Source organism: Boleophthalmus pectinirostris, unplaced genomic scaffold, assembly GCF_026225935.1.
Source record: "Boleophthalmus pectinirostris isolate CB_2022bp ecotype Guang Dong unplaced genomic scaffold, ASM2622593v1 HiC_scaffold_7, whole genome shotgun sequence".
NCBI lineage: Eukaryota > Metazoa > Chordata > Actinopteri > Gobiiformes > Gobiidae > Boleophthalmus > Boleophthalmus pectinirostris.
Genome location: NW_026571473.1, coordinates 33,852,079 through 33,924,167, shown reverse-complemented (window position 1 = coordinate 33,924,167; position 72,089 = coordinate 33,852,079). Strand labels below are relative to the sequence as shown.

Below are 72,089 nucleotides of genomic sequence, written 5' to 3'. Positions count from 1 at the left end.
ACTTTGGATTTGAAATACTTGAACTGGACGATGTTGTTTAATGTCTGAGTCCAGGCTGCTGATCGCTTGGAGCATGTCATACTGTAAAAAGAAGACACAATTCATCTGAATATATATAGAATCTCTTCTCTTTTTATGGCAGAAGTGAAACAGAGAAGGCTGTTACCCAACTTGATGTTCTGCCCATCAAAAACATCACACTCAAACATCTCAAAGTCCATGAAGTGATGTCCTGCTGTGGATATGAAATATTAGTTGTTTACTTCTGAGTCCATGCGCGGAGCCTCAAAAACTCTCCATATTACATTATTTGCATTGTTTTGACATAAATAATTGCCACAAATTCTCATTTTTTTCTTATTGAGACACTTGGTAACCTTTCCACAAACAAACTCCCCATAACCTTTCACTGTTTGTAGATCTCAAGTGGGTCATTTGTACTGCGCATGTTTTGGATCTTGGACTAATATTGGCTATGACTGATATTTTTCTACAGTATTTCTGCAAACATGTCTACAAAAATGGTCTAAGTAGAAAAATATTAGCCCTGTCCTAATTCAAAGTTGCAAAGTGTTGATCATTCATCCCTCGTCGCTTTATGAACAGAACATCTGCTTCGTGCTCCCTAAAGACAAAATAAATAAAAGAAGAAAGAGAAAATAATAGTATGAAGTAAATAATATAGGAAAGGATAACTGTGGTCTGTCAATTATTCAAAATTACAACATCTAAGCAATCGTTAGTTAATATAAAAGTGAAAAGGCACAGCAGGTGACTCCATTTTCTTCTGTTCAACAAGAGGAGCGCAGTGCATCATGGGATACTGAAGGATACTCAGATGTGTCCTTCGTTCATGGCGGATGTCTATAGCAATAAAGAGAACGCATTTGGCCGCATTTGTGGGGAAATGGGGCAGCCTCGCCGGGCACATCCTGACGCAACTGGCCTTCGAATGTAGCCCTCGAAACTTGATGCAGCTGCTGAACTGGGGACACGGCTCTGGTAATATTTCACATTCTAACAGACAATTTTTTTGGTTGGTAGTCCATCACCTGCTTGTTTTTATGGTTTTCTATTACATTGTTCTGCCTGGAATGTTCCACAGTGTGACATTACACAGCTCTACTTTACATTTATTCAATTACAGGTGGTTTTATAGCACAATACCTAAAAACATACAATCTGACTGTGAGTGGGGTCGCCTCTCCGCATATTTGACCTGTAACTTGGTCCATTGAGATAGAAAGGATTAGTACTGTACTGTGAAACATTCCAAAGCAATGGCATTTCCATGGAGAAAAGAATGTGACAGACCCTCCACCAGAAAAGTTACACAATGCACCTTTAAAACGAAATATACCCTATTTTTCGGACTGTAAGTCGCTCTGTAGTATAAGTCTCACCAGGCAAAAAATGCATAATGAAGAAAAAAAATATATATATAAGTCGCACTTTTTGGGGGAAATTTATTTTATAAAATCAGAGACCAGGAACTCAGGAACTGAGGAAATCAGAGACCATCATCTTGAAAGGCAAGTTCCAATAATAACAATAGAACAGAGAACAACAGACTGTTAATGTCTCATATGAACAGTTCTTCAGATAAACTATAGCATAAACAGCAGAACAGAACAAGTTTACTAAACTCTCCATCTCACTCCAAATCACTGAATCCATCATCTTCGATGTCACTTCTGAGCAACTCTCTGAGCATCAGTTCCAGTTACAATTAATCCGGCCTTTCTGAATCTCGACAGGATGGTTTCAGTTGTCACTGAAGTCCAGGCTTTGTCGATCCATCTAATGACTTCCAGGAACATGGCATGGTTGCAAAAAGCCAGTGCTCACTTATAGTTCTGAAAATACGGTAGATCTAGGAGTACTGACAGTACAGTATGCTTTTTCTAAATTAAGAGACAAGAACTAAACCAGTATTAAACCAGCATGGCAAAAATCTCTTATCTAAAAAAATCTTATTCCCCATATTACCACATAAAGCTTCATATTATTATGATTTTTTTTCTTTTCACGGCTTGCCCTTTGTTGTTGTGATGCTCATTAAGTCGGCAGGTAGCACCGCAGGTCGGGCTTTCTGAGTCAGAGTCAGACTAAAACTTCACTTTTGGCTTTTGTTGTCCTGTTTTTGGAGACGCACCGGTGCCTGCAGCAAATGAGGCTGGACTTAAAAGAATCGCGTGGTAGTATAGTGTATATGGTACAGAAAATAACAAGGAGCCGGGTGTATGTTGGACTAACTTTGCAATAGAGAGGGACGGGGTGTTTCTAAATGATTGAGTTCATGTTCACGTCGCTCTATTGAAAGAAAGATCTGAAACTTTTGAAAAGTCGAGTTGTTTTGTTGAAATAGAGGGCTATACAAACTGAAAATCTAAATGAACTAATTTAATCTTTTGTTATTGGGGAAACTGCAATATATTCACAATTTTCCATGCATTATTCATTCACTCCACACTTGGTGGTTTTAGGTCCATGTACATCACATCTATTTGATTTTCGTTTTAGGATTAAACTTAAAAATTGAAAATGAGCGTTTTTTTGTTTCCTTTATACCAGATAAAAGTTTAAACTCCTGTTATAGCCGTGGTAATAAAAGTACGGAGCCGGGAATGCAGTTTAGGTTACTTATTTAACATGAATGGGCAACAAATTCAGTGAAAGGGAAGTGACCAGAAACAAAACAACAAAAAAAACTAAAGGACAGCAGGGACAACTCTAAAACACAAAAATCTAAAATTACAGAAAACACAGGCTTGATAAATGTTAATAAAGTTTAAAATGATTTTTTTTTTAAATTGCTACCTGTGTCGTAAGCCCCACACACAGCTCCTCCGTAGCAAAGCTCAGTTTTTAGAAAACAGCGTGACCGCCCTAAAACACAACAATAAATTTCAAAAATGCACAGTCTCATTCGTCCTCACATGCAAAGTATTTAAAAAGCCCTCCAGTATCCTCGGCCAAACACGCACGCACTTCCCCTTAAATTCTGTCTGTTTATGGCCCAGCAGCGACACCCCGTGGAACCACCAGCTATACTCAGAAATAGATTTGTTACTTAATTTTCATTTTTCAAATCCAAATCAGAAAACAGAGTATGAGGCGTGATCCGTTTTTGGCCTCCACGTTGATCACATAAAACACCAGAACCCATGTTACGGCGTGATAAATCTTATTCTCGGAAGTTATTGCGAGAAAGTCATCAGTGTGTGGCAGAAGTGAGCACTTTCCAAGGCATGTCAGACCACACATTGACAGTCTGCCGTTTTCTGGCAGATGATGGCACGACGTGAATTTGCAGGATTTTATTATTAAAAGGAGAATGAATGGCATGACTTGTGGAGATATTGCAAACACTCTGTGAGTTCTGAATGCGGTTTACAATAGGCCTGGCCCAACTATTGTCTTGAAGTTGCAAAAGTGACAAGGCTCTAAGGCAGGTATATCAAACTCAGGCCCGGGGGCCAAAATTGACCTGCGATATAATTATATTTGGCCCGTGAGATCATATCATGTATTGGAGATGGCCCGCGGCTACAGATAGACTATAGAGACATTATGTATTTAAAAATGTGTTATTATTTTATATGATGCTTGTTCTGAATTCAGTGTTTAAGCAAAACTATTATTAAACATTTATTTTAATAAGAAAAGGTTTAACATTACATATCTTGAAAGAAGAGAAAACATGCAGATGTTGTTGAAATTTTTCAATATTTAGTTTGGACCATGATTTAGTCCCAGTTTTTCATTTTGGTCCTCTGTGAATTTGAGTCTGACACCTCTGCTCTAAGGCAAATGGGATTTTCAATTGTGTATATTTTGTTTGATATGAAAGTTTTTGCCAAAAATCATGAATTCCAACTGTTGAATTGTCGTCTTTGGGCAAGGCGCTGTATCAACATTGCCCATTTATGAATGTGGTGTGTGAATGAGTCATTGTCAGTGGTCAGATCATCATGTCAACATGCCCCAAGGCAACTGTGGCTACAGAAAAAGCTTAGCACCACCGAGTGTGGAGCGAATGAATAATGCGTGAAATTGTAACTGGAAAAGTGCTTAAGATGAGTAATGCATTGTGAAATGAATAAAACTACAGACAATCACTGGACCAGAGATGAACTCAAACAGCATGTTACTGAAACAGAACAAAAATGAACACTCTCCCAGTCCTCCATCCATCATTTTAATAACTGCCCTCACCTTGCCCTTCCTTCGTACTTAACACGAATCTTGTTTGTATGTTCCTTCTTTGATTACCTCTCGTGTGTACAGGTCATGAGGCCCGCCCCTGTCTGCACCTGCCCTCCCGCCCCTCCCTCACCTGCCATTAACCTGCTCTCAGACATCTCCAGCTCGAGCCGTAATGGAGGCCGGCTGCGCCACTGGACACCGCCGTATATTCATCTGAGCGCGGCCAGGAGCCTCGGTGGGCGATCCGATCAAATGTAATTAAGTCCACATTTCATTTGAAAGCGCCGGGACCCGAGCTGAACCCGCGGCCTGTGATGAGAAAGAAAAATGGAGTACACGTTATAGAGACGCCTTACACCCCACAGAGATCTGCAGAAAGACTTTATCTATGAGGATAGACTCAAAATGGAGAAGAACACATAATATATTTAAACCGCCATGTTAACTTTTATTGTTTTGAAAATGCTTCATTCGCAGAAAACATATAAGCAAACGAGCTCGCCAAGGGATTTCTGAATTATACATATTGTACTGCATAACAAAAACTGTATTAATTAAATGTCTATTACCATTCTTGATGCCCATGTCTGTGCACAAATAAATGGATAATGTTTTAGGTTTTATAAGCATCTAACTGTACCCCATCTAAGGCTGTAGATCATATAAATACTCCGCTCCTTGTAGCTGTTAAAATGAGCAGCTCTCTGGCATTTTCTTTTTTATAAAGGTGGCTCACTAGAGGAAAATGGTCGGAGATCAAATCGTTAGATGGACCTGTCATCATTTTCTTCTTGTGTCGAGCCAATATGGTAACACCAAGCCAACGATGTAATAAAGTATTGCATTATTGGCATGGCGTTATTGAAGAGTCAAGTCATTTTATTTATATAGCATTTATTAAAACAGCCGTAACAAGTTGAAAGTGCTTTAAAGAATGAAACATGACATAGTGAAACGATAAAACAAATGTAAAATACATAAAATATTACATGAAAGAGTGGCTTAATACACGAAAAAATAAAGGTCTAAAGTTGACAGTTTCAGAGTAGAGCGCAAGGGCTGTTGAACTAGCAGGACAGCGCCACCTAGTGCCTCCGCACAATTTCATTTCTCTCCAGCGACTAGGTCAGGAATCAGAATACAACAGACGGTTCGCAAAAACCCCGGAAATGCGAGTTCGGGCACCAGCCAATCAGCGAAGAGTCTTATATTCAGTGTTGACAACGATTCCCGACATCGAGGATTTAAAGCCAGAATAAAGAGAATGTTTGGTGAATTTCATCAAGGGGAAACACGTTATCGTCCTTCTTCCCTACGGGATTTGGGAAAAGCTTAATATACCAGTTATCCCCGACCAAATAGCAGTGATTGGTTAAATGATAAATAGTACCCGCCAACCATCAAGCGAACGAATTCTAACACTGCGAGGTCAGACAGTTTCTACGAAGTTAAACAAAGTGAAACCGTCAGAATCAGGCTACTGTTAAACACCATCTTGAAAAAAAAAAAAAAAAAAAAAATGTGTTTTTAAAAATGAAAACAATATTCTTAACTATAAGTCCTGATTGTCTATAGTGAGCTATGGTCAAGATATATTTGTCCATAGGTTTCAGCTTTCTGTTACATTCAACATTTTTAGGACTTTTTCCCATTATTGGCTCACCCCATTTATTACATTATTGGTTATTTATTAGATTATGAGCTTATTACATTTCAAATCTTTTTTTTTTTTTTTTGTATTCTTTTGACTATAAGGTGCACTTAAAATCCATTAGTTTTCTCAAAAATTGATGGAGCGCCTTATAATCCGGTGCGCCTTATGTATTAATTCTGGTTGTGCTTACTGACCTCAAACCGATTTTATGTGGTACAATGCCGCTCAAATATCTGTTAAAATGTTTTAGTATGACTTTGGTAAACTACGAAGCCGCACCACTTGATGGATTGTCGGAGCATTACAGCTACAGTAGTCAGGAGCCCCACACAGTAATACACATTCCCCAAGAAAGGGAGGCGACGTTGGGCGAGTTACGCCACGATCTGCCAATGGATCGCGGACGCCTGGGCTCAGTCTCAAGTGTCGTCCGAGCTTTTACAAAGGCCGGAATCATCACTGAACAGCTAAGTAACAGCGACAAAACTAGACTGACTCGGATAATGACGAGACGGATCCAGGCATGCTTGATGTCGAAATCGCCCGACTGTTAAACTCAGACACTGAAGATCCAATCCAATCCATTTTATTTCTATAGCACATTTCACAAACAGTTTCCAAAGTGCTGCACAAATACACAATAATAACAACATAACAACAATAACATCAATAATAAAATGATAAAATAAACTACTAAAATAATCATAGAAGTGTCAAAATAATAAAACCTGTAAAGTAGAATAAGAGCAAAAACAAATAATAGCAATAAATAAATAAAAATAATAATAAATAAGATAAATTAAAACACAGAGGACTACACAACTCACGCAGTGTTAAAAACCAGAGAATAAAAGTGGATTTTAAGACGAGACTTAAAACTCCCTTGTGGAAGAGAAATTAACTGAAAAAGGAAAAAGTGAGTGTATTCTTTTTGTATTTTATGTGTTACAACAGAGCAATGTTGAGTTATTGTGAATGAGTTGAACAAAGTTTGACTTATCTGACTGTTTTGTTTTGCTTAATGTAATCCGGTGCACCTTATGAGGACAGAATTCAACATTATAAAACCTGTAATATTGTGCATTATAATCTGATGCGCCTTATAGTCCGAAAAATTTGGTATATGGGCCCGGTCAAGTAGAAGTAAACAGCAAGGCCAAAAATTCAAGTTAATGCATCTGATATAAAAATGTATTGAACAGATACATATGTACTCTAGTTTATGAAACTGTTTACCTTTTTTCTGTACCATTTTTGGTTCTAAAGTTACATACGTTTTAAACAGACCATGTATGAAACATGGAACAAAAATTATTTCCCAAATTTCAAAGACCTGCAAATCATGTAAATAAATTTTTGTATTTCATCAAATCTTGTGTTATTTGATCTTTGAACTGTTGATGAAGGTACATGATTTTATTTTATTTTTTAAGTATTTAAAATGATAAAAATTAGCCTGGAAGGACTGACATATTTTATAGAAATAGTTTCCTTTCATTTTGAAGTAATATTAAAGTATTCAGAAGAAAAAAGCGAACAAATTATGCAAAATCATGCACCTTCTACTTGTTTGCACAATTTTCCCTCTGTTACTTTTCCCTCCGTTACCATGACCTTTCTTCATAAAAAATCTCATTACTCAAAAAGTAAGAGGTTTTTCAACCTAATCTTGTACCATATGGTAGAAAACTATATGAAGCAAATATTCAAACCAGTTTGTTAAGGATATGTAAGTGAGAACCACTAGTTATTGCTGGTTGTATTTATTGCCCAAAAAGTGCTGCATATTTCATTCCCTCCGTTACCGACATGAGTTTTTTAAATTTTTTGTCAACAACTTGAAAGAATATCACAGGTTTAACTTTACCCTGTTGGAGTGTAACTCTTTCCTACATTCTGATACTTTACTTATTTCAATAGTCCCTCTAGTTTCTGAATAAGAGCTATTTGAATGTAAAAATCTGCCCCTGTTTCCCTCCGTTACCACTTGACCGGACCCATATATATATATATATATATATATATATATATATATATATATATATAAACAAATGTTTAAAAAGGCTTTTCTAATTTTTTTTTTTTTTTTTTCATTGTGATTCATTATTTAGCCTTGAGGATACAGTATAGACAGTGAGTCACAAAGCTGATGCAAAGAGCAATATTCCCTCTCACATGCACTTACGGCTGCTGTACCTGCCAGAGCAAATGGAGCACTCGCAGAAACACATGGAATTCACGATAAACAACATTCCCTATGCGTAACTCTGACTGAAGACAACATGTTTACAGTTTACATATCAGGCCTCTTCAACACAGAGAGATTACGCTTTTACCTGTCATTACCTCCGCCAAGGAGGTTATGTTTTTGCCGGCGTTTGTTTGTTTGTTTGTTTGTTTGTTTGTCTCTTAGCAACATAACTAAAAAAGTTATGGACCGATTTTGATGAAATTTTCAGGATTTGTTGGAAATGTGAAAAGGAAGAACTGATTTCATTTTGGGGGTGATCCGGAAGAAATCCTGGATGCTGGATCACTTTGAAATTTTAGTTAACATTGTGGTAAATGGGGCCAAAAATTTTGTTTCTCAATATCTCGATTAATTATTGACCAAACCCCATGAAATTTGACTCAGGGATGGACAATCGGATCCTCTTTCATATTCCAAATTGAAAGATACGAGACAAATATTTATGGAAAACACAATTAATATGAGGGGGACTGTAGTCCTTGGCGGAGGTCTGCGCTCTCTGAGTGCTTTTCTAGTTATATCTGCGGTATTCATCCATGTTTGTGTTTGGAAAGTGCGTGAACATTATAGAAGCAGTATATTGAAGAGAGCGTGTAATAAGTTGAGCTCAGTGCATAAAGAGTATGTTTAACATGAACTACTGGTAATATGGATCCACCGGCCCGGCACACACCTTTACACGAACTGCATGCAAGATTTTGTTTGTAAATTTCATACACTTGGCCGATCTGTGCCTCCAGCTGCAAGGTAAACATGTTCAAATCAAATATAGATTTTTTTTCATAACAATTCTAATACTGATTTATTCTTAATTACAAAACAACTGGACATGAAGTTGCATTTATTTTTATATTTTAGTTTATAATTTGATGTTTTCGTCCTCAAGTCAGTTATCGATTACTATCCATATATACTAGTATATGCTGTGTATTCGGAAAGTAGAATGAGCCTCACGTGAGTCTCTCATTCCAATGCTGGAGTTTGGTAAATAGTCACATTTTCATATAAACATTTTCCTCAAAGTTTGTCCACCTTTAAGGCATTCTTTACAGTAAGGAACCACTCTCCCAGTAACACACACAAACACTAGTATATACAGACACTGGGGGCAAGGAGGGTTAAGTGTCTTGCCCAAGGATGCAATAAACAGCATTCATCGGTGGGAGCTGGAATCGCACTGCCAACTTTTGGACAAGTGCTCTACCAACTGAGCTACTGTCATAAACCTAAAATGCTTCTCTCTGATCTGAATAGTCTCTACCTAAACCCCAGCACCTGTAGCCGGTCATGAGTCAGTGCTAGTGCAGCCTTTGCAACTCAGAGAGGGAATTCTGGAGGTTCTGAGCTTTCACATGAGGCCTGCCCACAAACTGAGAATGAGACTAACTAATTTGTATCTTATCTGCAGGTTGAAGGCACTGACAACACACATTCAAACACTTGGAACCCTTTGGACATGTAGTAAGCCTTTAATAAAGCTCTTTTAATAATCTGAATAAATCAACATAATTATAATTTTCAGTACATGTTCACATAGGGATTTGGTTAATAGTCCAATGAGGTTCATTTGGTCTTTCTATAATTTATGTTATTAGGTTTTATTTTCAGATCAAGAGTTTGTTTTCATACCTTCATACAGTTTTCACTGCTCACTCGCTGTCTTCCTCAGAGAGGTCATGTGATGTTGCTGTGAAGTGTCTGGTCTTCTTCGTTACAGAAACGTGCCCATGGGACGATAAACCGTGACGAGAGGGCTTTTTTTACTCACACACCTGGGATACTGTCCTGAGGAAGTCAGACTGCAGATGGCGCTGTCATCCTGCCTCCAAAGGTACTAAGGTAGCACTAAAACCTGTTTAAATCAGCTGAGCAGACACGTCACAGCAACATCACGTGACCACTCTGAGGAACACCTAGCCAGGCTACTGCCACCTAGTGTGGAGGCTCTATTTCTTTTCTCTCCAACGACTAGATCAGGAATCAAAATACACTATAGACGGGTCACAAAAATCCCGGAAGTGCAAGATTGGTCACCAGCCAATCAGCGAAGAGCCATACATTCTGTGTTGTCAACGATTCCTGAGATCGAGGATTTAAAGCCGGAACAAAGAGAATGTTTGGTGAATTTCATCAAGGGGAAAAACGTTATTGCCCTTCTTCCTACGGGGTATGAGAAAAGCTTAGTTAGCCCCATTATTTGGTGCATTACATACATCACGACCTAAATAGCAGCGATTGGTTAAATGACAAAAAGTACCCGCCTACTGTCAAGTGAATGAATTCCAACTCTGCGAGGTCAGACAGTTTCCACAAAGTGAAACAATCTGATGAATCAGGCTAAGGAAGGCCGCTAGAGAGCAGTCGAAACTGTCAGGTATGAAAACAAACTCTTGGTCTGAAGAAAGAACCTAATAATATGGATTTGGATAATGTTTATGTACTATAGGAATCCCAAGTATTGTTATAAATACTGCACGGACTAATAGTAAACGGTTAAACGTGTGAATGAAACAAAACACAGCTCCAGGTCTGTCTTTGAGGAGGAACATTAAAACATGGCTTAAAGCTCACGAGACACTTTTGCATAATATAGAAGCGTTAACAAGAAAAACTCAAAGAACACACACTCCCCACACAGAAAAGCCCTATTCTATGAGACTCGAACTCGTGACCTTCTTACAAAGAGGCAACAGCCCACTCTAATCACTCCGCCGTCTTCTTCCTCCAAAGTCAGTTCTGTAAACTTTCAACTCCTCTCCACAATACATCATAATTCTTAAGGTATTTTTGTCAGCGAGTATCATGTGTATTGTTATGCTAACCACATTAACAACCCTTTGTGCTCCTGCCTAATAAATCTCCCAGGAAAATGTCACTTCTTTGTGTATTTGCGACGGCGCTTCGAGCACTAGCGCCGCAGCTAACGACATTAATCATAAACAGCTACAAGCTACGCACCACATGTGAATGAGAGTCAAAGAGCTAGCTGGCTGCACCCCGCGATAAGTCTTATTTCAGCTAGTGACAAAAAATAAATAATAAGGAAATGCGTGCTTGGTCGCTGAAAGTCGATCTATCTTAGTGGAACAACATGTATTTCCCATTAAAGTGCATGACAGGTTTTTGTGTTTTTCCAATTACGACTTGGTTTGGTGAGATAGTAGGTCAGTATTTATCATAGTTTTACATCAAAGAAAGAGACAGTCTGTGGGGAAGAAAGTTAAGAATAAAAGTTTAAAAAATGGAAGTATAAAGTGTAGTATAAAGTTCTATAAGAGAATATGTCTACGTACTTCAACACGGAAAGTTCCATCCAAAATGAAGGGACAATTTACAAGCAAGTAATACATTTTCTGACAGATTACACATTTATTTTTACATAATAAGTCATTGTCTTCTATTTTTATCTGTCTAATCATAACTATTGTGCAATTAACACAAGTTTTGGCCTTCATTAACATTATGGTTGCTAGATTACAAAACTGAAATTGCCTGAGTCTGACTGATACATCAGCTGATATGGGCACTTGGAGACATATCGGCTATCGGTCCAAATCTTGGTGATGTGGGCCGAAAGTAGCCTGATTCATCAGCCGGTTTCACTTCGTAGAAAACGTCTGACCTCACAGCATTAGAATTCGTTTGCTCGACAGTAGGCGGGTACTTTTATCATTTAACCAATCGCTGCTATTTGGTCGTGACAAATGCAATGCTGGTATATTAAGCTTTTCTCAAATCCCATAGGAAGAAGGGCAATAACGTCTTTCCCCTTGATAAAACCAAACATTCTTTTTGTTCTGGCTTTAAATATTCAATCTCGGGAATCGTTGCCAACACAGAATGTATAGCTCTTCGCTGATTGGCTGGTGCCCGAATTCGCATTTCCGGGGTTCTTGAAACCTTTTAGTGTGTTCCGATTCCTGACCTAGTCGCTGGAGAGAAATGAAATCGAGTGGAGGCACTAGATGGCGCCAGCCTGGTTAGGCTGTAAGTTCATGTGGGCATGTTATACCTCGTTATAAAGCTTGAACTCTCCATATTATGTCCATTTAATCAAATTTACAGAAAGATACATGTCCTAGTATGTGTCGCCACATCAATAATTATCTGCAGAGTAATTTGCACCCTCAGAGTCATGTGACGCATGTACACTTGATTACGAGATCCATGTGTGCAACACTGAGGCGCTGCTTTAAACGCTCTTGTGTCTGATCCACGACACTCACGAACTATAAATAAAAGTGAACTTCAGCACAGTTTAGGTCAGCAACAAAACTACTGCTTGTTTTTACTTGTGATCTGAGAGGAGCCTGTGTGAGCGGTGAGTGTTGCAAATGTGTCAGTTTTGAAGTTTTTGTTCTTTCTCATTGTTTAGCTCTTAGCTGCTGTAGCTCTCACACATAAACAGCCTGTTTTCCTTTATTGGCCTAGTGTAAAGTGACTTTAATGGCTGCACACGTGTTACAGGATCTGCACTGATATGTAAGTGAGCTGTGAATAGAGGTGTGAATGATCTGCATGTACGCATATAATTGATTACCGCGATTAAGAGTAACAGCAGTAGTTTACTTACTATGTTTATTGGTTAGAATGTCATGCAAAAAGGCCACCCTAACTGTCTTTAAATACGACTGTAAAGAGACTAGAGATGCGCGGATGGGCTATTTTTTCATCCGCAACCACGACACAAAACTCATCATCCGCCCGCTGTCCATTTTGCACCGAAGGTTTTCAAAACCGCACCCGCCCGCCATCCGCCCATTGATTTTAGATTTTAGAACAATCATACAGCAAACAAACTAAGGAGCCTCCGCGCATCTCTAAAAGAGACAGAACAACAATAAATGTAGCCAATTAAACCCAATTTAAAATTCAGTAGTGCCAGACTTAAGTTTTATAATCAAATGAAGATTTCCAGAGATTTTTTACATCACGATTTTTTTTATCAGTATCATATTGGCCACAAAAAGTAAGTCATAAGTAAATCATAAATCTGACCACAATGCTGTTGTATCCTTGGGCAAGACACTTCACAGGTGAGGTGTTGGTAATAGTTGGAAAGGAAGATGGCAGTGTTGCTTCTAAAGTAGTTTACCTACAAGTGCAAAACAAATGAGAAACACAAAAGTGACTGTTTTTAGCTTGAAACCAAGTTAGAATATTGTTTCCTCATTAAAAAACATACTTGGAGTTGTATTTTCCATCATTCACACTGGTTTCATTAATCCTCTGTAAAAAGGTATTTGCCTGTGAGCGGTCTCCAAACACACAGACTGAAATGTCCCAGCTCCGTGATGTCACAGATGGAGCCTGTGCAGTTTTTAAGTCCATAAATCATCGCCAGATCCGTTTTATGTATTTCTGCCAGACATGTTCCCCATTACCTAGTTTAATTGTTTTGGTAATTCCCTCCACTGCCGGTCGATGAGGAGCTGCACTAGATCAGATCATGTACAAAAACAAGAAATGTCAAAACAAATTTATTAAAGCATCAATAAAAAAAAAACATTTGCATGATTTCAGCCCTGGAATTTCCAAACTTTGTTGAACTAAAGGCAAAAGGAGCTGTTCACTTGAAAACTACCACAACATGACATCATAAGGTGCGACAGAACATTTTGAACTTTGGAGATATAGACAGACTAATAATAAGGGATTACAGTATTTTTTTGGTCTATATGTTGCTCCGGAGTATAAATCACACCAGCCAAAAATGTGTTATGAAGAAGAAAAAACATATAAGTCGCACGTTTTGGTGGAAATGTATTTTATGAAATCAGAAACCAGAAATCTATAGTAATAACAATAGAACAGAGAACAACAGACTGTTAACGTCACATATGAACAGTTCTTCAGATAAACTATAAACAACAGAACAGAACAAGTTTACCAAACTCTCCATCTCACTCCAAACCACTAAATCCATTCTCCATCCTCGTTGTCACTTCTGAGCAACTCCTCGACCTCCGGAGGTAAACGGAGCGCCGCTTCCTCTTCTGTTAAGCTGTCGTCAGCTGTCATCAGTTCCAGTTAAAATTATTCTGTCCTTTTTGAATCCCGACAGGATGTTTTCGGTGGCACTGAAGTCCAGGCTTTGTCGGTCCATCCAGTGACTTCCAGGAAAGTTGCACAAGTTTTTCGCTCACTCCAAACTTTCTTTCTGCTGTTCGATTACCACTTTCGGCTGCATGTTTCACTACTTGCAGCTTGTAATCTGCAAAATGTTTCTTTTTTGTGTTCAGTCTTCTCAGTTGTCTTCATAAGTTTGTTTAAATTTTACATGGGACAGAAGTAATGGTGCAGTCGACTGACATGATACAGACAGGACAGAGGCTCTTTCTGCAGGAGACATGTGCAGTAGAACCAAGTGACAGTGGTACAGGAGTAATAGTTGTCGCAGATACTGACACACAAGACTAGAGCCTTTCGCAGCTGTCAGTGTGAAAATTTTAATATATAAGTTGTACTGGAGTATAAGTCACAGAACCACCCAAACCATGAAAAAAAATGTGAGTTATAGTCTGAAAAATACAGTTCTCAAATGTGTAAATGAAACAAAACACAACTCCAGGTATGTTTCTAAGGAGGTAACAACATTTCAACATGTAATAAATGATTAATTGTTTGGCTTAAAGATCACAAAAGTAAATTTTGCATAATACTAGACCTTTAAAAGCTCTATACCCAATGTATTCCTATGTATTTGCCCAAACTGTATCTTGCCCCATTCAAGATACATTTCATTTGCATAAACAGATTTCCTTTGTGAAAATCTTTCTTTTTGATATCATCTTCCTGCACATAATAACAATACAGTTGAGGGGTTTGCTCTAAAAGGAAGGGAATAATATCTTTAATGCTCTAAAATTCTATAATTTTGAAAACAATGCTTGGTGAAAAACTACATTAGAAGCCTTTCAAATTCCAAAGGTAGTTAGATGTTTTTTTCAAATTAAGTCCATTCACTCATCTTTTCTTGTCTTGCAAAAGTGCTAGACATATACTAAAAAACACATTTAAAGGTCCAACGGCCGTGGGTCATTTGGTACAGGGCCCCAAAGCATGAACTCCCTCCATATGCCACGCGGTCCATGCCTCCTCCCATACATCGCGAGGGCCACAACTCTAAACCAAAACTAAACCCATGACTAAATCAGGTCTAAAACAGGTCTAAAAGCAGGACTACACCAGGACTAACCTTGGACTGATTCCAGGACTGAATCAGGAGGCCTAAACCAGGAATGAACTAGGACTAAACAGGATTAAACAAGGTTTAAACCAGGTCTAAAACGGGTCTGAAACAGGTCTAAAACAGGTCTATAACCAGGACTAACCTAGGACTGATTCCAGGACTAAACTAGAACTGAACCAGGACTCACGGTTGGGACAGGCTCGGAGGTGCACCCGCGTAGACTGGTGATCACAGGTGAAAGGACCGGTGCAGAGCTCCATGCCCCACGGAGGTAAGCGCAGCCATCACCTGCTCCACGGGCTCGGGGTTCACTCCCCAAAGTCCAAGATTAGTCCTGGTTTAGACCTGGTTTAGGTGCCCAGAGTCACGACTAAACACGGGGAGTCAGCGTTTCAGATTCATGCAGCTACAACCTGGAACAGTCTGTGAGACAGGCCTCTACTTTGACTCTGTTTAAATCCAGGCTCAAAACGGTTCTGTTTAGCTGCGCATATGACTTTCATTTTTCATTTTGCACTCGTCTCTCTTATTTATGTAATTAATGTCTATCTCTCTTTTTAATTTTATTATGATTATTTATGTTTTGATTTGTTTTTGGATTTTTTTTGTGATTTTAATGTATTTCTAATTCTGTAAAGCACTTCGAATTACTTTGTGTACGAATTGTGCTATATAAATAAACTTGCCTTGCCTGGTTTAAGCCTGGTTTAGTCCTGATGTAGTTCTGATCCGTCCGTGTGTAATCACTACCAGCCCATATATCCATCCATAAAATTCAAACATTAAAACCCGCCCATTTCAGCAACTATTTACCCGTACCCAACCCGGTGCAGGACTCTGTGCCGTACACTCGACAACAGACCAAGTTCGTCCCATGGCGGAAAGCCCGACAGCGCATTATCTACCACTTTCACTGACCCAGTCTACACCGAACGTGGAAAAATTGTAGCATGTAGTGGGCGGTTCTTTCTTACGCGCGAAGTCGTGTGACGTCACATTCCCTAAAGCGCGACACGTTCCCTTTAAGCAAGCGTCAACAATCGAGCCACTTCTCAATACGCCATATTTCAGCCTGTGACAAAATCCCGGAGTCACCCCCTCGCGCTGGAACATGACGTATTTCCCATTTACGGCGCGCACCGGCGGTTACCAAGGCATTTGATAAAACAGCCGTGCGCATTCATCTCAGAGTGGGATGCTGCCCTCCCCCCCCACTGCTCCGGAGCACTGAGCCACGTCTCCAGGCTGCTCCCCTGCGAGACGCCTCCTGACTTATGCACAAGCAGTAATTTATGACTTTTGAGATATGCACTCGGCGTTATGCAGGGAGGAGATAGCGGGGTTTATCGGTCAGTGTGTTCGAATGCACTACAGGTGTGTTTTTACAGTTTTCTACCATTTTAGGGGGAAGTTCTCAGTAAACACAGAATTTATTAAGTCAATAACATGTAAATGAGTGACATGGGGTTTGCATAAGATTACACTGTGAATCTGGGACTCATATTTTATTGGAAAACATTCATTTATGAGGCTCATTGTTTATTTAGGTTCGTTAGTGAGGTACAGTTACTTTGTCATTTGGTGGTATTCAGAGTACACTAACTTTTCTAAAATCAAAGGAATACATTACAGCAGGGGTTGTTCTAAATTGTTCTAAATAACTCAGATTTGATTGATTAAATGCCCGTTTCCTTTGTAAATGTATAGTTTTGACGCCTAATTTTGTGTATTGATAACTGAATAATGGGTTATGTTTTATAGACATCTAACTGTACCTCATCTTCGGCTTACCATGCCTGTTATATTTACAACATTTCCTGTTACAGCTAAAATTAGTCGCTGTCTAGCATTTTCATTTTATAAAAAGTAGCTCACAGGAGGAAAAAGGTTGGAGACACCTGCATTAGGGTATTTGATCATGTAATTTAGGCTTCAAACTGCACAGAATCAGTAAGAAAAATAGGAAACTGCTCTAGTGGTGAGTGCACGTGAGATTCCAATACTACTACTCCGACTAGTCATAGGAAATGCTCAGGGCCGTTGCTCGCCGTTTGGGTGCCCTGAGCACAGATGCTTTGGGGTGCCACACCACATGACCCCGCCCCGCCTGGAATGAACAATAAATCAGAATTTATCAGTGAGATTTGCTCAATTTCCACAACAAATACACCAAATATGCCACTATATGCCACCTTTTGAACTATTTGCTTTTATTATTCATTCATATGCATGGGAGTAAGAAACACAATTTTGATTCTTTATATGTTTTTCGAATGAAGAATTGACAATAAACTTTTTTTCAAATTTGAACTAAATAAATACCACCATCATTATTATAAACAAAGATTTGATTGATTGATTGCATTTATATAGCGCCTTTCAAGATACCCAAAGCGCTTTACAGTTCATTATTCAGTCACTCCACACTTGTACAATGACTGCAGACTGAACATCGAACTGAACATTGTAAACACAGAACAAGTATTTACACTTGTATGTAATAATGTGCACATAACTTTGGTAAATAATATATGTAAGTACAAATAATTGCACGACAGAATTTACTCAACCAAGAAACTTTAAATAAGAGTATGAAAGGAAACATTTCTCCACAAAGACTTTATCTGTTGGCATGCGCAGAGGTCCGGACACCAAGGGGGAGAGAGAAAGAGGGAGCGAGAAAGTAAGGGAGAAAGAAAGAGAAACAGACAGAGAAAGAGAGATTTTGGGGGATTCTGTTTGTGCTGTATAGTAACTATAGTTTTGCAAGGATCCATGAGCAGGATTTTTTGGTGGTGCCCCTGCAAGCACATGGTACCATACGCGCCGTGCGTAATGTGCATGTGCAGAGCGACGGCACTGGAAATGCTTTGAAAAACAGTAAAAACACACAAATATGAATCTTTTATTAATACTATGTTGCTTCTTCACACTATCATTTAAATGTAACGAAATGTAAAAGTATTCTAAGTATTCAAATACAGTACTCTAACTCTACTATGTATCCAAATATGTTGAAGGTCCTATAGTAGGCAAAATATGTCCTCAAAAACTTACCTGGAGCTGTGTTTTGTTTCATTCACACGTTCAGAAATGCTCGGATCCACCTTGTGATGTCATGAAGTCATAGTTTTCAAATTAACAGCTCCTTTTACCTTTAGTTTAGTAGTTCCAGGGTTGAAATCGTCCAAATCCAGTGGAGCACTTCCTGTATTACCACACGACATCACAAGGTGGGATAGAGTGTTTTCTTCTTCAGTGAGACAAGAACTCAGCTTAAATATGCAGAGATTGTGTGTGAATGAAACAAAACACAAACACAACTCCAGATATGTTTGTGATGAGGAAACATTAGAAAACCCTTTAAAAAAATAAACGTTAATCCAGGTCTTCAGTTTTCTGTAACGAAATCCATCGCAGTGCAAATATTCTTCCCATCACTGACGGCGCTTTGTTATTTGCAGTCACATTTAGTCCTTCCAGTTCTTCCCTGAAACACCCAGGAGCCTCATCCATCTCCCCCCCTCTCCATGTTTGCCGCACACGTAGCATTTTATCACTGTAGTTAGAGTCTATTTCTACCCTCTCCGGCAGCCCCCGCGACACTGGGGACATTACGGAGTGACCTGTGCACGGGTCAGTGCTTTTCAGAGGCGCAGAGACGTCGGTAAGTCACCAGCCTGCCATTCACCGCAACACAAGGACGCTATGAATCATGGGAGACCTGCGCCGAATGACATCACAGCCTCCAAACCGCCCAGACCTTGGTAATACTCGGTTAAGTTTACTTGAGTAGCTTTTTGAAGGTCCGGTATTACACCAAATCGATTCTTGTGAGCTTTTAAAAGGCCCGTTTTACACTATTTTCTGATTTTTGTTGTTTTCTCATCAAAAACGTACCTGGAGTTTTTTGGAGTAACCCTTTTTTATTAGTCTGTCTACATCTCCAAAGCTCCAAAATAAGTCCACTGTTTGCTGTCTGTACCTAATTATTAACTGTTTTATTGGTTAATCAGGAAGTGTACGTTAGCATGCTAGTGGTTGTAAGCGTTAACGTTAAGTCAAAACTCCGCACTGGTTTCAGAGGGTTGCGAAAAGCGCTTATAAACTCATCGCACTGAGAATTAGGATTCTCGTAATGCATAAGGTAAGTGAAGTAAGTTTATTATGAGTTATGTTCTAAAAATAACCCGCGATAGGTGAAATCTGCAAAGGAGTCAACTTTATATTTTACATTTATTATATCTGTTTTAACGTTGTAAAACTCCTCAACACACACTTTATACACTTTTCTCAGACAGGACAGTTACAACCCTTTTTGGATCCTTCTTAAAACTTATAGCTGCTGTCGTCCTTATGTTATTTTCCTCTTTATGTAACGAACCGAAGATTAATTTATTCCGTAATGGAGCCAGAGAGCGCAGAGTCCTGCACGGGTCGCTGTACAGCACCTCACCCGCCCGTTAAGGTGTTAAAGTGAGGAGAAAGGACCGACGGAGAGCTGGTGTAGTCCTGGTTTAGTCCTAGTTTAGTCCCGACCCGCCCGTGTGCAATTACTACCCACCCGTAATATTCCAGAACGTTTAAACCCAGCAACAATTTGCCCATTGTAATTATTGTATTGTACTATTTTGTTCCAATATTGTTAGATCAATTGAATGTTGAAAAGAAAAAGAAATGGGTTTACATTTAATGTCCAAATAGGTGACTTATGATTCCTTTTATTGTTGGTTCAATGACTGTTTCTCATTGTTTAAAACTTGAGTAATACTAATTGTTCAGAGAGACACGATCACTCAGTCAACCATAAAATATCATCAATAATGTTCAATAATGGTCAAATCCACCTTTATATTGTGATTTATGAATAATGTCGATTGGCTTGGGTGGCAAAGGCTTGTGACTTTTAAAATATGGGTTCGCATGGGTTCGTTTGGGAAACGCTGCTTTAGTCCGACACCAACAGAAGCTGCCAAACATCTGCAGTGACCACACCATTTCTGCCCCGAATACCACTAAATGCATTATAAAATGTGATTACTGTTAAATATTAGTCAGTGTCAGTGATTTGGAAATTAATTTTGTTTCAGAACTATGAAGATTATTTTATAAAAGATTGGTGTTCTTGAATACTTGTTAAAATTCTAACATATATTTTGACAGATCCCATTTGGTAGTTCACTGAATAGTGTAGATTCAGTACAGTGAAGGAATTTAAAAAAGTATTTAGTCTGAAAATTAGACTAAAGAAAAAACCCAAATTATTTGAAAATACAGAACTCTTGAAATAGTCAGTGCATTTAAAGCAGACAAATAAGCACAACAGTATATTGGGTATACGTTCTTTATTTTTGGAGTAAATTAATGCATTTCAGCGCATTTTAAAGGAAACATTATTTCTTTCAAAATTATTCAAAATGCACATTGTTTGTCAAATAAAGGGCCTCATAAAACAGTGAACGCCCTCCTCAGTCTGGAGACCTGTGAGAGTGGACTTGGGCTGGTTGTGGAAGACTCTCAGAGCTTTATCTGGACAAATATATGTAATTTCACACATTTTAATGAAAACGTGATTTCCAGTACAATGTGTCTAAATGTACATAGTTGTCAGATTGGACTCATTGACAAGTGAACGCCCTCCTCACTCTGGAGAAGAAGCGTGAGAGGGCGGACGTGGGGCGGTTGTGGAAGGCTGTCAGAGCGTTATTGAGATGGGTCACTGCAGCTGCTTCGAAAGGTGTTTTGTCTTGTGCACCAACAGCCCTCAGGAGGGCGTCAGCCGAGCCATACTCCTTTTTGAGACTTTTGGCTGCTTTTTTGCCTATTTTTTTCAAGTCTTTTAAGCTGACAACACCATCTCCAGTGACTTTGAGGTGCTCTTCAATCTGTCTATGCAGCCCGACAGCCATTCGGCAATAGCTGTAATCGCACTTTGCCATTTTAAAGATTTTCTTGACACAAGCATGTGTAATGGTGTACGACACTAGATGTCCACAGGGTGGGGCAGGTGGGCTGCTTGTCTCTGTTTGAGTTTCAAGAACAGAGATCCGTTCATGTGTTTCTTGATGGTGGGTGTCTTCTCCCGGACTGACCTCCCTGCTGACCTCTGGCTCATGTGCAGGTTCACATGGAGCTGGTGGTGTGCTGCTCTGGGGTTCTTCAGCCTGATGCAGACTGCAGACTTCAGGTCCTTCTTGGTGAGTGGTGGTTGGATTTGATTCACACCACTGAACAATTCCATTGTTTTCTTGTATAACCCCAATGAAGGTCAACTTGGACAGGATTTCCACAGGCAGCACCTGTAGATTCACTGCTGCAGGTTGGACCTCCTCTTGGGGCTCAGCATTTGCACTGGTCTCTGATATTGGGTCCTGGCTGGTCTCAGGTGACGGCTCGATCCCTGCAGGCGAGTCTTCCAGAGCATTTTCCAAGATAATTTCTTCAGGCATGATTTCCTGAGAAATAAATGGAATGGTTTGTGATGAGACTTCCTGCAGTGTGACAGGTGCAGTGTGGGGCTCTGATGTTACCTCTACTTACTTGTCCCTGAGGTGTGGTGGCCTCACTAACCTCAGGTAAGTGGACTGGGGCAGCTTCAGGTGTCGTCTCTACACTGCCCCGAGGTGCATGAGGTTCGCTCCACTGGTTTGTCTCATGGTTGTCACCTGTGGGTTCGGGACATGTGTCGGTCAGTATTTCAGATGGTTCTTGAAGAACCTCTTCCATAACTGATTCAGACAGATCCAGGGCCACTGGTGACGGCTGGATCTCCTCAGACTGGTTCTCCTGAGGAGCAGAACAAGTGTCTTCAGTTGTATCTTCCAGACGGGCGTTATTCTCTGTAGCCTCCTCATTAAACGGATGTGGAGAAACTGCAGCTGTGTTTTCCTGGGCACGATCCAGTGGCACTTCTCGGGGACGCGGTTGTGGTTCCGTATAAATGTAATTATAGCCAAAGGAATTGAGCATTTTGGCTGCAGCGACTTTTTTAGCCTCTACCCTGGACTCACCGGTCCCCACCACAGTGTGGTCTGCCACAGTCAGCTGCATGTGATAGATCCAAGGCTCGCTCTCCCGGTCTATCTCCACCACAGTGTACTTTGGGGGCTTTCCATGCCACTTGGACACCAGCATCTCCAGACACTGCACCGTGCTTTCCTGTTGATTGAACTTGGGGAGTTCACGCCAGAGAATGTGTTTCTTTTGTTTCCTCTCCCTGGAATATCTTCTCTCCTCCTCAGGTGGAGGAGGGAGGCGGAGCAGGTCCGGCAGAATCCGTTGTGCTGCCAGTTTTTGGCAAGCATTGTGGTCGGTGCTTCGGCTTCAGCGGAGAATTCCCCAACCGTTACACGAAAGGTGAAGATCGCGTTGTAGATGGGACCTTCCATCTTTACCTCTTTAAAATCTACTGGCAGGTAGTGTTTTTGAGCCAGTTCGTAAACCTGACTGACTTCATGTTTATAGTTGATGTCAATCTTTTTCTGTAACGGCATCATATTTCCTTTGTGGCTCTCCATTTTAGTTTCTTTTGGGTTTTGTGTCTTGGTTTGTAAATTCTTCTCTCTGCTTCAGAAATGTGACTTGTCTCTTCAGAAGATCTGGATAAATGAACAGTTTTCAGGATGTTCTCTCATTCATACACACAAAACTGTGATGTCATAAAGCTTTGAGACGTGTCATGAAGGATGGAATGTCATCGTCATGGAGACGAGACATGAGCTTATAAGATACAAATTCTGGACTGTTGCCATAGCAATAACACATTTAAAACATTACTGATCATTCTAAATTCCAAAATGGAGGTGAAAAATGAAATGTGATGGACTTTCAATGGGGAAACTGGGATTAACCACAGAACATCCACAGAATATCCAAAAATATTATCTATCATCTATTATTCATCATTTATCATTTTTGAAACCATTCTTATCTTTTAATATTCTACTTGTCTACTTTGTTTTTGCACTGGCTTCCAGTTAGTTTTAGAGTTCAATTTAAGATTTAGTTTGTTTTTAAAACTTTTGAATGGACTGGCCCCATGTTAAATCTCGGATCTCATCCAAATTTACTCCCCTGCGCGCTCAGATTCAGATTCAGAAAACTTTATTGATCCCATAAGGCAATTCATTTGCAGCATCTCCGAGCAAACACAAACACAAACAAGCACACAGTGTGTCAGTCCAATTGTCGTCCACCAGTGGAACTCAAAATAAATAACAAATTGCAGTGTAAAACTTTCATAAAACTATCATAAAACTGTACCCTTACAATTTAATAATTTAATAGCACTGGGCACGAAAGAATTAGAAAACCTTTTGGTTTTCCGTACTGGAGCATAAAACTGACGCCCTGAAGGCATCAGGATAAAATCAGGAGCCAGAGGATGGAGCGGCTGAGCCAGGAGACACTTGGCTTTGCTCAGCACCTGCTCCTCCCACAAAGAGTGCAGCTCCCTCAGTTTGATCCCTGTGATTTTTGAGCAGGTTTTAACAATATTGTGAGGTTTGTTTCTATCCTTCACAGACAAGGATTCAAACCAGCAAATAAAAGAAAAAGTAAGAAGACTTTCAATAAAAGAGCAATAAAAATTGTTAAGAATCATTTTGTTCACGCTAAAAGAGTTCAGTTTCCTCAATAAATATATTCTTTGCTGCCCTCGTTTGACGACGCTTTCGGTGTTTAGTTCAGTGTTTGGCTTCAGCTCGTGGTGCCTAAAACAAGACTTAAAACCAGGAGGGACTGGGCTTTCTCAGTAGCCGGCCCCAAGTTCTGGAACGCTCTGCCCCCCCCCCCCCCCACGTCCGAACAGTCCCCAAAATGTTTTAAGTCTCGTCTTAAAACACACATTTATTTTCTGGCTTTTAACATTGTGTGAGTTGTATGGTCTTCTGTGTCTTTTATTTATGTATTTATTTTTTTTACCTTTTTGTTGTTTATTGGTATTCTTGCTCTTATTTGACTTTACTAGTTTTATTGTCTGAACGAGGACTAGTAGAATTAAATAAGCAGAAACCCTTTTAGAGCTTTATTTTATATTTCTATTGGATATAATTTATTTGTATAGTGCAGCACTTTGGAAACTGTTTTGTTTATGAAATGTGCTATAGAAATAAAGCAGATTAGATTGAATATTTATGTTTATTGTTATAAAGTCTTAAATCCATTAGCACCTTTCTCTCTCTCGCACGGTAATGGATTGCTAATGTTAATTGTATAGATGTCTGACAAAATGAAAATTCTTAGTTATTGAATCTTATTTTTTATTAGATTACATTCACATATATGTCTTGTCAATTCATGGATTACAGAAAGAACTGTTTTCACTCTTTAGTTTTGCTGAGCGAACTTGGATGGTTCCAAGTTGTGTAACAATAAATTAACAAAATAAAAATTCAACATAATATTCCACACACGGAGCAACATTTCATCACGCAATGGTTCATGACTATTACATGTTTGATTATCATGTGGTTGTTAAATATAATATAGAATGAGACAATATGAAGTGAGTGTGTGTAGTCTCTGATTTATCAAACCGCTGCTAAAGTGTCATAAGTCAGAGGAAGTGCACAGAGAAACTGAGGAGACGGGCCAGATCATAAACCCAGAGAGCAGAGGCTGGGTGAATGTGGCGTCGAAGGTGTGGAGGTGGGTCAGGTGGTCAGAGGAGACTGTGTAGAAGGACAGAGAGCCGGCAGGACAGTCCACAAACACTGCTACTCTCCCAGAAGAGGAGGACGTGGGCTGAGGGAGAGGGGTTTCTTTGTTATTGTGCCAAACAGAGAACCCCTTTTCAGAGCAGACCAGACACCAGGACTGATCATTGCCTCCAAATGCACTGTCACCGTGTCCTTTCCTTGTGATTCCTCTGTAAGACACTGAGATATAAACCCTTCCACTCCACTGGAGCTCCCAGTAACAGCGACCAGTCAGAACAGTGGAACAGAGAATCTGAACCCAGGTCTCAAATCTGTCCTGATGGTCTGGATACGGCTGTTCTTCTATCACACGTGTCACCTTCTTGTTGTTGTCAGACAGTTTGAGGTTTCTGTGAGCTGTGTTTGGATCCAGAAAGAGTTCACAGAAATCTGATGAAATGAAAGCAATACAAAAGCAGGTAAACATGTCTGTGTCGACACTGAATGTGTATCATGAATTGTTCTAAATAGTTACATAAAATATAGTTTAAAAATATTAAATAATAATTAGAATTTTTCTCTTTTCTATAACTTTGATTCAATAACACTTACATCTTCTCGGTGAACTGAGGCACCAGGCTCCAGCAGGCTTCAATCTGGAGGAAAGATGGAGCTTACATTGGTCAGTTTGTGTGGCATCAGTTGTGATTGTAAAAAGTTAAACTAAAGATTAATGCAAACTGAGATGCTTTGATGCACAGCAAAGTTTTTCACTATTTTCTGATCGTGACCACACCATGCAACATTTGGCCAATACTATGTTTGGAGCATGCTGAATTTGTATGCAGCACTGCTTTTGCAGTTGAAAACACATGTTTTTGGCACTTCTGCTCTGTGACACTCAGAAGCACCACAGTTAAGGTTAATTAGAGGGACAATGTTGCAGGAGTTGCACTGCCCCCTCTCCACCAAACACACTATAACCAGCTCAAACCACATCTTTCCTCCCCTCACGTTGTCTCTTTTTTGTTAATTATCTGGAGAACAAAACTCCTAAATGACCCAAGCGGTGAGCTAAATCCCTTTTCAAAGCTGGTCAACGTTTGTTGACTCATGTCCTTTACACACCGTTGTGCTTTAACCTTTACTCTTAATGATGGATGACTTTCTTTTTGTGAATGACAAAATGTAGTTTTTCCTCCCATAGAATATATTTTAAAAGCTCTGTGATAAAATCAGACCTCTGTATAAAGGCTGCATCTAAGTTGGAGATATTCTACAGATTGTAAACCTGGAAGAAAGAGGGATAAGCTTGAATTTGGGATCCAACCATTGCCCATTAAAATGTGTTTTAAAGCAGTGCATGCACCTGAAGACTTATGTATGGCCATACAAGCAATGTGCCAGAGTTTGCGTGAGGTAGGAACATGTCATTTTTAATTAAATGCCTACTTCCTCGTTTCATGGTTTGAAAATTTGTGAGTAGCCCAGTTTTTCCGACTGTAAGAAAATGAATGAATAACAGCTGCCTGTACCTGAGAGTGTCCAGTGTGCAGAAGGAGTCCTCCTGCAGAGCAGACAGGAGCTTTACTCCTGTGTCTCCTGGATGGTTGTAGCTGAAGTCCAGTTCTCTCAGATGGGAGGGATTGGACCTCAGAGCCGCGGCCAGAGCAGCAACGCCTTCCTCTGAGACCAGACAACCTGACAGTCTAATAGAAAATAATTGATGTGAATCTATGATTGACATCTCTAAGTTATATATATTTAATAATTGCTTTACGCACCCCTTAGGGTGAAGTATTTTGTTAAAACTTAAACCTACTGATGACAACATTCCCCTAACCTGAGCTGTTCCAGTTTACAGTGAGGACTGCTCAGTCCAATCGACAACATCTTCATCCCTGAGTCCTTCAAGTCGTTGTGACTGAGGTCCAGGACTCTTAGATTACAAGACTGGGAGCTGAGGACTGAGGACAGAGCTTCACAGCTTCTCTCTGACAGGTTACAGCAGCTCAGTCTGGAGAGAGAAAACACTGTTAATGTAGAAGTTGAATCAATCTATCGTCTGTTAAACAAAGGCTACTCACAGAGCTTTGTTGGAGGCTTTGACCACTGGCAGCAGCCTCAGGAGAGCCTCCTCTGAAGCAGAGTATTTTTTCAGCTCAAACTGGTCCAGATCTACTTCTGATGACAGTAATATGAAGGCAAGAGCTGACCACTGAGCAGGAGACAGTCCTTCAGACAGACGTTCTGAACTCAGATACTGTTGGATCTGCTCCACCAAAGAACGCTCATTTAGTTCATTCAGACAGTGGAGCAGGTTGATGCTGCTCTCTGCAGACACATCGTCGCTCAGTTTCTTTTTGATGTACTCAGCTGCTTCCTGATTGGTCTGGGATCTATTTCCTGTGTGTTTCAGCAGACCTTGTAGAAGGATCTGATTGGTCGACAGGGAAAGACCCAGGAGGAAGCGCAGAAACATCTCCAGATGTCCTTTTGGACTTTGTAATGCTTTGTCTATAGTTGTCTGGTAAAATTCAGACAAACTGCTGCCAAAGATTAGATGCTTTAAGAAGGAAAACACAGATTTTTGCTCTACCAGTAAGTTGATCCCAGTGTTGATGAAAGTCTGATGGACGTGAAGAGCAGCCAGAAACTCCTGCACACTCAGATGGATGAAGCAGTAAACCTTCTCCTGGTACAGGCCTGGCTCCTCTCTAAAGACCTGTGTGAATACTCCAGAGTACACTGAGGCTGCTGCCACGTCCAGCCCACACTCGTTCAGGTCACTCTCGTAGAAGATCAGGTTTCCTTTCTGCAGCTGCTCAAAGGCCAGTTTTCCCAGAGACTCTACCATCTTCCTCGTCTCTGGACTCCAATGTGGGTCTGTCTCAGATCCTCCTTCATACTTGATGTTCTTGATTTTGGCTTGAACCACCAGGAAGTGAATGTACATCTGAGTCAGGGTCTTGGGCAGCTCTCCTCTCTCTTTGTATTTCAACACATGCTCCAGGACTGTGGCAGCGATCCAGCAGAAGATCGGCATGTAGCACATGATGTGGAGGCTTCTGGATGTCTTGATGTGGTAGATGATTGTGTCAGCCTCATCTCTGAACCTCTTCCTGAAGTACTGCTCCTTTTGTGGGTCGGTGAACCCTCTGACCTCTGTCACCATGGAGATGCATTCAGCAGGGATCTGATTGGCTGCCGCAGGTCGTGTGGTTATCCAGAGGCGAGCGGAGGGAAGCAGGCTCCCCCTGATGAGGTTCACCAGCAGCACGTGCACTGAGGCGGACTCTGTTGGGTCATTTAGGGCCCTTGTTTTGGTGAAGTCCAGAGGAAGTCTGCACTCGTCCAGACCGTCAAAGATGAAGAGCACCTGGAGATCTTCAAAGCTGCAGAGTTCTGCTTGTGTTTGACTAAAGAAGTGATGAACAAGTGTCACCAAGCTGAAACTTCTCTCCTTAAGCACATTGAGTGTTCTAAAAGTGAACGGAAACAGCAGCTGTATGTCCTGGTTTGCGTTGCCTTCAGCCCAGTCCAGACTAAACTTCTGAGTGAGCACTGTTTTCCCGATGCCAGCCACTCCCTTTGTCAGTACTGTTCGGATTGGTCCGTGTGTGTGAGCTGAGCCTTTAAAGATGTCTTCACATGTGATGGTTGTCTCTGCTGGGCCTGGTGTCCTGGAGGCTGTTTCCATGTGTCTTACCTCATGTTCCTGGTTAACTTCTGAAGGCCCTCCCTCTGTGATGTAGAGCTCTGTGTAGATCTGATTCAAAGGGGTGGGGTGTCCTGCTTTAGCGATGCCCTCAAACACACACTTAAACTTCTGCTGTAGGTTAGACTTCAGTTTATCCTCACAAACTCCAGAATAGCTCCCTGAATGAAGAAAACATATACAGGCCTTATTCTCAGAGAATATAAAATGACTGTGAGCACTTTGTTAAATGTGTTAAATGGTCCTACTGCTCCACAGATGCTCAGCCAGCTCTTTCTGCTTCATCCTCCTCAGGAAGTTCAGTGTAATCTTCAGAACAGCCTCACTGCTGCTCCTCTGCTCTTCATCCTCATTCTGTACATGTTGTAAGCATTGTGGGTAATCTGTACTCAAAATCTTGTGAAACTTCTTCAGCTCCTTCTGTACAAAAGTGAAGATGTCCTCCTCCAGAGTCTTAACAGATACAAATGCAGTCAGTGCACAATCTGTGTGAAACAAGCTCTCATTGATCTGAACATTTCCAAACTTTTGTGAATGACAGACCTTAAATATGGAGTCTAGCTGCGACTGTTGTTGATCTCTCTGGTCCCCTGAATACTGTTGTTTCTTACTGTGGGAATAGAAAGAATAAGCAGTTGTAATTAGCTGCTCACAATCTTCCCTCGTATTCTGTGGATCCCCATCCACATTGATGGACGCTTACAGTTGTGCAGCAAAATTCAATGGGAGCTCAGCCTTTAAGGTGATCTGAGTACAACCACAGGACATACCTTGGGAGATGGTCACTGTTGCACTACATGCACATCACCCAGAGAGAGCTGTCTGCCCAAAGAGTGATACACCAGCACATTTTATGTTCTAAAAAGTTAAGGGCCTGAGCACCCAAGCAATAGAGGCCTAGATCTACCACACCAGTCAAGACCCACGGTGTAAAGAGGCTCTTGAGACATTCCAGCACATAACTGCAGGTGTAAGATGCTGCAGGGAAAGCAAACATGGAGTGACATAACCAGCAGTGGCGGGCATAGTGTACAGAAACATCTGTGCAGAGTACGAGCTGGACACCCCAAGTTCAAAGTGGGAAACATCTTTAAAGCAGAATATAATGGAGACTCAGCCAGGCATTGTTGTGTTGGATAATCAACAGGGATGTTTTAAGTTGAACTTATGAGGACGGGAGAAAAAGAGGCGTCACCATTTTAGTACATAAAACGTCTCATGGTTGAGAAGACACAATGACAGAATGGGGTGTTTCATCTTGATTGTTGGAGCAATAGGACATGTCATAATATCACTTCTAAATTGGTATGCATCAAATGAAGACAACCCTTCTTTTATTAAGGACGTATATGTGATTTAATCTCCATTTACAGAAGGGGTTTTGATTGCAAGTGGGGATTTCAGTTGTGTTATGAACCAAAAACTAAATAAAACAACTGGGACCAATAATGGTGGATATCTGGAATCACAAACACTCCAAAAAATGCATTTACACTTCTTTTTCAAGGTACATGTTAGTTACTTTAGAAAAGATGTGTTTCGTGTATTAAAACTGGAGGCATATGGTTAGTTACTGATTGCCACATACAGCCAATAACCATTTCAGATCATGCCGCTCTTTACATTAAATTTAGGTAACAGGACAAGTGTGAAGCTGTGGAAACTGAATGCTTCCCTTTTGAATGATTCTATGTAGTACAGTATATAAAGCAAGAACTTAGTGACTACATAGAACATAATGATGAGGGTGAAGTTTCAGCATCCACAAAGGGAGTGTTTAGAAGAAAATTTATTCTGCTTTTCATCTAAAATTAAGAAGGAATGGGGAAAAAGACTGAAATGAATGTAAAGAAACATTAAATTTAGACAACGTGCACAGAGTAGTAATGAAAATGCTCAATAGTAAGAGACAATTTGGTTTCATGTCAGTTCCAGGATAATGATGTGTGCCAAATTAAAGAAAGAATCTTCAATGCTTCTCACCTTAGATTCTGAGAAAGCATTTGACAGGCTGGGCTGGGTTTACTTAGAATACACCTTGGAAGAAAGGGGCGTTTGTTCCAACTTCGTCAAGTGGATTTACGAGCTGTATTTGAGTCCAACCTGTAACGTGAGAGTAAATGGGTGCGTCTCAGAGGAATTCAAGTCGAAGAGAGGAACCAGGCAAAGAAGCCCACAGAGCCTCCTGCTGTTTGCTGTTAGTATAAAACGTTTGGCAGATGATTAAGGAGGTCCACAGACTGCAGGGGGGCCATAGTTCTTCAAATACAAACTGTCACTATATGCTGACGATATCATCTCATACAACACTAACCCACTACCCTCAGTTCCAGCACTCTTGAACGCTCTGGGGGAATTTGGTCTGGTCTTGGTCACAGGCTCTGAAGTTGGTAGGTGAGAGACCAAAAGAATAATATTTAATTTAATTGGCCTGCATTGGGTTTTAAGTATACTGGGGTTACGATGACACCACAGTTTTCTCAACTATATAATAAAAAACTATGGTCAATTCCTTTCAAATATTATACTGTATATTATTATAGTCGTCTTTTCTTGGTATAATATTATGAACATCTTTCCTCGTTTCCTCTCAGCGAAGAGCCATATATTCTGATCGAGGATTTAAAACAGTAACAAAGAGAATGTTTGGTGAATTTTATCAAGGGGAAAGATGTTATTGCCCTTCTTCCTACGGGATTTGGGAAAAGCTTCATATACCAGTTAACCCCATTAGCGGTCCCGACCAAAATAAAAAAAAGTACCCACCTTACGTCGACCTAACAAATTCTAATGCTGCGAGGTCAGACAGTTTCTACGAAGTGAAACCGGCTGATGAATCAAGCTAATGGACACCACCATCCACATTTAAATATCTGGTTAAAATGGTTTTCTCACTTGTGTGCCAAGGGAAAAAGCCTGATAGTGTTTTGGTTCTGCCCAATTTTATTAAATAAAAAAAATATATTAGCGATGAAGTCTCGAAGCTGGCATGTGCACTGGGGAAAAAACAAATGATATTTTATTTTCTTCTTTATTCAAGCAACATTCGATTTTGTGTCTTATTTTAAGTGCAAAAAGTTGTTGTTTTTCGTATTTCAAGACTAGCAAAATGCATTTTAACATTTTAAGTACAAAAAGTCTTATTCCACTGGCAGATCATTTTACTTGTCAAGTGAAATTTACTGAAATAATGATAAAACTTTCTTAATACAAGTCATCTTAACTTGGCTAGATTTAGTTTTTTGCAGTGTGACTAAATTCATAAAACTACTAATAGTATCACGCCGGTAAATTGGATTCAAATGCAACAAGTACTCAGGCAAACAAAGTTATTTAAATAACAGAAGGTGTCCTATAACAGGAAATGTTATTAATGACAACTCAGACTGGAAATATAACAGGGGAATATAAGATATTAAATGTGAACAAAAATATCTTCCAAGACTGGGAATACACTAGTAAAAAACACACTGGGAGGAAAATCAGGAACAGGGACAACAAACAGGGAAACTCCAAATTGCAGAAGTCACAAACAGATCAGATTTCAGGGAATACAGGGTTTTCAGATTTGGGGTTTTCAGGAGCTTGAATGTCTGTCTTAACAGGTAGACAATCTGGCAAAGACTGAGGGAGCAGAGGGAGTATATAAAGACTGGGCCTGGGCTGATTACAGAATGAGGGCAGCTGTAGGAAAAGGAGGGAGGTGGCAAAAGGAGGACCGGAACAGACTCAGAAATGGAACTGGACTGGGGAAAAAGTAAACAAAAAGGCAGAACTGTGACAAATAGTCCTATTTGGAAAGAATTCAATTGGAAGGTTATGATGTTTTTTTTTTTTTTAGAACTTGCTCCGTAACTTTCAGTTTTGACAAAACCAAATCAAATTTGTGTTGGAGAAATTGTATTGTTATTGGAGACTGTACACACGTGTTTTGGGACTGCCCCACTCTGAAATCATCTTATATGTTGTAGGTCTACTAGGTTTACTAATAATATTCATTGTTTTAGGTTGAACCATATTCTTCCTCCAATATGGCCGCCAAAACATTAATTCACGTGATGCAAATCCTTAACAAAGCTTTAGTCCTTGTTCAGTTTTGTAGCAGTGGTGTCGTCCTGTTATAGATCTGATGTTTCAGGGGATTTTGGACAACTTTTTTGCCTAAAGTTGTTGTCATTTTCAGATGTAAAAAATAGTCTAATGGCAACTTACTTTGGACGTATGTCGCGTTTAAAATTTATGACATGTTCCATTGAGTCATCACTCTTCAATGAGACGGCGCTGGTCCCAGGAGCAGGTCTGTGGACAGATGGAGCAGTGGCTTTAATCTGAGAACAGTGGGGGAGTGTAAGAGATCCTTCCTTACCTCTGAGCTTTGTGGGGGTTGGTGGTTGTGTAGGCATCCTCTCTCTGATCCATGGTTTGATCATTTGCTTAAAAAAACAAAACAGCATCTAAATCCACCACTAAATGTATTAACCCTTATATTGTGTTAGGGTCAAATTGACCCGTTTTCAAGTTTAGGTATGTAAAAACTGCCATTTGCTTTTTTGTACCGGAATGAGGCTTCATCTAATCCTCAGACACAACTATTTTAACGCAACAAAATCAATTTTCACCATTTTAGTAAATTGTAAAGGTCTGAAAAAAAAAAAAAGTGACATCTGTGGTGTTACGGGTCAAAAATGACCCGGCAGAGAATAGTGGCTGTTTTATGCATCACTTACAAGCTGTAGGCTGCTCTGTGGATCAAATATGGCTCAGTGTGTCCCACAACACACACACACACACACACACACACAAAAAGGTCGTCTTCACCCACGTGAACTCTTCTCTTTCTTGCAGCACATTGATACATTTTGAATCTAAAATAAACATTGTCATATATAACAGGGTTTTAGTGAGAATTATTATCAGCTGTATCTGTTGCAGCATCAGTCAACATGAGCAGGTTCACTGTTTATGAGGCGCTGGATCAGATTTTTGGTCATGACAGTGATTCTGAAGACAGAGAGGAAAGTGAAGCTGAGGAAGATGTGTCTGAGGATGAGGATGAGGGCACGGACTGAATAAAAGAAGTGAACTAAGTGAGTTGACGTCACCCACAGCGTTTGGCGCCGCTCAAATGAAGCTCACGGTTACAGGAGTGAATCTAGAGTCAGGTTATATGTTATGAATAGGATTTTTTGGACAGACAAAACAGCCAAAAAAAAAAAAAAATCAGGATCATGTGTCGCAGGTTAATACGTATATTTTAAGACCAAAATGACGAGGTTCACAGCAGCAGGTACAGAGAGAAGGACGACAAGATCCTAACATAAGTCAATTGGAGCCAGAGTCAGAAGGAGCCGGAAGAGCCTCCTGGAGAACTTTCTATTTGGAACGCGGTGGCTACAGCTATTTTAAGATAAAAGGTCTGTGCAGCCAAAAAAAAATAAAAAAATAAAAATGTTTCCATGGACATGAACACATACTAAGTTAGTTATGAGGGGAAAAAACAATATTGGATGATATCTAGTGTTTTTAAGTATTTTCAGGCTGAGTTAAATCACGGGTCAAATTTGACCCGGTAACACTAAAGACGCGTGTAGCTTTCTAACACAATACAAGGGTTAAAAAGAAGCCCTAAATGTAATCCTGTTATATATGTACCATGCCTAAACACAGTCAGAGTGTTTTATGAATCTCAAAAGGTTTTCTTTCTTTCTCTTCTTTTCAAATTCTTAAATATGTGTCTTGAGAGAAATTCTTAAATGTTATTTCCAACACATTTCTTACTTTAAAGGTACATCACGTTTTGACAAGCTGGTTACACTGGAAAATGTATGTTACGACTAAGCAATGAAAAGGTGAGGTTGCCTTACAAAAAATGTAGTAAAAGACACAGAAAAATAAAAGCAATGCAGCTTTTGTCCATGCATGAGGTAAAATTATAAAATCTTTTTTTGTCTTTATATGATCTTTATATAGTCTAGAATGATCCACAGTATAGATTAAACCATTGTTTCCCAAAGACTGTGTCGCAGTCATCAGGTGAGTCGCAAGAGATTTTTTTGGGTTGTCGTGCCACAATCTGCATGTAGGTCTGCAGTATACACACACATACACATACATGCGCACCCCTGCTCCTCACTTCTCCGTGCACGCAATCTCCGTGCTTTCCACTCCTCACTTTTTCTGCAGCACAGCCTTGTCTTAACTACCATTCTGCGGGAAACACCAATTACTGTTTTTCACTGTTTAAAATTTGAGTAATACTAATTGTTCCGAGAGACACGATCACTCAGTCAACCATAAAATATCCTCATTAATGTTCAATAATGGTCACAAATTTATTTTGTGATTTACAAATAATGTCTGCTGATTTAGGTTGCAAAGATTTGTGACTTTTAAAATATGGGTCCCCAGAAAAAGTTTGGGAAACACTGGATTAAACCTATCTAAAGAGATTACAGAACTACACTACATTACAGTTCAGATCTGTGGAGAGTCGCCACTATTCATAGAAGGAATTATTGTATTTTCTGAGAAATAGAAATGGTTACAAAAAGTTGTAACCGTGTGCTGGGTGCAATGACAGAAATTGTGCAAAAGAAAAAAAACAGATCCACACTGCAGTTGAAACACCACAATGTGACGTTTCGGAGCCAAACCTTTCTTAAAATGTATGTAAATGTGATACCATAGAACATTCCAGGGGCAAGCAAAGAGCGTACCCTCTACCAGAAAAGTTATGCAGTGCACCTTTAAATCAAACATATATCAGGAAACATTTAATACAGAACACTTACCTCTCGACAAAACACACTGTTGCTGTGAAATGTCTTCCAGAAACAAATGCAATGTGGTTCAGTCACATGTTGAGACTTGAGACGCTGATAAAGCAGATTTGATTAGCTGCCGGTGTTGTGTTTTATTAAATGTGGGGAGGGCATTCATTCTTACTTACCTCACCAGAAGTTGCACACACCCATATAATTACTGCCTGGCTACACATATATAATGAACTATGAGGAAGATAAACAATTGTGTTCTGTTCTGAGAAAGTGATCGCCGGAGCCTCCCATCTCTCCAGGAACTGAACGGACCAGCTTCTGCCTTTTATCTCATCCTATTTTTTGTAGTATTTTTACAAAAATGATTCATTGTTTTATGTTGAACATAAAACCATTACATTCTGTGTAGTTTTCTGTAGATTTGGCCATTGGTTTCTCTTGTGACAGTAACAGCTCACCTTAGACACAAGGTCTGTCTTAATTGTTGTCACATCATCTGCAGCGTACTTCCCATTTACACTACCTTAGCAATCAACTCTTACCCTAACCTTCTAACCCACTCTAACCTTAACCTCATAACCGTAACACTAACCACATCCATACCCTAACCTTTACCCCCAACCATACTCTAACCCTGGATTTCGTTATTTAATTATTTATTTTCTTATAACCCATTGTGAGATTTGGTGACTTAATAATTAGAACAATATAGACTTATGTGATCAGGATGCCATAATGGAATTCTGTGCAAAATTTCAGGAAAAAAATAAATAAATAAATCTTCCCATATAAAATGCAATTTGTATAAATTCAAAATTTCCCAAGAATTGTGTGATGCTTGCGCATTCACTGCACAGAGATCGTAAGACCTATGTAAATAACTTTTGATGTCCTACCCCTTGAGATTATTTTTATCAAACACGAGCCTGTTCAGGTGAACGCCCGAGGACAGGAGTGTCAAACTCAAATTCACAGAGGCCAAAATGAAAAACTGGGACTAAGTCATGGGCCAAAATAATATTTATTGAAAAATTTCAACAACATCTGTATGTTTTCTCTTTTTTGAGATATGTAATGTTAAACCCTTTCTTATTAAAATAAATGTTCAAAAATAATTTTGCTTAAACATTAAATCCAGAACAAGCATAATATAAAATAATGACAGCATTTTAAATAAATAATGTCTCTATTGCCTATCTGAAGCCAGCGAACCAGCTCTAATGCATATTTGATATGATCTTATGGGCCAAATATAATTATATCACGGGCCAAATTTGGCCCCTGGGCCTGAGTTTGACATGTCTGCCCTAGGAGGAGTTTGTAAAAGTACATTTATAAAAATGCTAAGCAAATCTTAACGCAATATGGCTGACATCTGGTTGAGCGGACAGCGTTGGTGTGATAATATTTTTTTATTACTTGTCTTGTTATATCTAGTTCTGTCTTCTGTCTTCTACTTCTTAAGAAATGTTATGTTTCAGTGTATGTGCCTTCTGAATAATTCAGGAAATTCATGTACATCCAAAGTCCAGTCATTTCCCCCTTGTGAAGTGGAGAATTTTCTCCACAATTAAAAATAACTATTAGAATTAGAAGCACCATGATAACGGTTCTTGTCTTGTTTCAGTGTGTAATCAGTGAAATAAAGTCTGTAAACGCGGGGGTCATAAGAAGTGAGTTTAGCTCCTCGACTTACACCACACATGTCTGTCAAAAGGTCTTCTCTGAGTTCTCTGAGTGGAAAGTTGTAAAAAAGCACTTATAAACTCATCGTGGTGAATAATTATGATGCTCTGAATGCATAAGGTAAGTGAGGAACATCTTTGAACCACTGCAAAATGAACTAGTTCTGTTTTTCACATTTTTAAACACTGAAAAATCTGGCACAGTCCCTTTAAGATATACTTTAGATCCTCCTGGGGACGTATCTCCAGACTGAGGTGAGGCTGGTCAGTAAATATGAGCTGTTAAATAACCCAAAATAAAGTAAGAACTCTTTCCCCCCTCTTGTTTACTCCCAAAACTACTGGATAAAATGCCACATTTCAGATCTCAATCTCATCTGAATTGAAACTTTCCTCTCGCCTAGAATTGCCACTCCGCGAATCTCTAATAAACTTTTTGGCCCAGAGTCGGTATTTTTGTGCATTTTTCAGCGAGGAAAACATTACGACCGTGATTGCAACTGGGACTGTTGTCTGTGTGATTGATTATCAGGCCCAACTTTCATATTTCACGGCGAGGTCTGCAGGTGAAATGCATCCAGCGAGTTTGCTCCTTTCTATTCCTTATCCATCTCACTCCCGTACGCCGCCCAAACGCTCCCGTCGCTTTATATTCATTGCAAGTTATAGCTCGTGTAAAATTCATAATGTTTGGATGAGTTTGAGATTTTACTTTTTGCAATAAAGCGTCGAGTATTATTCCACAGCGGGGTGGTTTGTTTGTCACCGTGCGAAAACATCTGTCTGCAAACTGTTGTGACAAATGTTCCCGTCAAGTTATCATTGTAGGATTAACTTTGTTTTTCCGAAGAAACTTTCAGTCACCCAGGTTTTCGCGATCGAGATGTTTTTGCCACGTTCTGTTAGTGTCCAGAGGTAACATAAAGGAGAGTCAGAGGGTAGAAGAGGTGTTAAAGGTGGAATATGTAACTTTTTCAGTAGAGGGATCAATATATTTTGGGGCTCAGTTTATCGTCAGTACATTTTATTAATAAAAGTGGGAAAATTTGGGGTATTTTTGTTTTAATAGAACAACATTTGAGCTGTGAAAGGTTACTAATTGTTGTAGCTCATGCTTTTTGAATGATACCATCTACTTAAAAATGCTGCTTAACCAGTGTGAGTACGTTTCACTGTCACTGATTGGTCAGAATCAAGAGTTACCATGGATACGCGATCCTGGAATGTTCCATGGTTAGACTTTATACATTTCCATTTACCATCAAAAAAAAAAAAAAAAAAAAATTATAAAAGGCTTAGGGATTGTGCAATCAAAACTGCACATAGGTGTAGGGAATGTGCAATTAAAGCTACACATAGGCTTAAGGAATGTGCAATAATTAAATCTGCACATAGGCTAAGGGAATGTGCAATAATTATAACTAAAACTGCACATAGGCTTAGGGAATGTGCAATAATTAATAGAACAAAAGAATGCAAGGGTTTGCCTGTTAAGGATAATTTAAGGGTCCTGTTGGTGCATCACTCGTGGTCATACTGGTCTCATATTTACTTTGTTTTATGGTGTTTGTTTATGTGCTGCTTTGTGTTGTGTTGTCCTGTTTTTTGATAAAACATGTTACCCCCTGTCCCAAGACAAATTTCTCCCATGGGAGACAATAAAGGATTATCTTATCTTATCTTATCTTATTTATTCAATACAAAAATACAGTAATGCCTTCTGTGAGTAGGGGCAACTATCCACAGATCTGAATTGAAATGTAGTGCAGTGTTGTAACCTGCTTGTCTCCCTCGTGATAGATTTAATCTATACTGTGGAACATGGAACAAAGCTATAACATTTCCTTGGAGACAAACAGGTGGCAGATGCCTGCTACCAGAAAAATTACACCTTTAAGTGCACCTTTAAACATATAGTTGTATCATTTGTTTACCGTATTTTTTGGACTATACGGTGCACCGGATTATAAAGCGCAATATCAGTAATGTTGAATTCTCTTGTCTATTTTCATACATAAGGGGCACTGGATTATAAGGCGCATTAAGCAAAAAACAAACAGACGACACATGAGACTGATCCCTTAGCCCAGGTGTCCACGATCCATTGGCAGATCGTGGCATAATTCGCCAGTCGTTGCCTCCCTGTCACATTCATGAATTTGTATGATGAATGTGAATGTGGGTGGATCATTTAAGTTTTTTTTTTTATTTCCTATGAGAAGGACTCAAATATCCACTGAGTAATAATGTGTTTAATGTAGCTTTGTGCACATTTGTTTATGTCTTACAGAAAAGAAACTTAAAACCACATGGCTCATTTGCATAAAATATAAGTACTGCTCTTTGTGTGCTGATGCGGTCAGCTTGGCGAGGCTCCTGACCACAGTAGGCATAATGCTCCGACAATCCATCAAGCGGTGCAACTTCGTAGTTTACCAAAGTCATATTAAAACATTTTGACAGATTTTTGAGCACCGTGTACCACATAAAATCGGTTCGAGGTCAGTAAGCACAACCAGAATTAATACATAAGGAGCACTATCTCTTTTCGAGGAAATTAAAGGATTTTAAGCGCGTCTTAGAGTCCAAAAAATGCGGTAATTACAATTGTGTTGATTGCTTAAAAATGCTTGCATTCTTACAGTGAGGTTATCTCGCCATTGGGTCTGGCATCTCCTGTTAAATGCCATACTGTGGAACATTCTACGAAAATGCAAAAACACTTCTATTGACCCAAGCAGTCATCCTTATATTGCACAATATCAAACTAGAATTATACAGTTTTTTTTTTTCAGATTGTTTTCAGATTAATTAGGAAAAATAATTATTTGCATTTAGTTTATGGTGTACTTTTCAAGCGAGAATTTGTCCATTGCAGTTAAATCATCCTCCAGTACCGCCGGGCGAACCATCTCCGGATCGTAATCGGTGTGTTTGCTCTTTGTAGCGCCAAGCTGGACGAGGAAACCCACTTACCTTCTAACTACTTGGGTAGAAGTTCATTGAAGTAATCTCTACCTGTCCTGCATAATTGGAATTTGTTGAAAACGCAAACTTCGGAATCAAATCAGCAACGCGGTGGAAAGAAGGCAATTTTGTTTCATTTACAACAAGCCCGACTCATCTTCCAATCCGCCGCGTTCATTCCGCACAATAGGCAAACGGATCACATTGGCACGCCGGTTGTAAAACATACCCTTATTAGGTTTATTCACCATCAACATTTGTTTGGGTTACCAGCACTGAGCATTGAAATCTCCCAGCCCTTCTCCGAGCCACTTGGTTGGAGGAGTTTCGGAAGGCGAGCAGAGGCAGACACTAGAGTGATTGATACTTTAATAATGCAGACGCCTGTCAGTTAAAACAAATGAGTAGCACGCGGCTCCATTGATATGCACCGAGCGTTCTGTGATCCGGTACCACCCACAGCTTCAGATAAAGGCTAAAGTTTGCTGCACTAACCGCCTTTGTGTCTGCGAACAAAAGCAAGTCAATCCATTTTTACAAAAGAAATTAGGACAAAATATTACAAGCAATTAAAAAGTGAAAGTGGAATAAGCATTGAAGTGAATTTCAATGATTCTGCTTGTCAAAAGACTAATGAATTGTGGCTCGTTGGATCTCAAAAGATGGCGGTGGTGTTGGTAGCACTTTCCAAAATGTGACTGTGGTCGCAGACGCATCTCCCTGAGGTCGGATGAGCATGATTGACAGGTGGATTAGCCAATCAGGGACATGCATGGTTCATCTGTTTCAAAACAAATACAAGCTTCACTGAAATAAACCAATTTGATTGCACGGTCACAGCGGAGTGGTGACCAGAAGGATATCCCTCGGAGATGTGATTCAGGATTTGTCAGGCGATGTCTAAGAAGCAGCAGTAGTATATTTTAAGTAATATTTTAATGTTGTGTATGTCTCCTGTTGAAATATCTGACCTCGCGTGGTTCTGACATCGCTTGATCAGTCAGTCTCTCTTAACCTTGCACCACAACAAGATGGATTCTTGAGATATTTGTGAGTTCACAAAAACTCATCAAAATCCATCTTGGCAAAGCCCCATTTGTGCGATAGGACTGACAGGTGGTTGGCGACCAATCACAGAGCAGCACTGAAGTTTGTGCAGAAGCCAAAAGTGAAGCCCCAGTGAATCAAAACAAACATAGTCACACCAACAGATGTACTTAACATCAATATGGACTATTTAGTTTGTGAAAAACATGCAAAAGGTACTGTAAGCCCTTGTGTATTTGTGTCTGTTTTCTATCAGCTCGATGTAACTGAAGTTAGATTTTTTGGCTTGTTCTGCTATTGTGCTGCTTCGACCAATCAGACTCAAATAATCATCATTGCCCTCTGCATTTTCTGATCACTTTCAACAAATGCCTTTCCATATTGATAATGTTAATTTCCTCTTACATTCTTTTCTTGGATCAAAGTATAAAGAGCTTCAAGTGGGGGTATTTTACTTCAGCAGAGTATTAACCTAGCCTGATTCATCAGCCGGTTTCACTTCATAGAAACTGTCTGACCTCGCAGTGTCAGAATTCATTCGCTCAATGGTAGGCGGGTACTTTTATCATTTAACCAGTCATTGCTATTTGATTGTGACGTATGTAATGCACCACCAACGGGGCTAACTTATATATTAAGCTTTTCCCAAATCCCATAGGAAGAAGGGCAATAATGTCTTTCCCCTTGATAAAATTCACCAAACATTCTTTTAGTTCCTTTAAATCCTTGATCTCGAGAATCGTTGCCAACACAGAATGTATGGCTCATCACTGATTGGCCAGTGTGCAGTCTACAACTTCTAGGGTTCTTCCAAACCGTCTAGTGTATTCTGATTCTTGACCTAGTCGCTGGAGAGAAATGAATTTGAGCGGAGGCACTAGGTGGTGCCTGTCTGGCTAATTAAATACTAACACATAACATATTTAGATAACAGTGTTACCTTTTTATTGTTTTGAAAATGCTATATTCACAGGAAAAAAAAAAAAAGCTTTAACATGTTTTTACAAGTTTCACTTTGATTTTTGACGCAATAAGTCCCCCTTGTGCTATGTCTGCCCCTTCAGAGCTCTATCAAGACACAATCAGTGTGCAATCCGCTAAGTACATTGCATCAAGTAGCTGTGTACCATTTTGTATTTTTTGTGTATTTATGCAGAGTCGTGTAGGAGCACTGGACAGAATCTTGCAGCGAACTGTAAGGAGAGTTTGAATAGGGCCCAGGAGAGATTGCTAAAATACTTAAACATGCAAACATACGGTAACACTTTATAATAACTACACCTTACTTAGCCTTAATAAAGCATGAACAAAGACTTAATTAATAATGAACAAAGATTTAATTAATAATGATTCACACTTAGTAAATGCTTAATAAAGCATAATTCGTCTTCACTTTAGAAAAGCTCTCAAAAAGACTTAACTAACAGATAACAGCTGCCTGAATTATCATTGCATTGCATTATTAGTAAATCATTCTCTCATAGCTTAGTAATGATTAATAAATGCTCAAATGGTTAGTCCATGAGTAATTAAGTATGAAATAATTATGAGTAACTATTTACAGCACAGGCAAATGAAGTGCAAGTGCTAATTAAGGTAGTAATTAAGTAGTTACTAAGCGTGAATCATTATTAATTAAGTCTTTGTTCATGCTTTATTAAGGCTAAATAAGGTGTAGTTATTATAAAGTGTTACCACATACTTCTAAAACTTCTTAAGACATTTTGGTGAAGGAACAATGTTATAACATCGTAAAAATAATAATAATGTCTCTTTAACAACCGTTCTTACTTGGGTCATGCCGATCACAGTCACTTATTTATAGCTTAAGTGTCAAATAATAAAATGAGGAAGATGCCTCTCGAAAATTCATGTATCATCATTTCTCCCCTCCCACCTCTGCTTTTTTTTTTTTTTTTTTTAAACCCATAAGCCGCCACGTTTGTTTTGACGTAAACAGACCATTGCATTTCTCTGGTTGGTTAATCTGCCCGTCACTCTTATTCATCATTCAGACAAGATACGTTTCCAGACACACACAGCTTTGTAAAGTTTTTGTCAAAGCGTGTGGATTTGGCTGGTCAGGTGAGTTCTGATAAACAACACGTGAAAACCAAACCTCCTCTTTAATATTAGATAAGGAAAGAGGTCACATAAATTACATACCTATGAAATAAATGGCTTTAACATCATCATTTGTAAGTCATGGAATGTTGCCCTCACAACACCATGCGCTTTTTCTTTTCTCTCGCTGTTTCCATTTAGTGTTTTAAATGCATAAGGAATAAAGCTGCGGTCTTTGTGCAGGAAAAGCCTTGTGTATCAGTACTACATAACTGCGGCAATGGGCAACTATAGAGGTTGACATTGCAACATTATGTGAGAGTCAGTGGCAGTAATGTTTTTTGAGCTTTTACAGAAGAAAATGAAAGAGCTTTATAAAGCATAAAAACAAATATACACATCTACAATTCTACAATATTTAATTTTTATCTGACATCTAAATAAGAAAATCAAGTAAACAGCAGCAGAAAATTTGTTAACAACAGGGACTTTGTGATCACGCAGAGTTGAACTGAACCTTTCTCTCCTTAAATCACATGTTTCTGAGTCTGTGTGTGGAGGAAATTAATCGTTGTGGGGTGAGTTAAGTGTCCTTCATCTCCTTTTATTAGTTAGTCAAACTTTGCACAGTCACAGCAATAACAGAGAAATTACTTCAGCTTTCATGATGTCGTTTAAAGAATATTTGAGGAGAGGAGATAAATTCAGTTTGTCGACTGGACAAAAGTTAGTTTGGTTGAAGACGTTTCGCAGCTCATCCAAGCTGCTTCTTCAGTTCTGGGTTCTGCAGCCGTACATCTCCACTTAAAAGCCACGGGCCACTCATTTGAGGACAGCAAGGTACAGATTTTAGCCAGAGACAAAAATTGGTTTGAGAGGGGAGTGAAAGAAGACAAGAAAAAGAATCCTTCTCTAAACAGAAATGGAGGCCTCAGACACCATCGATCTCCTATTTACAACTCCATCCTCAAACCTAAATCAAAACAAACAAGAGGACAATAGGCGAGTTTCAGCTGACGTCATTGTTATTAAAAGCCTGCGTTGCATGCTGGGAAATAGTTTGGTCGGAGGCAAGAAACACGATAGCGGTCAAACACAGTGCGTAACCTCGCGTATTTATCCCCGATAATAGTAAACTCCTGCTGCATTATCGGATGCACAAATAGAAGCACGGAAGAAGGAAAATGTATTTTTCGTGTTCTGAGTGAAAAGAACCGCTAACGGTGAATTAAATGGCTTTCAAACATCCGCAGAGCAAACGTAGAAGATCCTAGCAAACTGTGGACTCCAACAAGTTCAACGACGCATCGAGACTCTTGGAGGCTTTCATCTTTTCTGCTGTGAATGGCCCAGGAGTTTCTATCAAGTCATTGTGGATATCACCAAAGTGAATATTACCCAGGTAGTTGGCAATTCTGACCAGAAATTTGGTTTGGTCCAGACTTTGTAGGGGTTGAAAAGTGTGATTTGGCTCCATTGATGCTTATGACCAATTTCTGGTCAAATGGTCTTGGGTCCTCTGCTGTTAGAGTGGATAAATAACCAGGATCAATACCCTTTACGCGCTTTCTCACTCCGTCCGTCATGTTGAATTAGTGTTTATTGCTGCCGACCAAAATAATTCCCAGCATGCAACACGCGCTTTTGTCAACAATGAAACTCACCTATAGGTGTAGCCAGGTCAGGTTCAGAGGTGTGGAAGCTCCATTATGGCCTTTAATTGTTATGCTAATTAGACCCCACACCCTGTAAACAAGTAGGTGTGTTAGTTTCAGTTAGTTCAGTTATCTCCTCCCTGCAGATATAAGGAAGTGCCCACCAGCGTTTGACCAGAACTGAAGAAGCAGCTTGGATGAGCTGCGAAATGTCTTCAACCAAACTAACTTTTGTCCAGTCGACAAACTGAATTTTTCTCCTCATGGATTCTACCTGGACGACTGAGGGATTCTTTACACATATTTGAGGAGGGGAAAAAAAGCAGCAAAGAAACACATTTTTTCTGTTAAGCTGCAGACCTTTTTCACAACGGCCGGAAATGCCACGGCTGTAGGTTTGCAGGACTTCTGGTTAATGATTTTCCATGGCAAAATATCTGTGGAAATGTCTGGCGTATTCTCCACCAGCTTCATAAATCTGTCCATCACCAAATCTCAACAAAGGATAAATATTCTGTCCATGAAGAATTTATCCACAACTATCAGGGTAAGAAAAACGAAAATGTAAAGGCGAACAACGACTTGCATTAGTGAACTACTCCTGAACAAAATTAACCTTATGGAATAACGTAAGTAAATAATTGATTAATAAGTAACTTGTTAACTCAGACTGATTCTACAATGAAAAAAAAAATCAATGTCATGATATTGGTAGATATTAGCATAGATACAGTAGGTAGATTTGTGTAGTTCGGATGCTACAGATGTTGACAGATTACATGTCTCGCATTCAAACTGCACAAATCGCTGTCTATGTCAATATCTATCATGAAATTGATTTTTAATTTTAATTCTAGAATCAGTCTGAGTTAACAAGTTACTTGTTTCATTGTTTTATTAATCACCATAATGTTAGTTTGGCTCAGGAGTAGTTCACTAATGCATCGTCGTTGTTCGCCTTTACGTTTCCGTCTTTCTTATCTTGGTAGTTGTGGATAAATCTTTCATCTTTTCATGTGAATATGTCCTTTGTCGACCTTGTTGGATGAAGATTTGGTGAATTTCCACAGATATTTTGCCATAGAAAAGCATTAACCGAAAGTTCTGCAAACCTCACTGAGCGGGACTTCTGGCCGTTGTGAAAAAGGTCTATGGTTGTGGGGTGAGTTAAGTGTCCTTTATGTCCCTTTATTGTTTCACTACATAGCGGCATAGTCACAGCAACAACAGAGAAACTACTTCAGCTTTCATGTTGATTGAAAAAAAAAGAAAAAACATGGACAAAAAATAGGGGGGGAAAGCAGCAAAGAAATGCATTTTGTCTGTTAAGCTGTCAGTGCCAGTCACCACACAGTTCTTCTTCCTGTCCATGATTTTTAATGTATGTATCATTACAGAACTTTAAGATTATTGTTACTAAAACTCATAATCCTGTGTTGGATATAACGTACTTTACTATACTTTTCTTTGAGAGCTCCTCTTGCGGGGGTAAACAGGAAGTAAACATCTGTGGTTAAGTGATAATTTATTGGAAAAAATGTAAAATTGTGCATATTTTCCAGAGCACTATCACAACATAATCAGTGTGCATTCTGCTCAGAACATCGCATCAAGTAGCTCTGTACTGTTTTGTATCATGTTTTTTTTTTTTTTAAAATATATATATTAATGTAGAGTTGTGTTAGCCTGATTCATCTGCCAGTTTCACTTTGTGGAAACTGTCTGACTTTGCAGCATTAGAATTTGTTCATTCGACAGTAGGCGGGTATTTTTTTTATTTAACCAATCGCTGCTGTTTGGTCGTGAAGTATGTAATGTGCCAAATCCTGCAGGAAAAAGGGCAATAACATAAATAAAATTCCCTGAACATTTTCTTTATTCCAGCTTTAAATCCTCGATCTCGAGAATCGTTGCCAAAACAGAATATATGACTCTTTGCTGATTGGCTGGTGCCTGAACTCGCACTTGCAAACCGTCTAGTGTATTCTGGTTCCTGAAGAAATGCATTTTGTCTGTTTGCTGTCCATGATTTTAAATGTACGTATCATTCCAGACCTTTAAGATTATATGTTATAAAAATCCTATGTTGGATTTAACATATTTTACTAACCTTTTCTTTGAGAGCTTGGAGTCCGCCATCTCCTCTTGCGGGGGTAACCAGGAAGTAAACATCTGTGGTCATGTAACAATTCATCGGAAAAATGTAAAATTGTGCATATTTTATCCTGATACTATATTTTATGAGTTTTTCCTAAGTGTCCTAAAGCGCACTGAAAATCCACTCTATGAAATCTAGAGCTTCATAAGTACAAATACATTTGATGATCACAATGGTTAATTGTGGGTTGAAATGGGTGAATTAATTCAAATTTTAATAGGTTATTTATTTTATGCTTTGGGAGACAGTGATTTAGCTGCTGCTGCCGAGCCTCAGTGTCACTGTCAGAATGTTGAGGAGCGTGTTTTTGATACATTGACGTCAGTGCATCACCTCTATTATAATCCTGTCCTTATATGTGACTAAGAACCACATTTTCAAAGCAACAGTGGACAGAACGTTCAAAGGCATCCTGGACGTTCCCGTATCCTACACACAGCCTTGCCCAGGATCACATTGTAATGGTGGAAAGCGCTTTGGTGAGTGAATACGGGTGCAGCGGCATAGAAAGGTCGCGACATAAAACGCTGTGAAGATTTGTCGGTGGGGGTTCCGGAGACGCGGGGGTCACCGAGGTTCACGCGGCAATCTCTGTCCGCCAAATGACTCAAGGACAAGGACGGATAGAGGTACATGACATGAGCACATTGACAGACACTGGCACAGTTACATAGTTTGTGTGGGTTTTATTTTAAATGACATTTCACAATCAGTGCCCTTTTTAAGCATTATATATGTATTATGTAACTTGTCTGTTTCTATGGAGATGTTGTTTTTACCTCCGCCAAGAAGGTTATGTTTTTGCCGGCGTTTGTCTGTTTGTTTGTTTGTTTGTTTGTCTGTCTGTTAGCAACATAACTCAAAAAGTTATGGACCGATTTGGATGAAATTTTCAGGATTTGTTGGAAATGTGAAAAGGAAGAACTGATTTCATTTTGGGGGTTATCCGGAAGAAATCCTGGATTCTGGATCACTTTGAAATTTAATTAACATTGTGGTAAATGGGGCCAAAAATTTTGTTTCTCAATATCTCGGTTAATTATTGACCAAACCCCATGGAATTTGACTCAGGGATGGACAATGGGATCCTCTTTCATATTCCAAAGGCTGATCCGGATCTGATCCAGAAGACTGATTTAATCGCAATTTATATAAAAAATGGGGGTAGTCCTTGGCGGAGGTCTGCGCTCTCTGAGTGCTTTTCTAGTTTATACTGTTTTGTCTTTAATGTTCCACAGTATGGCATTAACATATGGGTTAGGTCAGGCATGTCCAAACTATGGCCCTCGGACAATTTTTTCTTGACCCTTAAGCTTCCAGGAGAATTGGCCCAAATTACCATGCATCAATGAAAAATGTACTTTTTATTGCAAGTTTTTTTGAGAATCTACCTTGATAAAGCCAATATTTAATATGTAGTGTGTAGTGTTAAGGATCTTAGTGTCAGAATAATTTTATTATCCCATATTTGCTAAATACTTGTGTGATATTCTAGGCCTATGAGTTAACCATTTATGTACTACAATTCTTTGATTTATAATGTACCAATCACTTGTATGAAAATGAATAACCTCTCTGTGTTTGACAACTGTGTGCAGTGTCCTGTCGCTCTAGTGAACCTCGAGATGATTCCTCACATGAAGCCAACTCCCACTGTCACACATGCAAGAGTTATGATGGTGTCTGTCCATACCTAAGGCACCTCCTGATTGTTAATCATGTTTTATATGTTTATACTATGCATAGCTGCATCAGTTTCTTATTATGTCTTTCTGTTTCCCCTTCCCCTTGAGAATTATCATTCTGTAACTAGGGCCTCCTAATGTAATAAAAAGAGGAGAGCGGCCTTGAGGCATCAGAACGTGTGGAGACTGTTGGTTTTGATGCCCACTCTCTGCCCGTTCTCCTCGCGAGTAAAACTGATGAAAAAAGTTTGGACACCCCTGGGTTAGGATATAAAGGCACTATATGTAAACTTTTAGCCAAAATGTACACTAAAATAAAAACGTGTTTGTTCATTTTAGTTGTCTTATTTGCTAAGAAAAACTGAAAAAAACAAAAAAAAAACATGTGTCCTTATAGTCAGCAGGCTTGCATTTCCAAAAAACCTAACTCTCCTCCTGCACGTTTCCATTAAAATGATGTTTTGTATGTAGGTCCTCCAGAAAATTACACACTGTACCTTTTAAAGATCCACCTTGCATTTATACAAGTTTAATCAATATCCTGCTGACGCCATTTACTTGTCTCCATGGTGATAGTCCAGGTCATGCCTCATGTGAAAGCTCAAAACTATGGAGTATAAAGATTTCAGAAATATTTGTGTGCGTAGGATAGAAATCTGTGCATATTTGTCTGTAGTTGAGCATAAAATAAATATTCGTAAACTCTCGAATGACTCCAGTTGTACATAAAATGTATTGTGTGCATTTTGTCCATCAGAATATGAATTGAAAAGTTACGACGTCAAGAATTACAATCAGGAAATGAAAATTTATGATTACGCTGTCTTCAGTACATAGATAGAGATTCCGAACCTTTGTGTCTAATACAGACTGAACCAGGACTGAATCGGGACTGAACCGGGACTAAAACAGGACTGAACCAGGACTGAACCAGGACTAAACAAGGACTGAACCAGGACGAAACCAGGACTAAACCAGGGCTAAACCAGGACTAAAACAGGACTGAACCAGGACTAAACCAGGACTAATGACTAAACCAGGACTGAACCAGGACTAAAAGGACTAAACCAAGACTGAAACCAGGACTAAAACAGGACTAAACCAGGACTAAACCAGGACTAAACCAGGACTGAACCAGGACTGAACCAGGACTAAAACAGGACTAACCAGGACTAAACCAGGACTGAAACCAGGACTAAACCAGGACTAAACCAGAAACCAGGACTAAACCAGGACTAAACCAGGACTAAAGGACTAAACCAGGACTAAACCAGGACTGAACCAGGACTAATAGGACTTTCCTGATTAAAGTTACAAGAAAATTTGCCTGATTTTACGCAGCGATTTGCTTCTCCGGGTTCGGGGAGGCGTGACACGACTTGGTGTGTTCGTGCGCTCCTCGTGTATTTGGTGTCAGTGTGACTCTGAGCTGCTCTGTCGGATCGTAACCACAAAACATCAGCAGCGCTACGATAGCAGCCAGTAAAACATAGTGTCAGACGGAGTGACGAACACAGAGGCCCAAGATACAAAGTCAGGAAATAGCGAAAATAATTATTACTATTATAAGTTGTAAATTTAAACTGCAGCATCTCATCCACAGACTTTGTCATCCACAAATAATGACACCCAGTCCATAAAACAGAGCTGTTAATCCAGTTTAAAACGTTCTGTTATGGGAATCTTTAATCACTTGTGTAAGTATTTATGTGAACGTGTAAGTTCACCTAATCATTGTTAATCAGACTTTTACTTTGTCTTTAGCTAGAGGCCTCTCACTCGCAGGCTCCATAACCAAATAGTTGTGTCTGGGATCACTTGTTTTTCACATGTTGTTTTATTACCCAGGACCCAGCTTTGTGTTGACCCGTTCTTGTAAGATGGTGTTATTTTTTTTACCTATTGCTACTTGGCCCGCCCTCGTCCGTGTCTCCTATGGCCTCCCCCAAAGGATATAAATATCTTGTATGCTTGTTTTGACCAACAGACTAGGGAGAGACGCCTCTGTCAGGAACAGGCAGCTCTGTGATTGTGCGCACAATTGCTTTAATAAAGTGGACTCTTTAATCTAAGGCAACTTCTCAGTTTAATCTTCATTCTAGAAAATCCACAACAGTTCTTTAAAAGTAAAAAGGTGAGAGTAGTTCCTCATGTGTGTCTTTTTACATCCACATTGTGCACGGATGAAGGTGAAGCTGCAGATTAGCAATAGTGACTCTACTTCCTGTGGACTTTATTGCCAAACTTCTGTGCATTAAAAATCATGTATTTGAAATATTGCACCATATTTCACAAATAATAATAGCACTGTTTTATCTTGCATCTAAACTAGAAGTGTGAAAAATCCCTCAGTCGTCTCGTAGAATCTATGGCAAAAGGAGAAATTCAATTTGTTAATTGGACAAAAGTTTATTTGGTCAAATACGTTTCAGAGCTCATCCAAGCTGCTTCTTCAGTTTTCGTCAAAATGCTGGTGGACACTTCCTTATATCTGCCTGCAGGAAGGAGCTAACTACACTGAAACTACTCTGAAGCCTCTTCACAAGAGGATGTACCAACACAGATGACCTCAGTCTGCTGTTCATCTCCATCTAAAAGCCTCAGGCCACTGCTTTGAGGACAGCGAGGTACAGATCTTAGCCAGAGAAAAGAATTGGTTTGAGAGGGGAGTTAAAGCAGCGATTTTTGTTAAGAAAGAGAATCTTTCTCTAAACAAAAATGGAGGACTCAGACATCATTTGTCTCCTATTTACAACTCCATCCTCAAACCTAAATTAAAACAAAGAAAACAATGGGGATAGTCAGGTCAGGCACAGAGGTGTGAAAGCTCCATTATGGCCCTGAATGATTCTGCTAATATGACTCCACACTCAGTGCAAGTTCAATAGGCCTAACTAACAAACAAACTGTAAACATGTAGATGTGTTAGTTTCAGAGTAGTTTCATTGTAGTTAGCTCCTCCCTTCAGGCAGATATAAGTGTCCACCAGCGTTTGACCAGAACTGAAGAAGCAGGTTTTATGAGCTGTGGAAACATATTCAACCAAATAAACTTTTGTCCAGTTGATAAATTGAATTTCTCCTTTGCCTAAACTAGAAGTGCAATGATCTGCACTTAACAGTCTCATAGCGAGTGGTTTTCCTCTAGACAAGAAACAGAAACAGCAGCTGTGTGTCTTGTGGTGCGCAGACATATCCCACCGCAGTGTTTGCGATCGGAGATTTAAAACTTCATAAGATTCTCCTTGTGTTTGTGGTGTGTGCACTTTTTGTCTCACGCTTAAAAATCATTTAAGACTGAAAAATCCTATAGTGTGTGGGGCCTTAACTCTTTCCCCCCTGGACGCCTACTAGGAACAACCCATACATATGTTACTAGTTCTACCCATAGAGCATAACTGCATAAAAGAAAACAGACTTCCACGAGTGATAATAAATGATTTTTACATTCATGAACTTAATTGTAACACAGACATATTTGTATCTCTGGAAACCTTAGACTCTGAACTCTTCATTTCTGGATGTTTAAATGTGATTCAACTCATTTATAGGTGTATAACAGCTCACTGAAAATGAGAGTTTACCTGGTCAGGTGCAAACTCGAAAACAAAAAACTACATTCAGCATCTGATATCTGCATGTTCTGAGTACTATATTCATAAAAAAAATAAAAAATATACTTTGTCAAAGTATTTAAACAGATTTCATATCACCAGATACAGTATAGCCAAGTGTACACCTGTTTTTACCTGTTGTACACCTGTGTGGAGCTAATTCATTTTTTTCCATTTAACTTATTCAACTCATTTAGCTTATTCAACTTATTTAGCTTATTATAATATAATAATATAATAATAAAACTCTTCCCCGTCAGTTTGTGTCCAGTATTTGTCATCTTGGCTATTTTCTCGTGTGCAGAGCTCCGCATAAGTGTTTTTTCTGTAGCGATTCTGTTATACATCGCATCTTGGAAAAAAAGACTGAAATATTTTAAAGGACTGGCCTGGGCAACATCCAGATTTCAGGGCAATTTTGGTTCATAATCGAGTATAAAGCTCAGATAGTTTGTTGGGACATCGCAGGACTCCACACAGACGCATCAGCGGCATTCTCACCTTCTCCCCGAAAGTCCGTCGCTATCGCTGTTTTCCACTTTATAATCAACTTCAACATCATCACTTTGAAATCTATAAAAGTCACTTTCTCTAAACTTATCCATAAAATACGTCCGCTCCTCATTATTTCTAAAACTGTGCGCCGCAGCGCCGCGATCTTTCCATTGCACGTGTTTCGTGTTGTGTTTTTTCCGGAAGCTACCATCGTCACTATTTCGATTAACTTCGGAAAAAATCGGCGAAAACATATCCTTGAATCCTATTGGTCAGTCTAGTGTGGGTTGTAGTGGCCCCCACCTATCACAGTCTCTGTTTAAATGTGAAAAACCGAGCCATTTCTAAAGGTCGTCAAATCTCGTCTTTAGTGATACGGCGGAGGTGTCAAAAGTCGTCATTAAGGGTTCAGGGGGGTCGTCAAATGTCGTCTTCATGGGGGAAAGAGTTAACAGACAATAAAATGCTTCATAATTAGACGCAGCAGCTGACTGATTTTGACCTCAAGAGCTGTTTATACATTTGCGCTGAGGCAAGACACATTTTGCTACAAATATTCTGGGTACAGGGCCATCAAACATTCATAATAATAATGTATTGGATTTATATAACGCTTTTCAAAAGTACTCAAACGCCTTTAATGTGCATTAAGCATCTTGCCTAAGGACACTGTTTGGATACGTCTGCCACCGCTCCAGTGTTTGTAGCTTCTTTCATTTCATTTCCATTTCACATCTTCATTAAGTTAATTATAATACACAGTTTAATTTAATTCCTTTATTTAGACGTATATTTTCTTTCTATTTGGGTGCACACATATAAGTCTGAATCATTTATTTGCATTTGTTCTTTTCCTGTTGCCATATCTGAGGAAGAAATGTTACTTTATTATAACTGTTATCATTTTCTGTATGATTATAATTATTCACCTTACTGTTACTAAGTTAAGTTAGTAGTTTTAATTTATTCTTTTGTTTAATTTCTCCCTTTTGTGTTCAGTTTCGTTCGTCCTCCACTATTTAAACAGCCCTGTTTGGTTCGTTTTGTTCTGTTCAGTTTGGTTAAGTTACCCCCAATTGGGATCCGGCTTTTTGTTAAATATTATTAGCACAATTTTGAGCTTTTGTTAAATTCCATGTTTGCCTTTATTTATGAAATTTAAACTTATTTTTACACCTTTGCTCCTGACTTTCTATTTGGTCCACTGCAGACGCAATGACCCACTGTGGCACCAAGTATTCCCAACAGTCTCCCGTCCAAGTGAATGGATAAAGTTAAAATGCAGACTTTTGTTGCGATACAAGAAGTCTGTGGGTATTTCTATAGATATTTCTTGACAAAATTCATCAGTCATCAGTAGAAAAAAGGCTCTTGCCCCATCTGGGAGTATGACATTATCACATCTGGATAATTTCAAAACCAGAATTGCAAAACTCTGCTGAACCAAAAGTATAAAAGCTCAGTTAACTTGAAATTTAGAGCCTCATGACATCAAGGTTCAAAGTGGAACAGAGCATTTTGATGTTTGGAGATGTAAACAGACTAATAATTCAGGGTTACTTAAACATGTGTGAATGAAACAAAAAGTCAACATTATAACATAGCTAAAAGGTCACAAGAGTCAATTTCACGATCACAATCAAATTATTTGTAGTTCAATTAACATGTAATATACCAACTTATCTTATAAAGGTCCTATACAATTGACTTTTATGAGCTTTAAGCCATGTTATAATGTTGTTACGGTTTCCAGCTCCTCCTGTGGCCATATCTGTTTTAAAAGTTCCTGCCAGACCTCTGCTGTGATTGGTGCATTCCCTTTAAGCATCTGGGTCTCTTCCAGCTGATTGGTGCATCAGCCCAGAGCCTGACCAATCCTGGTCCTTCGCCTGCAGCTGTCACACCATAAAAGGACCTGCCCCCTGCCACTCAAAGCTGAGGTTCTGCCTATGAGCTGCAAGCCACTTGTCGTGTCTCTTGTGCAGCTTTTGGTCATGACACTAGTAGTCCTTTGTGAGTCCTTTGAGAAGAGACTGGCTTATTATTTTGTTTTTGCATGTTAATATCATTTATACAGCCTAATTCTGTCCCTCTTAGTTATGCATTTAGTTACTCTGTATAGTTAATCTTTGCAAATATGATCCTTTTGTGACAACTTTAGTTTTACCACTTTACACCTTGGTTCTTTTGTTACTTCCCTTGTCCGTAGCAGAGCTGGGTCATAAAACTCATCAAAAACATACCTGGAGTTGTGTTTTGTTTCATTCACACATTTGAGTAGTACTGCATTATTAGTATGTCTGCTTATCAAAACCTCAAAATGCTCTGTTCCACCTTGTGATGCAATGAAGCGGTAGTTTTCATGTTAGCAGCACCTTTTACCTTTTGTTAAGTAAATATTGACAATTCCATTGCTGAAATTATCCAAATTAATCTACTCAAGCTGTATGGATTTTAAAAACACAATGAAGCACTTTTTGTATTACCACATGACATCACAAGGTGGAACAGTGTTTTCAGTTTGAGAAAAGAACTAAACCTAAATATACAGGATTTGTGAGTTAACCATGTATGAATGAAGCAAAACACAACTCCAGGTCTGTTTGCGATGAGGAACCAACATTACATAGATCAGAAAACAGCGTTTAATAGTTTTTCCCAGACTCCAAACTCTTTTCTTCCTTTTAGCTGAATTCTAAAGCTAATATTGCCAACACCGAATTGGAACTAATGATTACAATAAAGCAACAGACCCACGCCTCCCACATAGACAGGACTGTACATTCTACCGCACTCTAATCAAGTTACAATTCGAGCTGCACTATACGCCATTTTGGCCCAGTCGATAAAAGGCCCCGCTAAATTGTTTACCTCCCTCACAGCAGGTAAATCATTTCAGAATTGCTCGGATATTAAAGAAGAACCCTGGAAGCGCGCGCACATGAGTAATTATAAGCGAAAGCAAGAAAGAAACCCAACCGGACTATACAAGAAGCCAGCTACTTTTTTTTCTAATTAGCTCGCTATGCCCTCCGGAGCGATGGCCGGCCGAATGAGATTCAGGTGAATTCTCCGCCTCGGGTTTGAAGTCCCTTATAGGCTATAGGTGCGCGGGGGTCGGAGAAATTGCGGTTCATTTGTATAGAGCAGAGTCAACCAGGATTAAGTCGTGTTATTAAGGTATAATCCACCGAAGCTGCCCTTGGAAAACGCATAGGCTCCCGTGGGTCGAAATGAATAGGGGCGGACCGGTGCGCACATACAAATAGGCTTGCTGTTTACTTTGAATTTAGATGAGAAATACATGCCGAGAAACGCAGTGGTGGATGGTAACAAAGTAAAAGTAGAGAAGAACTGTGCTTGAAGGCGCACGGTGTAACTTTTCTTACTTTTGAAGGGTTTACCACCTACTTTCTTCATGGAGATCTTGTTGTTTTGTGTGGAATGTCGCCAGTATGGCATTAAACACAAATTCTTCTTGCATTTACTCAATAACATATTTAAAATTACTTTCAAATCAAAGTAGAATATAAACTTTTCTATAGATCTCTGACATAGTATAGAGCAAATATGCAGTTTTATCATAATTTTAAAAAGCCCATAGTATAAGGGAATTTCACAAATTTATCTTCCACTTACATCTCACAGTTTAACATTGACTCACAAACGCTATATTTACACCATGATCTTCTCTTGGCATACCACTGGCATACCATTATCTAAATTGTTGCATACTGCTGTCTAACCGGTGTCTAATAACCTTCAGAGTCTCACTACACTTGCTTTATAAACCTCCTCTTTTGGAAGCAGAGGAAAGGGGCTTGAACACTCAAAGATCACACTATGTTCACTTTTGAAATCAGACTATGTTGACTTTTCAAATCCCCCCGGGCTCATATTATTGATGGTAAATAAACTTCTCCTGCTTAAGGCATCCAATTGGTCTCCAGCCTTTTACGTCCACCTTTTCTTGGACAAGCTCAAAACTTCGACAACACATATTATACTATTCTGATCTATGGTGTAATGTTGTTTCCTTATAAACAGTACAGTAAAAAAATTGGAGACACCATCTAATTCTTTTTTTCTTTATTTTGACTACTCTACATTTAATAAATATACAAAAGACATCAAATATGTGAAGTAAGGCGTATGGAATTATGTGGCAAAGAAAAGTAAATGCTCAATTTCATTTCTCTACAGCGAGTAAGTCAGGAATCGGAATAAACTAGACTATTTGCAAAAACCCCGGAAGATGTAGACCGCGCACCAGCCAATCAGTGAAGAGCTGTGAAGCCATGACGTCAAACTCAAGCTCCTGTCTGGGTTCCTTTTGTGGTACAGCACAACAGTAAACAAAGCGGTCGAGATGGATGTAGACGAAGACAGACATTCTGTGTTGGCAACGATTCGAGGATTTAAAGCCGGAACAAAGAGAATGTTTGGTGAATTTTATCAAGGGGAAAGACATTATTACTCTTTTTCCTACGGGATTTGGTGCATTACATATGTCACAATCAAATAGCAGCGATTGGTTGAAAAAAGAAAAGTACCCGCCTACCGTCAAGTGAACGAATTCTAATGCTGCGAGGTCAGATGGTTTCCACGAAGTGAAACCGACCGCCACCCTTTGCTTTGTCGAAAAATATGCCATAGTTATTTCACTTTTTTCTTTACTGCATAATTCCATATATCCCGTGTTGTGTAAACATTATATATATATATATGTTGAAGAATAAATGCAGTTGCAAAGCCCAGTGAGTTTATGAAATACAGAATAAGGTTTAGGGCCTAAAACTGCTCTGGCCAGAAACCAACTGTCTCTCAATGTTCCAAGCAAGTCTCCCCTAAGTAAACGAAGAACATCTGAGCCTGGAGCTTATAACAAAATGATAAAGTTACATACATATTAAAGCAGAGTGACAGACTTGAGTTAATCAGCATTTACACTGAGCCTTTGTACATGTTAATGACTGGTCTGAGTTTCTGACACAGACTAAATGCATTTGCACATATAAGATTATTTTCCTCACAGCATAATATATTTGTTGTCTTCGATGTGTATCTAAAATGTATAAAGTATTAAACATAAAGACTCGTAGTGTACCTAGAGTTTTGTTTTGTTTCATTCACACTTTTAACACACAAACCCTGCATATCTGTGTTGCAGATGTAGAAAGACTAATAATAAAGGACATGTGAATGAAAGTAACACGATCTGAGGTATGTTTTTGAGGAAGTAAAACCATTCTAACCTGACTTTGAAGCTCACAGCAGTCGTTTTTGCGGTCCATGTACTTTTGGGTATTTTATTTTATATTCAGAAACTAGAATTGGGTCAAATTGTAGATCGTTTTCATAGTTTTTTTTTGTTCAGTATAACTTTTTTTGAATTGCATTTTTGACATTATTTAGCAAGTGGGAATAAAAGGCAGCCTACTTTTTTAAGATCCTTCAGGCTCACCTTTGCAGACAGCCCTGGGCAAGGCAGCTATTTTATAGTTTCATAACAATAGACAAATCATTGTTTGTGAATGGAAATTATGGTTGTATACGTATATGTCAGAAGTTAAAAAAAAATCTGCAAAAAAAAAACTATTTACATAATATATTTTCATCATCAGGTTTCAACCCGGACTCATACACAACTCGAATGTTGCTATTTTTAGAGGACCATCTGGATTGTTTACTGCATGGACTTCAGAGAAACCCATTACCGGGGTCATGGGTCATCAGAAGGAGCGATGGTACGATGATATGAGTGCCTCTCTCGCTCTGGTCTCTGGCTTTTCTTTTTCCAGCTTTTCGCCCACTACCAGTAAAACCGATCAACAGGCAACAATCCCTCGAGCAGCTGTGTCGGAATCATTTAACAGGAAAGTAAATCATGATTATTATTGTATGTTTATAGTAGATCTGATCCAAGAGGCCATTGGAAGCCATGATCCTGTAATTATGTACACAAATATCGACCTTAAAGTGCAGTTATAATTGGACTTTTCAGGCCTAAAGTTGTTTTGTTGGTGGTCTGTACTATTTTACCCATATGCGCTGTTTTTAAATGTATATTTGGTTGGCTTCAGTCTGTTTTTGTAATTTTATATTTTAATGGAGTTGCCTAAAGTTATGAAGTACACACAGAAATGAGAAAAAGTTGGAGAACCGCCCTGCGTTGCTTAAATGTGCATAAACACAAACTGCATAATTGCATAATAGTGCTGCCATTCTGTGTAATTGTGTTTGTTGTACTAAAATCACAACCAAAGAGTTGAATGGTGTATGTTTAAGCATTTTCATTTATTTCGTAATCCTCAAAAGTTCCAGATGGTAGTCATCCCTGCTGCAGATGTAAAGCCATTTTCTTGGCCGTAGTAGATCAGAGTTCACTGTACATCAGGCCTATTTATTAGCCTGATTCATCAGCCGGTTTCACTTCATGGAAACTGTCTGACCTCGCAGTGTTAGAATTCGTTCATTCGATGGTAGGCAGGCACTTTTTTTTATTTAACCCAGGGGTGTCCAAACTTTTTTCATCAAGGGCCACATATCTAAACAGAGACGAAGCAGAGGGCTGATCAAGGGCCGTAGACTGATGCTCAATACAGTGAATAATTGAAATATGTGCATGTTTAACCCGTTAGAATGAGCCATCAGTCTGTATTCATGCTAAGATCCTTAAAACTACACACTAAATATTACATTTTAGTTTTTATCAAGGTAGATTTTCAAAAAAACTTTCAGTAAAAAGTTCATTTTTAATTAATTTAATTGGGCCACAGTTTGGACATGCCTGATTTAACCAATCGCTGCTACTTGGTTGTGAAGTATGTCATTAGTATGCATCACTAATGGGGCTAACTGGTACCTTGATCAAATTCACCAAACATTCTCTTTGTTCTGGCTTTAAATCCTGGATCGTGGGAATCGTTGCCAACACAGAATATATGACTCTTTGCTGATTGGCTGGTGTCCAAACTTGCACTTCTGGGGTTTTTGCGAACCGTCTGCTGTATTGTGATTCCTGATCTTGTCGCTGGAGAGAAATGAAACTGAGTGGAGGCACTAGGTGGCGCCAGCCTGGCTACCTATATATGGCCCAGGGTCCAGAAACCTTTTTGGTTTGCTCCTTGTTTAATTTTGCTTTAGACCTGGTTTAAGACAAGTGGGCTAGTTCTAGTTTAGTCCTGGTTTAGTACTTGTTCAATTTTGGGATAGTCCTGGTCCAGACCGGGTTGGTACTAGTCTAGTCCTAGATTAATGCTGGTTCATTCCACTGCATTGGCCACACTGCAGAGCAATGCTGGTGAAACTTTTTCTATTTTATTTTTTCACACAACTGTAGCTGTTGTTATATTATTGAAACACCGGCCCAGCGGTCACTGCCCTCAAGAAAATGTTGTTAAATAGCGCAGCCGTACACACTCGGGTCGACAAACACATCTCACTTCATAATGGTTACAATGAAAGAACAAGTTTTACTGTATTTGTGCGGTGTTTAATTGAGCGTTATGACGCACTCCTCTGTTTTAGAGTGTTATAAAACTTTCTGAACCCGATGACTTATAAAAAGATAAAAGTAATGAACATAAATAGTGGAAAAAATAAAAATGTTTGTGTGTTGTGAGTGTGGAGAAAGCATTTAAGAAAGTGGCCCTAGTAACATTGCAACTTCTCATATCTGTGGGTGGAAGTTTATGTATTTTATGGTTTATTTTTATTATTTTTTTTAGGCTGTAGACTGGACAATTCCTTTACTTCCAGGTAAAAGCTTTGTGCAAACTCTACCACATCACATATTTGTCATTTGTTGCTCAAAAATACTACTTCAATTTAGACAATAAATAAACAAACCCTCACTTTTACATTTCGATTCTGACGAACTCAACCAAACCAATTCACTGTAACTTCGCTCCAATTACCTCAAATCTTCTGTAATTTTTTTTTCTTTTTACTCTTCTGTCTTTCCCCGCAGTCTCTCCATTCTTTTTTACCCTTGATGATGGCACATGATAAGCCGCAATTTCACTTTCTCGCTCTCTCTCCGGGCCTGCTCAGATATTACCGCGCTCCGCCATCTGAAGTCACGATGACCCCTCGCACTTCTCTCCTACTTCCTCCCTCCCGCTTCCTAGCTCCTCCGCTCTCTCCCTCTCCCGCGTCGATCTTCTTTTTGATGTTGAATACCGCTATGATGTTACATTTGCTCCGCGCGGCGATCTGAATACCAATGGCGGCCACGTTGGAGCGTTGCGTGTCGTCCGGAGATGTATCTGATGTAATAGTCTTTATCTTAGCAAAGCCGGTCTCCGCAGGATAGTTTGTCCTTATGTTCTGGAGGGGATTTTAAAGTGACTTGACTGAGCTGTTTAATATTGCATGCAACCATAAGGACATTAAGGGCATTCATAAGGAAAATGATGGTTATGGGCAAATGTGTTTAATTTAATGAGAGTACCATTAACGCTGCCTTAACCATATGCAGGCAAAGATAGAAGAAGGTTTAAAGCTGGAGTGTCCGAATTTCATGCTGTATAAGGAGGAAGTACAGTATTTTTTTGGACTATAAGTCACATTTTTTTCATGGTTTGTGTGGTCCTGCGACTTATACTCCGGTGTGACTTATATATTAAAATGATCAGACTGACAGAGAGGCTCTAGTCTTGTGTGTCAGTATCTGCTGCTCCTATTACTCCTGTACCACTGTCACTTGTCTCCTGCAGAAAGAGCCTCTGTCCTGTCTGTATCTTACTTATCTTACTTCTGTACCACTGAAAATGTAAAATTTCAACAAACTTATAAATATAACTGAGAAGACTGAAGATAAATAGCCTGATTCATCAGCCAGTTTCACTTCATAGAAACCGTCTGACCTCGCAGCATTAGATTTTGTCGCTCGACGATAGGCGGTTATTTTTCTTAATTTAACAAATCACTGCTATTTGGTTGTGATGTATGTAATGTGCCGCTAACGGGGCTAACTGGTATATTAAGCTTTTCCCAAATCCTGTAGGAAGAAGGGCAATAATGTCTTTCCCCTTGATGAAATTCACCAAACATTCTCTTTGTTCCGGCTTAAAATCCTCGATCTCAGGAATCGTTGGCTCTTTGCTGAATGTCACACTTCCAAGGTTTTTGCAAACCCTCTAGTGTATTCCAATTCCTGACCTAGTCGCTGGAGAGAAATGAAATTGAGAGGAGGCACTAGGTGGCACCAGCCTGGTAAGAACACAAATACTCCCAAAAGAAAATCATATTTTGCAGATTACAAGATGCAAATAGTGAAAACGGTAATCAAGCAGCAGAAAGATAGTATTGAGTGAGCAAGAAACTTGTGACACCAGGAGGGTGCACCATGCAACTTTCCTGGAAGACATTTGATGGATCGACAAAGCCTGGACTTCAGTGACAACTGAAAGTCCAGTCGGGATTTAGAAAGGCCGGAATAATTCTAACTGGAACTGATGCTGAGTCTGACGACAGCTACACAGAAGAGGAAATGGCACTCCGTTTACCTCTGGAGGTCGCAGAGTTGCTCAGAAGTGACACCGAGGATGAAGAATTCAGTGGGTTTAGTGATTTGGAGTGAGATGGAGAGTTTGGTAAACTTGTTCTGTTCTGTTGTTTATGTTATAGTTTATCTGAAGAACTGTTCATATGTGACGTTAACAGTCTGTTGTTCTCTCTTCTATTGTTATTACTAGAACTTGCCTTTCAAGATGAAATGTCGGTTCCTAGTCTCTGATTTTATAAAATACATTTCCCTCAAAAAGTGTGACTTATACTCCGGAGCAACTTGTAGTCCAAAATGTTAGGTAAAATGCAAAATCTACCATGTTTTAATGTTCAAAAAATGTCATCCATCCATGTTCAGGTATTTTACAGCTCTCTTCCATGCCCTAGTTGAACTCTCTGTACGCTTAGCTGTAAGATTCAGTGCAAGTCTCCGCCCACAAGCCTACATCACCCGTGCTCCCACACGACAATCCTCCATAAATATACAAAAACATGACACAAAACTGCACACAGCAACTTCAAAACCTGATGTGATGTGCAGTAGTTTCATTAGCAGGATTGGGTTGTGATAGCGCTCTGAAAGGGGGCTGATTTAAAAAAAAAAAAAAAAAAAGGCAGTGCGGTCACCTCTCCACAGATCTCACTTGTAACTTCAATACATTTAAACATCTGAGCAGACATCTCCATGGAAACAAGTCCATGGCATGCCTTGGAGCATTCAAACGATAATTGCAATAACAACAAAAGAACCATTATTGTCCATTATTTGAGGTCGCTGCAAAAATTCCAGTGCAGTTGTGTTTAGAAATATTTTAAAAGCTACAGAAAACACACAGGATGCTTTTAAAAGAAAAGAAAAGTGTTTGAATAGTTTGTGAAGGAGTTATTTTCTTTTCTCCAACAATGTCAATGCCAGCTCCCGTTCTCTTGTTGTCATGGCATTTATGTGAGAGACTTTTGCCATTTTGCTAAGCATTTCATCCAACTTATAACCCATTATCGCTGTAGATTCCTTTGAAACAAATCCTACAATACATAGCAGAAGTTTAAACAACATTAAATGCATTGTACATGATTTCTTTGAGTCTGAAAATGTGAAAAACACAACTAGTTCATTTGAAACAGTGGTCTTAACTTATATCTCACTTGCCTTACGCATTCTGAACATCCTAATTATTCTCCAAAATGAGTTCATAAGTGCTTTTCACAACTGTAAGACCAGTTCAGAGTTTTGCCACAGCGGTAAAGCTAATAACAACTAGCATGCTAATCTTAATTATTGGAGAATAAAATGGTTTCTAGTTGGATGGAGACATATTTTGGCCTCAAGAGCTGCTTATACAGGACATTATATGAGTGGTGTATCATGAACTAATTTGTAAAAAATAACAACTAGGCTATTACGTCAAAACAACAAAAGCTGTGGAGCCAATCCCTTATGTGTGGGGATACTGTGACAGTACAGCTAATAACAACTAAATGCAAATGTGCACTTCCTGATAAACGGACAATAAAATGTGAATTAATTAAATGCAGACAGTTCGCTGCTTAAACAATGTATCTGTACGGGGGCAAGACAGATTTAGATCAGTTGGGATAAAAATCTGGTTCTGGACCTTTTAATCTTCAACTCTGTATTGTAAAAATAATACTAGGCTACATTTAAAAAAGCAATAAAATTACTGTACATTACTCTTGGATTTGCCGTGACAGTAATGCAAACAGCAACTAGCATGCTAAAATGCATTTCCTGATTAGGAGACAATAAAAAGCTTTCCAGTTATATGCAGACAGGCCACACTGGACATATTTTGAAGCCAAGAGTATGGAGTAAGAAAGCTTTCAGAAATATTTGTGTGCATAGGAATGAAATCTGTGCCTACTTGGCTGTAGTTGAGCATAAAATAAATATTTGTAAACTCTAGAATGAGTCCAGTTGTACATAAAATGTATTGTGTGTATTTTATTCATCAGAATACAAATTGAAAAGTTACGGCATCAAGAATTACAATCACAAAATGAAATTTTATGATTATGCTTTCATCAGTACGAATACAAATTCACAGACATTATTTATTGAGCAGAAGAAACATCGATCGAGATGCCAGACTTTTGCACTGCATACGGACTGAACCTGGACTAAACCAGAACTGATCTCAGGACTGAATCAGGACTAAACCAGGACTAATCGAGAACTGAACCAGGACTGAGTGTCAGCCGGAGGTGCACCCGCATAGACCGTTGGGTGACCGCAGATGAAAAGACTGGCGCAGAGCTCCGCAGACCCTCCACAGGGCTAAGTGCAGCCATTGCCCAATCGCGCTTTGTGGACACACTGCTCCACTGACTCAGGGTTCTCCCTCTCTCAAGTACAAGATTAGTCCTGGTTTAGACCTGGTCGAAATCAGGTTTAGACCTGGTTTAGTCCCAGTTTCTTCTGCTCAATAAATAATGCCAGTGAAGTGATGATGTATTTTTAAGGCATCTGTGAATCGTGCTGAAATGCGATCGTTCTGAAGAAAGCATAATCGTAAATTTCCATTTTGTGACTTTTGTTACTTCCATTTTGTGTGTGAATTGTAACTTCTCAATTCGAATTCTCATATATAAACTACACACAACACATTTTATGTACGACTGGACTCACTCGAGAGTTTACGAATATTTATTTTATGCTCAACTACAGCCAAATATGCACAGATTTCTATCCTATGCACACAAATATTTCTGAAAGCTTTATAAGAACTGATGAAAAAAATGAGGTACAGCCTCTTTAATTTTGTAAAAATAACAACTAGGCTACAACAAAAGCACTCACTTCCCGATTAGCAGACAACAAAATACGTTCTATTTAGATCGCACACGCAGCAGGCATATTTAGATTTTTAAGAGCTGCTTATACAATTTCTCTAGGCTACATATTATTTATTCTGTGTATTTTAGTATCACACTGCTTTATTCAACTTGGTTCTTTTTAACACGCATTATAAATACAGTTGAAGTACTGGGGCAAGACACGTTTTGCTTGAATACATGAAAAAACTGCATCAGGTACAGGGCCCTTAATCTTGGACTCAGCGTTGTAAAAATAACAACTAGGCTATTACGTTAAAACAACAAAAGCTGCAGCGCTATTACTGTATATTATCCATGGGTTTATTGCTTATGTCACACGGCGCACACTCGGCGGTGGGGCCATAAAATGCACATTAATCCTGTCTTTATAAGCTGTATTTACCGAACTACTTTGGGTCCCACGCCCAGGCCGGATATTTTCCCTCCTCCATTCCTCCTCATGCTGCTGGAGAGATCATTTGCTCTGAAGCATTGGTTCTGCTAAAATATGTTTTTCGCAACCAGACATGGCACATTACCATACCCGGTCCAGGCTCGCCGACTCGCAATAAATATTTTCAGCTGTCAGAGGAGTAATGCTAACGGAGGTAAAGAGACGTGCGCTGCTCTTCATTTCAGCGGCGCAGAGGTATCTTTTAAAAGTGTATTTTGTAGCCGTAGAAATGAAACTTTGCAGATGATAATATCAACGTTCCCTGGAGTTTGGGATGCTAATGTAGGCACTGCTCTTTCTGAAGCTCTGTTACTCAAGTTAGACGTTAATCTGAGCTTTGTTTTAACACAATCTAACCATAAAGAAGCCACTTAAGAACTATTCACATGGCATTGTTATTATTACCTGTGGACCTTTGGTGATTTGTAATAATTGCGGAGGATGCCTGAGATCTTAAAGGAACAACCTGGAATTGTGGACATAGGACCTAGTTTCCTAGTTAGTCAGAGTGTTGGACACGAGTGGAGACACTTTTTTTTTAGAATATTCCATCCAGTCCTTGTATTTGCAGAAGTCTCCTTCCACTAAAAACAGTCTTATCCACTCCACAAAGCATCTGAAGCAAAACAATTATAACTCCAGACTGTCGATTATCTTTGAATGTCCTGTGTTGATAAAATAATTTTAGAAGTCAAACTAACCTTGCATCGCATGAATCGTCGCATGTTGAGGGACTATTTTCTCAGCAGTGGCGGATTTTTACTTTGCCGGTAAGATAGGTGCTAGGTGATAACAGTCCACCGCTGCCAAGCTTTCAGGAAGTACAACTAACAATCAAAGGTTGGTTTTACTTCTAAAATTATTCTATCGACACAGACATTCACATTTAGTCGACAGTCTGGCGTTATAATAGTTTTGCTTCGGGTGTTTTGTGGAGTGGGTAAGACTGTTTTTAGTGGCAGGATAACTATGGCCATTGACATGCACTAGCCTAGCACCAGCGACCTCTGCAAATACAAGGTTTGTCAGATAAATCCTTCTAGCACAGGGGTGGGCAATTTGTATTTATTTTTTTTTCATGGAACCACATGAGAAACAGAAAATATTGGGGAGGGCCAAAATACTTAACTCAATTCTGCATAATATTAATGGTATTTCTTTATTTTTTTAAAAAGCAGTAAATAACATTGTTTTGATGAGCTGGTAAGACTGGTAACAATTTGTTATGTCGAAGGGCCTGTTTACACGAGAACGCTTGTGGGTGAAAACGACTAAATATTTTATCGGAAGTACCTTTCATTTAGACGGTGAGAGCATTTTTAGGTCTTAAAAATGCAAAAATCTGAAACCACCCTCCAAAGTGGAAAAGCTGAATTCACTCCGCCGTAGCGTTTCCATCTACACTGCCCAAGACGCAAAACTCTGGTCAGATCTGCTCACGTCGTGTACACGCTTACGTCACATACATACAGTACAGAAACAAACATGTAATATCATTTCCACGCGTTGAATTCCACACACTTTTGCATCACCATATGTACTCGGATTTCATCTCGAAAACAATTGTCTAAACGTTTAGCGGAATAAAAATTGAAGACGCGACGCCACTTTTGCGTCTTCTCTTCAGAGCTTCATCATATAAACGTAGCCTCAGTAATGAAAAAGTGTGGTTGCCTTACAAAAAATGCCTCTGAAATAAAAACAACGCAGCTTTAGTCCATGCATGAAGTAAAATTTGTTTAAACGGGCCAGTCAGAGTTGTACAATGCCCAGGTCTTTTCTAGCAGCAGAACTTCCGGGGCATATAAACCTGAGAGAATAAAACACCAAAATTAAAGTAGTCACCAAGAGTCGAACGCTGCTTTTTTGTTTTGTTTTGTTTGACACTAAAACAGAATAAAGAAATAACCAACAGTTTTCCCATTTTATTGTTTTTCGTTCTTGATTGAAATTCAAAAGAACGAATGGTACACCGACCCCAACCCTCATCCGAGATACTTGGGTCTAAAGTTCGAGCGACTAATAGCACAATGCAAGACTGCAGAAATGCGTTTCTCTCTGCCCTCCAGCTCTGTTTTAAACTAAAAGAATTCTACAATCTTGCGATGACTCGTGTGAACGCAACCTATGTCACGGCCGCCTTCACACGGCACCAGTGTCAGAGTCGAGCTACAGTACATCTCATCTTTACCTTGCATGCCTTTTACATGTACCCTCCAGTGGTCTTTCTCCTGTGACCTTCAGTTTCTCCTGCTTCTCTTAATAAACAGCTATTTGTTGCGGGACCTTTGCTGTTTTTTTTTCCCGCTGTGGTTGCCTTGGTTTCGTACTGGTGCAGCGGACATGTTTTACTCCCTCCGTTCATGCCGTCCGCTCTTTGTCCTCCTGTTTTAAGACGGTATTTCTTTTGCTTTTCCTTGTCGCAATACCTCTCGCTTACCTTCAAGCCCATCTGCTCTGCTTCGTCTGTTTGTTTTTCTCACGGTGTAGATCTCAGGGTGCTTTAGGGAAAATATATGGACGCTTACTGGATTGATGCTGATTGAAAACAATGGACATGTTTACACGTTGTATGCTACAATAGATCGCTACTACATTATTTACATATCAGATACAGTTTGTGGTTGAACATACATTTTTTAAAAGGTACATACATAAAAACATGATGTGAAATTGCAAGTTGCACCTGAAAGTGAGCATTACTTATTAATCCATGCAGACCAATGAGCACTTTTAGTAGTATGTTTGTCCTCTCCTGGATTTTTTTTTTTATTTGTTTGTTAGTTTTGCTATTAAAACTCCAGATTTTTATCCCCTAATTGAAGTTTTTTCAGTACAACCTGCTGTTTCACAATCTCCATGCTTTAGTTGTGTCATATCGCTGTAATAAAGTTATGATAATTTATGTTATTATTTTTATATATTATTTCAGACCAAGTGTTTGTTTTCATATGTGACAGTTTCGACTGCTCACTAGCGCTCTTCCTCAGAGTGGTCACATGATGTTGCTGTGACGTGTCCGGTCAGCTGATTTATATAGGTTTTGGCGCTGTCTTTGGCGCTATGGAAATACGGAAACGTACAAAAACCTTGGGACTGTAAACCCAGATGAGGGGCCTTTTTTACTCTCACACACCTGGGATACTGTACCGAGAAAGTCGGACTGCAGATGGCGCTATCGTCCTGCCTCCACCGGTAGGAAGACAGCGCCAAAACCTGTATAAATCAGCTGACCGGACACATCACAGCAACATCACGTGACTTTGAGGAAGAGTGCTAGTGAGCAGTCGAAACTGTCACGTATGAAAACAAACTCTTGGTCTGACCTCAACATGTTCGTATTAACCTGCTCTACATTATCCTGAGCTTTTAATTTTTTCTATTTGGTCTGTAAATCAATATATTAATAATTAAACAATAGTAGAACAATCAGGTGGGTCGTCTGTCCCCGCCAAACCAGTTGAGGCTGAGAACGGAGTAACACCGTTCTGTAACTTCGCTCCCGATTAGCTCTTTGGTTGCTGTGACAGACGCGCTCAGATTTCCAAAAATGTGAATCTGCTCCAATTAGCCGCTATAACTGCCAGCTTCAATTGGCTTCATAAATTAAATATGATTAAGTATGAGGAAAGTTTCTGCAACATTCGATGAGAATTATGGGAAGAAGTCATCCGGGATCTAGAATATAAACTTCTTCAGGGCGAGGGTATGAGTCCGGTCACCCGTAAATCTCCCTGTTTTCAAATGGGAATGTTTGACAGGTGGATTAGCCAATCAGGAACAGACATGGTCGGTCTATTTTGAAAAAAATAAAGAAAAATAAAATAAATTAAAAAAGAAAAAAATAAGACAGGCTGAAAACCATCGCAAATTTCTGCACAATCACTGAGCAAAGCGCTAGGGTGTCCTACAGTTCACGTGCGTCACAAAGAAAATTAACAAATTTGATTGTACAAACACCTTTAGTTAAGTTTAACATGCGACAGAGGACGTGGGCTGATTGATATCTCTGTGTGGATCTACCAGACAAGGGAAGGAGTCACCAGAAAAAGACATCTAAAAACTTATTTCAGCGTTGAGTTTCTCCAGGTCAAGTCAATATGTGCTCAAGTTTCCATTACCAAAAGAGGTGTAAGGTCGGCACAAGTCCACAAAGGCGTCTGTGGTACTGTCTGAGTGTCTGTGAAGAGCAGATCACTGCCAACTGTAAATAATTTAACATGACGGAGAATCGCTGGTCTATAAGAAAGTATTTAGATATAAGAATGAACTCCCTTGAACCGTACATGTCAAGAAGGACAGAAAACTGACAGATGAGGTTGTCTATTGTTTACTGTCTGGTCTCGATCAGGATGAGTTATGGAACGTTTTCCCATTGAATGTGCAGGAGTAAACTGATAATTTTAGATCATTAAAGTTGTTTTGTATTGCTTGTTATTTCATATTTTGACTCTTCCAAACCTAAGGGCAATTTTAGTACATCTGCCCTCGCCTGGATTTTTTTTCTGTTAAATTTTTATCAATTTTTTGCTATTAAAACTCCCACTTTTACACCCTAATGAAGTGTTATACATCTTTTTTTTCAGTACAACGTGATATTAGACAATCTGCTGCTGTAGTTGTGTCTTATGGCTGAAATAAAAGCTACAGGACGAGATATACAAATGAAAAATAGAAAACGGAAAATACAATTCACACTCTTTCAAACAAAACACACCACAGCAAACATGTACAAACAACTTTTTGGACAGAAAAATGTTTAATTTAGGTCCTTAGCTACAAAAGTGCAAAATATCAAATCTGTAAGTAAACTAAAAATAGCCTTATTGTCCTCAAAAAAAAAAAAAAAAAAAAGTGCAATCCCCTCATTATTTTACTGGTGTCAGTCATGGAAACAGCTGGTGTCAGGTCCAGGGCACAGAGCCACATCAGTTCCTGCATTTCCATGGTGTTTATTACGTTTAGAATTGTACATTTTTACTGAAATAAACCTTTCAAATAAAAATAACAAGGGATGCGCAATTACGCAGACAAACATGCGTAATTTTCCATTTATTTGAGAAATAACTGCAGCAGAGCAGTTTTTTCAATTGTTACAAACACAGACGCTCAGAGCAGAGGTCTGCACGGGACAGAATTTTCAGTCCCGCTCCTGCAAGGAATTGTAATTTTCAGTCCCACTCCCGCCCACATCTGCGATATTTTGTCCCAAGATATGGATGTTCACTTTCATTAAACTCACTTTCTTTCTTCTCACTTTCTTAAAAGGAATTGTGCATGAGGTTAGACCGCAAGTTTAGGCCGCTTAAAATGTTTTTATTCATGCCAAACAAAATATCCAGCTCAAATTATGCATGATAGACGTACATTAATCATTTATATATTTTACACTTTTACACTTTACACTCATTTTTAGTTTGCTCCCGCCCACAATCGCAATGAGCTTTCAAAATGTGTCCCGCGCCGCACTGTTTTGCGTCGGGTCCCGCATGCAGGGCTCTAGCTCGAAACAGTCGACCATTTTGACTCACTACACTCTTTGGCAAAGTTCTGGCCAATCAAAATGGATGGAGTGCATGCATTTGCCGGAAAACAAAGTAAGTAAGAGTCTATCTTTTATAGTTGGAAAGTTATGCACGATTATATAAAACATGTTTCCACCATTGGTCTGGAAGGATTAAAGGTTCTATGTTGCATTAAATGAATTCTTGTGAGCTTTTACCATGTTATAATGCTGGTACTTCATTAAAACGTCAGTTGTGTTTCGTTTTATTCACACGTTTGAGTAATCCTTTATCATAAGTCTGTTCACATCTCCAAAGCTCAAAATACTCACCGTGTATCTTGATGTTACCTGGTGGTAGTTTTCAAGTCAACAGCTACGTTTTACTCAGTAGAAATTGTCAATTCCAAGGCTAAAATGTGCAGGATTTGTGTGTTAAACATGTGTGAATGAAACAAAACACAAGTCCTTTTTCTCAGCTTTTTAATGAGAACAACATTATAACATACTGTAGATCAGAAAGTAGCAGAATATAAACAACTTTCTCCAGCTAAACTCTGACAAGACTGAAGTCATAGTGTTTGGTCCACTAAACAAAGGGACAGTGTCAGCAGTCACCTCCAGTCTCTCTCTCTAAAACCTTCAAATCAGGCAAGAAATCTAGGGTAATAATGGACTCAGACTTGAACTTTAACAGCCACATCAAATCAATAACATCTGCAGCCTTTTACCATCTAAAAAACATAGCAAAAATCAAAGGTTTAGTGTCTAAATCAGACTTGGAGAAACTTATCCATGCGTTTGTCTCCAGTAGATTAGATACTGTAATGTTCTGCTCACTGGTCTCTCCAAACGAGCTGTGAGACGCTGCAGAACATCCAGAACGCTGCAGCTCGGGTCCTTACTCGAACTAGGAAGTACGAGCACATAAGTCCTGTGCTCAGGTCTCTGCACTGGCTTCCTGTGGCTCAGAGACT

The 72,089-nt window shown here is 39.3% G+C and overlaps 1 protein-coding gene across 1 annotated transcript; it reads right to left on the bottom strand.

The window, feature by feature from the left end:
* Positions 1–24,600: 24,600 nt before the first annotated feature.
* On the bottom strand, positions 24,601–33,081 carry LOC110154955 (NACHT, LRR and PYD domains-containing protein 4E-like). The gene is made up of 9 exons (XM_055165253.1): positions 33,029–33,081; positions 32,875–32,961; positions 29,206–29,272; positions 28,911–29,115; positions 27,032–28,823; positions 26,788–26,961; positions 26,480–26,653; positions 25,557–25,600; positions 24,601–25,394 (listed from the first exon to the last, which is right to left on the bottom strand). Exons 1-9 carry the CDS (start codon positions 33,079–33,081, stop codon positions 24,856–24,858), a joined length of 3,135 nt encoding a protein of 1,044 aa, XP_055021228.1. The 3' UTR covers positions 24,601–24,855.
* Positions 33,082–72,089: the final 39,008 nt, after the last annotated feature.

Bases quoted from the DNA above. Each gene is read 5' to 3' on its own strand.
- LOC110154955 (XM_055165253.1), bottom strand. From the start codon at position 33,081: ATGGATCAGAGAGAGGATGCCTACACAACCACCAACCCCCACAAAGCT. The intron at 32,962-33,028 runs GTAAGGAAGGAT...ATCTGTCCACAG, and splicing joins AACCCCCACAAAGCTCAGAG to ACCTGCTCCTGGGACCAGCG. The intron at 25,395-25,556 runs GTAAGTGTTATT...TCATTTCATCAG, and splicing joins CCTCAGTTCACCGAGAAGAT to ATTTCTGTGAACTCTTTCTG.